The sequence below is a fragment of the Salminus brasiliensis genome, chromosome 1 (assembly GCF_030463535.1).
Source record: "Salminus brasiliensis chromosome 1, fSalBra1.hap2, whole genome shotgun sequence".
NCBI classification, from domain to species: Eukaryota; Metazoa; Chordata; class Actinopteri; order Characiformes; family Bryconidae; genus Salminus; species Salminus brasiliensis.
The window spans coordinates 83,983,173-84,034,554 of record NC_132878.1 but is presented as its reverse complement, the minus strand read 5'-3'; the positions used below and the strand labels follow the sequence as shown (position 1 = coordinate 84,034,554).

The 51,382-nt window shown below is 38.5% G+C and overlaps 3 protein-coding genes across 6 annotated transcripts; 2 read left to right on the top strand and 1 right to left on the bottom strand.

The window, feature by feature from the left end:
* Window positions 1–5,533: 5,533 nt before the first annotated feature.
* Window positions 5,534–10,970, top strand: LOC140536665 (E3 ubiquitin/ISG15 ligase TRIM25-like). Its single transcript, XM_072658609.1, has 8 exons — window positions 5,534–6,160; window positions 7,742–7,837; window positions 7,966–8,199; window positions 8,495–8,654; window positions 8,814–8,855; window positions 8,944–8,982; window positions 9,111–9,140; window positions 10,114–10,970. The coding sequence occupies exons 1-8, from the start codon at window positions 5,570–5,572 to the stop codon at window positions 10,686–10,688; spliced, it is 1,767 nt and encodes a 588-aa protein (XP_072514710.1). The 5' UTR covers window positions 5,534–5,569; the 3' UTR covers window positions 10,689–10,970.
* An 843-nt stretch (window positions 10,971–11,813) lies between these two features.
* On the top strand, window positions 11,814–15,503 carry tmem14ca (transmembrane protein 14Ca). Its single transcript, XM_072691346.1, has 5 exons — window positions 11,814–11,889; window positions 12,299–12,383; window positions 13,657–13,758; window positions 14,959–15,046; window positions 15,289–15,503. The coding sequence occupies exons 2-5, from the start codon at window positions 12,308–12,310 to the stop codon at window positions 15,347–15,349; spliced, it is 327 nt and encodes a 108-aa protein (XP_072547447.1). The 5' UTR covers window positions 11,814–11,889; window positions 12,299–12,307; the 3' UTR covers window positions 15,350–15,503.
* Window positions 15,504–15,567: 64 nt separating this feature from the next.
* Window positions 15,568–36,251, bottom strand: mak (male germ cell-associated kinase). Of its 4 annotated transcripts, none has more exons than XM_072691315.1 (15): window positions 36,157–36,251; window positions 31,660–31,984; window positions 29,250–29,304; window positions 27,954–28,075; window positions 27,716–27,795; window positions 25,229–25,361; window positions 24,261–24,432; window positions 23,806–23,973; window positions 22,848–23,096; window positions 21,648–21,820; window positions 21,414–21,556; window positions 20,096–20,218; window positions 19,521–19,595; window positions 18,346–18,465; window positions 15,568–16,661 (listed from the first exon to the last, which is right to left on the bottom strand). In XM_072691315.1, exons 2-15 carry the CDS (start codon window positions 31,758–31,760, stop codon window positions 16,501–16,503), a joined length of 1,875 nt encoding a protein of 624 aa, XP_072547416.1. In that variant the 5' UTR covers window positions 31,761–31,984; window positions 36,157–36,251; the 3' UTR covers window positions 15,568–16,500. The 4 variants fall into 4 exon arrangements, with proteins under 4 accessions (XP_072547416.1, XP_072547408.1, XP_072547434.1 ...); XM_072691307.1 differs by lacking the exon at window positions 27,716–27,795 and adding an exon at window positions 27,217–27,299; XM_072691322.1 differs by lacking the exons at window positions 19,521–19,595; window positions 27,716–27,795 and adding an exon at window positions 27,217–27,299 and having other exon boundaries at window positions 15,569–16,661.
* Between the last annotated feature and the right edge of the window lie 15,131 nt (window positions 36,252–51,382).

Sequence of the window (51,382 nt, the reverse complement as noted above, 5' to 3'; positions counted from 1 at the left end):
TGTCAGCAATGGGTGCAACTTAAAATAGCTGACTGCAGTTATTAGAAGGGGTGTCCACAAACATTTGCACATACAGTGCACCAGTCTGTTTGGTTTAATTATTGTGAAGTATCGTCAGTGGTTTCCAGAGACATACTGAGAGGTTTTCATTGAGTTGCTTTTCCGTGTTTTTGACCGTGATTATTGTTCTTTAGTCTCTTCGTTTTGGCTTTTCACTCTTTAGTTTTGTTTTGGTGTTTTTGTGCTGGTTTTTGACCTGGATATCCCCCTTTTAACTAGTGTTACCGGTCTGATGCTTTGGTTATGTTTTTTTTTTCTTGCTAGTTTTGACCCTTTACTGTATTTTATGAAAATGTTTACTGGTTTAGCCTGTAATATTATAAAGCCTTATCTCATATCTTTTACCTTTGAGTGTCTGACTGTAATTGGTTACAGTAATACAGATGTTACAATAAAGACATATCACATGTGAGGCAATTTGGATATTTTTTTCCTTTCCATTTCTTGTATTTTTTATACTTTGTATTCTATTTTTATATAATATTTTAGATTCTGTCTGCTTCTACATCTAACTATTATTGCCTTATTGGACTACAAACATAAAACTTTCCTGACCTACCTGATGACTGCATTTGTGATTTTGTAATGTATTATTATATGTTTTATTAGGATTTTTATCAAATATCAAATATTTATTATAAAAATGTATTTCTTTTATGTTTTAAGCAGAAAGCTCCACAATGGTAGTGGCCTTTTGTGATAAATGAATAAGTGAATCTATCAGTGTGCTTTTGGACACAGCCCATATGTAGGTCTTCATGTTATATCCATTTATATACTGCATTTGTGCTCATTTTTAGTTGCTGCAATAGAAGGCACTTATTTCTGCTGTGTAGCGAATACAACTAACTTCTCCCCTTACAGCTACCCGAATTACATTTCAATAACTATACATTATCTAGTCAACTGTAATTAGTCAAAGCTCTACTGGCTCTTTTTAACTGGACTTTGTCTCCACCTAGTGGCTATGAAATAGACAAATTGATGCAAAATAGACATTTTGAGTTTAACTCCACTTTTCCACTTTTTATTTCACAGGGTACAACTAACATGAGCTCTCACTGATTTAAATGGACAAAACAGGTGTGTTGTGTGTTTTTGAGATAGAAACTACAGAACAGAAAAACAATATGAATAACTTCATATGATACAAGACAAGAACACACTGTGAACACACATATACAGTAGTAAAACACACACAGTGACTGAGCACATGTGCCCGGAGCAGAGGGCAGCAATTGCTGCGGCGCCCGGGAAGCCCCACCAAAAAGCACAATAGTCTCATAATAACGCACATTATAATTACAAAATACACTGTATAATATCATTGTTTTGTGAATTTGTTAAAAATGAATGCCTGAAAAAGCCTACATTTCATCACAGGTGTTCTTGTAAATTATCTACAGACAGTGACCTAATGACTTGCTGTCTACTCTGCTTTGGCTCATTGTCTTGTTGCATGGCCCAACAGTATGTCAGCTGTTGAAGAATTCTGATCCAGGAAGTTACAAAGAACCTAAGAAAAACATCTAACGAATGGCAGGCCTCTCTTGCCTTGAAGCCTTTTGGCTGATATGGGCTTTGTATTGTCTGGTGAAAACTTACCACAGCTTTTCAAAGTAGGAAACCTCATACCAACTATGAAGTATGGTGGTGGTAGTGTAATGGGTTGTGGCACAACATAAGGTCAAAATGCTTAAAGCAGCCTTACAGAGAATTGGTATTTCTTGCTCTTGGGCTCCCCCTACAGTCGGGGGGTGTATTTTGTGTTATGAGCCACAACTTAAGAACACACTTCAAACATGCATTTGTGGATGAGCTAAGAGATGCAAAACGGTCAGTAAAAATGAACAGAGCATGTGAACCGACGCAGTCATGCAAGATTTTATACAAATATTTTATTATATTATATATATTATATTATTTTTAAAAAATTTAAGTTTTAATAAATTAGACTAGACCAAATGACTGAAAATAAGTACAACATCAAGATTTAGGATAAGTTGTTCACATAAAAGCCCCCCAGTAATGAGCTGTGAAACATTAGAACATCCTGACCTCACTAACACTTGTGTCACTGAATGCAATCAAATCATCACAGCAATGCTCCAACATCTAGTAGAAAGCCTTCCCTGCATGGTTCAGACAGTTGCTCCAACAAAAGCAGCATAAACTCTTTTTAATATCCTTGATTTCGTAAGATACAATGCATAAGCAGGTGTCCCAATACTTTTGTCCATATGCCATATTTCCTAGATTTTGGATGCTTTCACTTGCCAGGGAATAATTTTTACATTACATTACAAGGGATTTGGTTAATGGAGTGATAAACAGGCACAACATTCTGTTACACCCTTGCTTAAACACACACTCACACACACACACACACACACACACACACACACACACATAGGCTTACCTTCAGCTCAGGTTAACTATAGTATTACACGCTGAAGAAAGGTTCTTCAGCTCATTTCCTCAGCTGCAGGCATGTTTGGACCAGGAATGCTTCAGTTCATTCAGTGTTAGCCAGTTTCTCTCTACTACATCTGGATCCAATATCATTTTACAATGAAACTGAGTGTAGCAGTTCTGACAGTTAGTGAACCGCACACAGAGACTATAACACAGTAAATACTCCATCATCACGTATCTGTTATATTTGCCTGAGTAGAAGAAGGGCAGAACATCACTGCTGCAATGCAAACACAACACCAGGTCATTAGATACCACTACTGTAATGCTGTCGCCTCAATAACAGTGGATGATGATCTGGACTGTTATATGATCATGAGTTTGAATCCTGCTATTTATGAGGCTGTTTACCCCTCTTGACAGCAATAACTGCAACCAGCCACTTTCAGCCCAGAAGGGCTTCAGCTCAGTGACATTTAAGCTTTGAGTACGAACTGTATGTTTGAGGTTCTCCCATTTCAAAAGGGTTCAGGTTGAGACTCTGATTAGACCATCCACTGTGAGGTAGACTTACTTGTGTGCTTTGGCTCATTGTCTTGTTGCATGGCCCAACAGTGCCTCAGCTGGAAGTTACAAAGAACCCAAGAAAAACATCTAAAGAATGGCAGGCCTATCTTGCCTACCACAGCTTTTCAAAGTAGGAAACCCCATACCAACTATGAAGGACACCTTGTTACGACTGAGAGAACTATGGATTCTGCTCTGTGTTTTTAAGAGAATGTCAGGTCATCTGTCCATGAACTGAAGCTGATCTACATGGCCTGTAATTAAGTAGCCCCGCTCATGACTAGCTGTATGACTCTATGACTATGTACGAACACAAGAAGCACAACACTGAGAACGCCAAGAAAGAGGTGGATATGAGCTGAACTCTGAGAAAACAACTGATTCACTGATATACTGATCACTTTAGGCTGTGTGTTGAGGACGGTGCAGACTAGCGCCATCTACTGGTTGCAACTCGTTTTTAAATAGTGCATTTTATAATCATATTTAATATCAATGTAATGCAATTTTACAAGTAAAAAGCCCAGTTTTAAAAAATTCTACTATTTTGTACTAGAGCTTAATTTCAGATATAAACACTGTAGCTGTTATTAGTAAAAGGCCCATTTAAAGATATCTACAATTGTTTTAAAAAGTTGAAATTGTAATAGTAAAAATGTCATTTTAAATAGGAGATTAAAAACTGTCTTTAAACTGAAGCTGATCTAAATGGACTTTCAGAACTGTCTTTGGAATTTTAAAATTACAACTGTTTCTAAAATAACTTTTAAACTTATTTAACTGCAAGATTTTGACACATCTTTGATACACATCACTCCAAAATAATGGTAAATGAAGCAATTCTGTTTTTATTATTTAAGAATAAATTAACACTAATATATGTTATGTGTAGAGAATACATTTGTATTATATTAAACCTACAAAACTGCTACCACATATTAAAGAATCACACCTACTATTCAGTACATATTAATGAATCAGAATCTACTAATTCAATAGGTACTAATTATTATATTATGTGAATATTATTCAGATTCTACTATTTAGCACCTACTATTTACTCAGTACCTACCAATTAGTCAATAAGTAGTAATTATTCAGTAGTACTAATTATTCAATGTGCTATTCAGTACCTTATTATTTAGTATTTTTATATTATTCAATAAGTACAAATTTTTCAAAATCTACTATAAAAACTACGCATCTTGTTATTTGAAGTGTGTGCAGCCAAAGGTTTCAGAAGTACTCACATTCATTACTCTGTTAGAAGTGGAGATACTAGGGTTTAAAAGACTTCTATAGAAGTTGAAGTAACAACTTAAGCTTTTTCCTCAAGTAAAAGTGTAAAAGTAGTGGTTTCAAAACTACTTCAAGTATAAAAATAAAAGTAATGTAAGGAAAACAGGCCAAAAGTTTAGGCTGTGCCACAGAGGCCTATAGTGCACTACCCCACCTCCCCCAAAAAACATTTTTTCAAAAGCCATAATGACGATAATCTTATATTAAAATGTTCATGTTGAAAAATGTGGATATGCACTAGACGACCTGTTTCAGCTGCAGATCTGCCCACTGAAAATGAATGCATTTTAGTAATATTAAATATATTAAAGGAGCATCTATGTGCACTACTGAGCTTTAAGATAAGATAAGATAATCCTTTATTAGTCCCACAGTGGGGAAATTCTCAGTGACACAGCAGAAAGGGATAGCAAGACACTCAGTTACAAAAAAAATGTAGATAAATAATTTACACTATATACACACACAATATAAATAAGAATTAAAAAAGCAATAGCAATAATAATAATAATAATAATAATAATAATAATAATAATAATACATGTGCTTCATGGAGGGAAAATATGATGAGCAGCTGCCTATGAAGATTGTAATGGTACAAAAAGTCAAACTTCTGAGGCATGTTATTAATAAGCTTTACTGGGATGTAAATGTGGAGCTTAGTTGGGACAGTTCACCCAAGTTCTCTTGAGTCTCTGCCACAGACGTCTTCATACTGGCCTACCTAGCCTACATACATCTGCTGTGTCACACTTTCCAGATGGCGTGATTTTCCATTAATAGTTTTATAGATTAAAATATGTATTATTATTATTTTTATTATTATGAACAAGCTGGAATAAAAACAAACCACAATGAAATAGGAGTAACGAGGCTGTTTTTGTACAGAGAACTGTGTGAACATCTGAGGAGTAGAAGTAAAAAGTCATCTGAAGAATAATTACTCCAGTGAAGTCTAGATAAGCAAAGTTTCTCCTAAAGTAAGGGAAGTATTTGTACTTTATTGCTTGACTCCTCTGGTAGCAGCAGATATAAATCCTGAACTTCAGGGTGTTAGCATGCAAATGACTAAATGTTCATAAAGAAGTAAGCTTGGTAAAGCGCTGTGTCAGTGTGATCAGGGACAGTGCTGTCCACATGCCAGGGGGCTCAGTGTGAACAGCAGCGTCATGCTGTGCGCTGTTTCCAGCAAAGTGAAAGTGTGGGTCGTGTCAGTGAAGCGGCGCAAATGGAGGACGCGAACATATCTGTGGAAGAGCAGCAGCTTTGCTGTCCAATCTGTCTGGACCTGCTGACAGACCCAGTGACCATTCCCTGTGGTCACAGCTACTGCAAGACCTGTCTCAGGCACTACTGGGACCAGAAGGCAGGGGACGGGGGGTGTTGTTGCCCCCAGTGCAGGCGCAGCTTCCGCGTGAGGCCCGAGTTGAACCGAAACACGGTGCTGGCCGAGCTGGTGGAGAAATGCAGGGGACGCCGGAGCTCCAGTCGGAGGCCCACAACTTTCTCCGGGTCCGAGGGGGTCCTCTGCGACGTGTGCAGCGGCGACGAGAAACACGCAGCCGTCAGTTCCTGCCTGGTTTGCTTGGTGTCGTACTGCCAGGCTCATGTTGAGCCCCACTTTAGAGCTCCTGCTTTCCAGAAGCACAAGCTCGTCCCAGCCTGCGGTCGACTGCAGGACAAGATCTGCCCCGCTCACGACCGGCTGTACGAGTTTTACTGCCGCGCCGAGCAGGAGTGTGTGTGTTATCTGTGCACGATGGGCGAACACGAGAAGCACTGCACGGTGCCCGTGGCGAGCGCGAGAGCTGAGAAAGAGGTGCGTGTGAGAGCTGAGCTCTGAGAAGCTGTGTGTTCAGGGCGGGGCAGACTAGCGCCATCTACTGGCTGCATCCTGTGAGAAGCCAACCAATTTTTTTACTAGTAAATTTTATATTCATAATTAATATCAATGTAATGCAATTTTACTAGTAAAACCTCCACTCCAACTTCAGTCAGTACCAGAAAAATCCAATTAAATCCCAGTCAATCAATCTCCTTACTAGATTACTTACATTTCAGATATATACACTCTTATTATGACTAGTAAAAAGCCAAATTAAAATACAATATTATTTTACTAGAATTTTTTATTTCAAACCTATGTACTGTAATTTTGACTAGTAAAAAGCCAAATAAAAACGTCTGTAATATTTTTTTGAATATCATGTATATATACACTATAATTTTGACTTGTAAAAAGCCAAATTAAAAACATCTACAATATTTATTTACAAGAAGTTGAAATTTCAGATATATACACTGTAATTATGACTAGTAAAAGGCCAAATTAAAAATATCTACAATATTATTTTACTAGAATTTTTCATTTCAAACCTATATACGGTAATTTTGACTAGTAAAAAGCCAAATAAAAAATGCCTTTAATATTTATTTACTAGAAGTTGTAATGTCATATAAATATATATATATATATATATATATATATATATACTGTCATTTTGACTTGTAAAAAGCCAAATTAAGAACATCCACAATATTTATTAGTTGTCATTTCAGATATATATACACTGTTATTTTGACTAGTAAATCTCCAAATAAAAAATATCTACAGTATTATTTTTACTAGAAGTTGTAATTTCTGATATATACACTGTAATTTTGACTAGTAAATATCCACAATATAAAAAAATATTAGAACATACAATATTAGTAAAAGGCCCATTTACAGATATATACAATTGTTTTAAGAAGAATTGTTTTTCTAGTAAAAATTTAAAAACTAAATAGGAGATTAAAAACTGCATTACATAGATCTTAAATTTGAGTTTTACTAGTAAAAATGTTGGTTTGCACCACGTGTGCCATTGCTAATGGGTTTCCATAGCACTCTGAATTTTTAATCATCAATTCAAAATCATTTCAAGGGTACATTACATTTTATTTATATGTTTCCCCAAAGTCCAAATGTGATGGTTTTATGTATGTTTTGTATGTTTTACATAGTTTATGTATGATAATATGCAGAAGTAATGTATTATTATTAATGTATTAATAGTAATTTATATATTATATTAGCCATAGCAACCACACCATAGTAGTCACCTAGCAACACCACAAAAACACACAATAACACTGTTGTAACTGCTTGTCTCTTGACTTGCCAAGCCTACTTGTTTGCTTAGATTTTAATCCACTTGCCGTTCCTTTAACCCATATCCCAAGCTCTGAGTGTAGGGAATGTAACGGCACTGCTAGGAGACACCCAGTGGAATGGAGAGGAACTGAAAGGTCATTACAGGAGTGTGGAATTGTCAGTTGTGAAGGTCATGGGGCTTTTTGTTTTTCTTTGTTTTTCATTAAAATCATCAATGAAACACATGTTTTCCCATTGTTTAAGGAGGAGCTCCTGAATCAGAACAGGGTGATGAATCAGATGATCCAGAGAAAAGAGAAGGAGTGTGAGGATTTGAAAAAGGCAATCCACAATATTAAGGTAAGATCAAGTTGGATCTCTGCGACCCATAAGTGCCCATTTCTGGTGCTGACTGTGTTCACATTAGTTTTTAAAAGGGAGGCAGGTTACACTTTTTTCTGATATTTCTGCTGTATTTCTTCTAACAGTGCTCTGCCAAGTCAGCCTGTGATGAGATTGAGCGAATGTTCACTGAGCTTCTGGTCTCCATTGAGAAGAAACACGTGGAGGTGATGGACATGCTGAGAACACAGCAGGAGACTGAGCGGAGAACAGCTGAGGGAGCCCTGGAGCAGGTTGAGCTGGAGATCGCTGATCTTAGGAGAAGAAACGCTGAGCTGGAGAAGACCCTACAGACTAGCGATCACATTGATTTCCTTCAGGTTTGACCACTGCCATCATCGTTGTACACTATATGTCCAAATGTTTGTGGACACGCCTTCTAATGAATGCATTCAGCTACTTTAAGTTGGGTACCATAAAGGGTATTTTCATTAGCTAGTTGATGAACATTGTTTTGTTTTAAAACCAGTAAACTGCATCAAGTGAAAGTTCTTCAGACCTTCAGAGGGTTCTTCACACTCATACCTCTCTATTACAAACAGAATCATCTGAAGCACCTTTATGTTGAAGAGTGTTTATAACATATACATGGTATTTTATTTGCTGTCTTGGCAGAAATACCTGTCTTTCACATGCTCGTCTTGGACTGAGGCCTTTGCCAGCCCTCCACCTAACCTTAATGTCACGTTTGAGAAAGTCACTCACTCTGTCTCAAAACTACAGAAGAGTCTGGAGAACATCTGCAGTGCAGAGATGAGCAACATCTCTGAAAAAAGTAAGTCTTAATGGTCTATAAGATTAACTTACTGTCCAACAATCTGAGATAAAAGTCTAGAAATAAAGATATGCTGTAACATATTAGCTTGTGTCACTGTTGTCTTTCTGTCTTAAAATATACATATTTCTTAAAAAGCTATTGTCTGTGTTATGGCAGTTGAGGAAGTCTGTATCTTCCAGTGTGAAAAACCAAGGCGAAGTAAGTGTTCAGCTGTGTGGTTATTATATTTATATAGATTTTGGCACATTACTTTAATGCTCTTACTCTGGTTTGTTCTCTAAAACAGAAGCTCCTAAACCAGAAGCACCACTGAATCCCATGCCAGGTTAGTCATTCCCTGCTGAAAGAACTGAGAACTGCTCAAACAATCTCTGATCTCCAAACTAACATCATATAATCCTTCAACTGTCATGCAAATCCTTCTGACATCATTTGTGCTCTGTGTTGCTCCAGAACCAAAGACCAGGGAAGACTTTTTGCACTGTAAGTTTGTCCAGCCATTCACACAGAATCTACACATAATAAATAAATATACCAGAGATTAGACTAGTTTTACACTTACTTACTTAAAAGCGCACACACAGAAAAGCTAGTCTAGTTTGTTGCCAGTTTGTTTAAATCCAAGTTTTAAACATGTCTGAATTGAACTTTCTAGTTCAATTTCTAGTCAGAAAATTGTAGTAATTATTTAGTATGTAGTATAGTATTTAGTATATATATTTATAATAATTATTTATTTATATAAGTAACTATTTATATATTTATCTGTTTATGAATTTATTTATATAAACAGATAAATATATAAATAAATAAACTTCAGTGAACCAGTTTATTTATTTATAGTAATTATTTATTTATTTATTAGTAGTTAATTATTTATTTATTTATCTGTTTATCAATTTATTTATTACATAAATAAATAAATACATAAACAGATAATTATATAAATAAATAGACTGGCTTCAGTGAGAAAGGTTGTGTTTGGAGGAAAAACGGTGCAGAATTTCATGGAAAGAACACCTCTCCAATTGTTAAGCAGGGGGTTGTGTTGCAGCCGTTGGCACAGGAACTGTTTCACTGGTAGAAGGCAGAATTAATACCAGAAAATTATAAATGCAAACATCATACCATCTATAAAAAAGCTGAAGATAAAAAGAGAATATATCAGGACAGTGATCCTCAACACATCTCAAAACCCACCATTGACTACCTTAGGATGAGGTAGGATGAAGGTTTTGCCGTTGCCCTCACTGTTCTATGACCTAAACATCCTTGAAAATCTCTGGATAGACCTAAAAAAAACAGCAGTGCATGCAAGACAGCCCAAGTCATTTAGGATTATCAAACATTGCTTCTGGTTCTTCAACTCATCTTTCAAGTTTATCTTTAACTTGGTTAGTAATTCGCAGTATTAGCAACTTTAGAACTGTGTTATATCAGCGTTTCTATTTCACAGATTCCTGCTACCTTACCTTGAAGCCCAGGCCTGATCACCCAAACCTGAAAGTGTGTGAGGATGACAGGGCTGTTGTATGGGTCGCTTGTGATTCATCAGTAAGCAAGTGGCCTCAAGTGCAGTGTAGAGAAGCCCTAACCGGACGCTGCTACTGGGAGGTAGAGTGGCAGGGGAGTGGAATTTGCACAGTAGGCCTATGTCAGGGCCCCAAGAGGAGAGGGCTGAGTCAGGCGATGGGTTTTGGCCGAGATGCTCAGTCTTGGGGGCTGGACTGCTTCCAGATGACCTTCATGTTTCGTCATAACAACAGAAACATCTCAATCCCAGCACCCAAGTCAACCACCCGAGTGGGAGTTTACTTAGATCACAGGGCAGGAACTCTGTCCTTTTACAGCGTCTCCAGCGCAATGACCCTACTCTACAGAGCCCGCGCAAACTTCACTCAGGCCCTGTACCCTGGCTTTGCTCTCTGGTCAAACGGGTGGCAGATCGGCAGATCGGCATCATATTTCTTCAACGATGGTCATCTGACCTCTGAAAAAGTAGACATGTGCCTGAGACTAGTAAACCTATGATTCGTTTTTTCTTTCCAGAAATATGTAAAATTTCTTCTGATGTAAAATTACTTTTTTGTTGATTCAAGGTTTTTGCATGACATTTACAATATAAAATAATAATTATAATAATAATAATAACAACAACAACATATAATGATATATGGTAGATATGTCATTATTGCACCATACGCATCGCTGTTTATTTAGTGCATTTCTCTGAAACGTGTTTGACAGCTCTTCTGATTAAATTAATATACTATGTTGATTCTGAGTCATAAATAAATACATCAATAAATAAAAGCCTGCGTGTGTGTGAGTCTGTTTGTCAAGGACGCGTTCATTTCACTCTGTAGCGCTGCTCTGAATGAACCAGTAGAGGGCAGCATTAACCTTTGGATTGTAAATAGAAATACGTTTGAAATATTTCCAGAATAATTTCTAGACATTTGTAGCCTAAACCTTCAAACTATTGCCTGGTAATTCAAAATATGTAAGGCTGGGGTGTTTGTTTGAACTTCTGATCCTAGATTCAAGAGTTTATTGTTGTGTGCACAGCAGAAACAAGCAGTTACACTGTACACTGCAATTCTTATACATGACATTTATTTTGCATAATACTGCTTTTCTAGTTTAAGTTTAAATGTTTACTTAATTAATGTATTGTTTATGATTTATTTATTACATAATCTGAATCTGACAGTTGTTCTTAAATCATAATTTTACAATAAATGGACCAATAGAAAACCTTCCAAAATGACTTAAGAAAGGTTTTACTCCTGATGTAGAATTACTACTTTGGAGATTCAAGGTTTTTGCATGACATTTACAATATAAAATAATAGTAGTAGTAGTAGTAGTAGTAATAATAATAATAATACTAACATATAATGATATATGGTAGATATGTCATTATTGCACCATACGCATTGCTGTTTATATATATATATATATATATATATATATATATATATATATATATATATATATATATATATCCCATAATAAATAAATATATGGAATTGTTATGGTTTATATATTATTTAATAAATGTAATGTTTTACTTCCTGGAGAATTAACGTAGAAAAAAACTCCACTTCCCATCATTCACCTGTGACAGACGTCATTGTGTTCGTGAGGTTTCATTGGTTGTTGAGATCGGCGCTTCCTGACTAGAGCAGCGTGTAAGGACGTCTGTGCTGAAAGCTGCGTTTGAGCGCAAGTAAGTTCACTGAGCTCATTTCCTTCATCCATCGCACATAAACTGAGCTTTCTTTAATTCCGCTGCTGAAGCGCAGGTTAGATGAGCTGTCAGAGCGGTGTTTCGGCCCGGACTGTGTCCCTGGCTGAGCTGCGCGGCCGTAGGGCTAGCTAACATCAGCTCAGCTAAGTTAGATAACTGGGGTTTATCTACCCTTCACTGTTCACACGAGGGGGGATGGCAGATAACAGTGGGGGGCTTCTCAGGACGTCCCATAACTGTTTCAGCTAACTGTCATGAATGCAACTGCGGTTACTGTCATATTCGGCTTTTTTCAGCGGGTCTGTTTATGTTTGTAGTGACATTGCACTGTTTGATTGATTGATTGATTGATTGATTGATTGACTGATATTCATATTTCCAATTTTAGGCCGTCACCATGACTGTAGACTGGGCTGGATTTGGGTACGCAGCCCTGGTTGCGTCAGGAGGTGTGATGGGTTATGTCAAAGCAGGTAAGCTCTGATTATGAACCAGTGCAGCCCTGTATTTACAGTAGGAGACTGGACTGTAGAGTAGAGTAGATTAGACTGAAGCACTGTAAAGAGGATGGGGTTTAATGTGTGGTGGCACCTCGAGTTAGAACTTTCTGCAGTTTTGCGGTTGGAGCACTCTTCTGATATATTTATTGAGTATCTTCGAGTACTAGCACACTTCTGATATATTTATTGAGTATCTTCGAGTACTAGCACACTTCTGAAATATTTATTGAGTATCTTCGAGTACTAGCACACTTCTGATATATTTATTGAGTATCTTCGAGTACTAGCACACTTCTGAAATATGTATTGAGTATCTTCGAGTACTAGCACACTTCTGATATATTTATTGAGTATCTTCGAGTACTAGCACACTTCTGATATATTTATTGAGTATCTTCGAGTACTAGCACACTTCTGATATATGTATTGAGTATCTTCGAGTACTAGCACACTTCTGATATATTTATTGAGTATCTTCGAGTACTAGCACACTTCTGATATATTTATTGAGTATCTTCGAGTACTAGCACACTTCTGATATATTTATTGAGTATCTTCGAGTACTAGCACACTTCTGATATATTTATTGAGTATCTTCGAGTACTAGCACACTTCTGATATATTTATTGAGTACCTTCGAGTACTAGCACACTTCTGATATATGTATTGAGTACCTTCGAGTACTAGCACACTTCTGATATATTTATTGAGTACCTTCGAGTACTAGCACACTTCTGATATTTATTGAGTACTTTGGAGTACTAGCACACTTCTGATATATTTATTGAGTACCTTCGAGTACTAGCACACTTCTGATATTTATTGAGTACTTTGGAGTACTAGCACACTTCTGATATATTTATTGAGTACTTTGGAGTACTAGCACACTTCTGATATATTTATTGAGTACTTTGGAGTACTAGCACACTTCTGATATTTATTGAGTACTTTGGAGTACTAGCACACTTCTGATATATGTATGGAGTACTTTGGAGTACTTGCACACTTCTGATATATTTATTGAGTACTTTCTGAGTACTAGCACACATGATGTTTTTATTGAGTACTAGCACACTTTTAGGAAAAATAATAAATATAAGCACATCGATTCATCGATTACTGTTAAGTACATGCACACTTCTGATGTACTAACTAAGCACTATTAAGTACTAGCACACCTCTGATGTGTTTATTGATTACTATTGAGTACTATTTGTAGCCACCTGTGTGTCCTCTCTTTCTACAGGCAGCGTCCCCTCCTTGGCTGCCGGGCTGCTCTTTGGTGGTCTGGCCGGTTTTGGGGCTTACCAGATATCGCAAGACTCTAAAAACATCTGGGTTTCCTTAGGTTGGTGTTTTGAGATAATGTGTTAGTTTTATGTAGGGTAATGTTTAACCCTATTAAGTGATGCTGAATAACCTGCGCTATATCTTAACACAAACCATGGATACTTGTCACAAATATGTTCGACGTTAGTTCTGGGGTATACTGTATAATGTCTTGTACTCCTCATATTATCAAGTTTGCCAAATTACCTTCATGTACCTTTGCTCTACCATAAGGTCACATGTCCACCATGCAGTTATGTCAGTAGCTAAACCCTCCTGAAGTTAAAACTGATCCAAAATGGATCCTCTGGCTGACCACTGGACAATTTGGTCAGAGCAGTACATTATCCAGGTATCATTGTCATAGTGGAGAAATTCATGTTGGTCACATATGACTTTCAATATATTCAGGCACAATCAATACGGGAGCAGTAGGTAGTAGGACAGTCTGAACAGAGTCCATATCATTGTACAAACTCGTAATGACATGGGCTGAGAGGTGAGCGGCCTGGCGCTGGATTAATGCTGGATTAAGTGGACTATCACAGTAGGTAGTGTAATTAAAGGAATGTAGGTGACGTTACTCTGTGATGTGCACTGCACACGGTTTGGCATCACAGCATATTATAACATATGACATATTGCGACACCCCTTCTCATAAACCATTCTCTTACACACAGCACACACAACATCCCAGCATATAAAAATAGAAATAGCAGAGAAGTGCATCAGGTGGACAGGGGGGCGTTGAGACCACAGCTGTGTCCGAAACTGTGCCCTATTCACAATCCCCTACATGCGAAACCCCTGATCACTGTGTGGAGCACGGTTGCAAGAAACAGAATTCGACAAGGTAGTGAACCATTTTGGACATGTCGTTATGTGTGTGACCTCACTGCTGTGAGGGAGTGTGTCGCACAAACAGTCTGAATGTCGATGTCAAGCTGCACATGAATCTTCAGACTAAACAATGGTTAGCATTTAGTACACATTGTGTGTACGCTATATATTACAGTGCATTGCAAGATTGTCAGACTCTCCAAAATGGCAGAAGTCCAGAAGTAGTGCACTGTGTAGCGAATAGGGCAGAGTTTCAGACACAGCTCAGGATTGCACTAGCTCGAACTAGACTACTGTTTTCCAGACAAAGTGTATTCGTAAGACGTCTATTTTGTGTGTGTAACTGTCTGTACGTTTCTGTGTGTGTGTGTTGGCCAGCCACCTCGGGAACTCTTGCTGCTATCATGGGGGTGAGATTTTACAACTCTCGGAAGATTATGCCTGCGGGTATAGTGGCTGGAGCAAGGTACGTCCTCCGCACACTTCAGAAATACCCTCTATACTAAAGTATACACTATGCATATTTGCTATTACTGTGTCTCAGTAAACTCTGATCTAATTCTCAGGTGTCATTGTTTTTTTGCTGCCCATTTATTGACAGTGCTTTCTCATACTGTTCCAACAATAGACACAATGCCCTAATACGTTAGACCTTTAGACATTTTGATTTGTGCCTGGCAATAAATGGTAATGTTGTTCCTGTTCCAGTATCCTGATGTTGGCAAAGCTTGGCATTGGAGTTCTTCAGAAGCCACAAAAATCATCATGAACTGGTGCCACAAAAACACTGAACTTAACTGAACTTGACTCACTGTTTACTGATGGTAAAATTCTATTCTTTATGGTTACTTTGTCATTATCAGTGAAACATTGTTGTGCATCTCATTCTTTAAAAAAAAAAAGCCTGAAATAAACAATAAAAAAAACAAGCATGAGTTTTGTATCTCACTGCCGGAGGTACTATGTTCTTTTACAGTGCAGCTGCATTCATACAGTACATTCCCATTCAACCCACAATGTACACATCATGCTTTAAAAAGACTTACAAAACTGTCACTGTTTATTGATTTTAGCTACAAACCAGTCAGTTTGATTATCCACGTATCTATACATCCAGTTATGACACAAATCTAGATTCAGTGTTGGTTGAATATAGACCTTTGTGAAAGGAAACAGACTGTTATTTGGTTAACACTCCTATGAAACACAATATAGCTGAATCTATGATGGTTCAGTGGCATTAAAAGTGTATCTGTACACAGTGACATGGACTGTACTGACATTCGAATGGATTCGAATGCGCATAATTTCCCAGGATGGTTGAAACTGATCTGTTTAGCCATTCTGAAATGAGCTTGTTTGCACTCAATGGGTGAAAAAACCAAAAGTGCCAATGTTCATCCTCCATCTTGGGTGATTAATACAAAAAAAACATATGAACCATTTTCTACAAAAACCAAGTCATACGTAGCAAAAAAGTGAAAGGTAATAAATACAAAAACTTTAAAACCGTTTTGTCCTAACCTTCAGAAATGTTAACATTTGAAACTTTCATGGCTATAAACTTTACCAATCACAGGGCTTTGGACTATAAAAGCCTAAAACTGTTAATCTAACCACAGACACATCCATCGACGGATGAAGGGGTCAGTGATGTTAGCAGTAGCAGAGCCCGTAGGACTCTAGCCCACTGTATAATTAAAGCACATTTCAATAATGAACCTGTGGGAATGACATTTCAACTGGATATCATGGTGTCATGGTGAGAACATCCCACATGTCCCACTAAGAAACTTGCACAGTGATTTAGCAGCTTCTCAGCGGCATCAGATTTTACTCCGTAATTAGCAGAGCTGTAACAAGGCCCGGCTTCAGTCCGCACAGGTACCTCCAAACCACTCGAGCTAATTTCAAGATGTGCTACCGATGGCTTCCGTATTTCGCTGCCCAGTCCACTCGACCGTGGACAGGTTGGACGGGAGCCGCACGAGGGAGCAGGTTCCCGGAGTTTTTCCCCAAGGCTGAGTAACTTTGTCCTTTGACCTGGGATCTTTCTGCTCTCCTCTTCCACCCGTCGAAATCTAAAGAGCAGTGTTGAGTCAGAACATTAGTCACATTTAACAATGCACACCTCACGGCTTAAAGAAGCTGAAAATTCTATATGTACCAATATAAGTTTTACATCATCAATTATCGGACTGCAATATTCGATCACAGATGTTCTCACAGTCTGATCTAGAAGCGCTCCTGATTTCACCTGTTTAATAAGTTGGTCTCCAAACAACTGACCAGTTATATGAGGTGAGCTCCCACTTGGTTGGAATAAAAACCTGCAGCCACACCGGCCCCTTCGAAAATACACTACATGGACAAAAGTATTGGGACACCTGCTTACTCATTGTTTCTACCGAAATAAAGGTTAAAAAAGAGTTTATCCTGCTTTTGTTGGAGTAACTGTCTCTACTGTCTAGGGAAGGCTTTCTACTAGATTTTGTATCATTGCTGTGAGGATTGGATTGCATTCAGTGACCTCATCCCTAACTCCCCAATTCATCCCAAAAGTACTGGATGGAGCACCATCATTCCAGAGAACAGTTCCGCTGCTCCACAGCTCAATGTCCTGGGATATACTCTTCTAGTCCTCCAACATGGTGCCAATAGGTTCATGATGATCTGCTCCAGAGAGTCCTATTCTATTGGCAATACTTTTTCTACAGGGACAACAAATGTAATGTAGCTGAATGCATTCAGTAGAAGGGGTGTCCACAAACATCTGGGCGTAGTGTAGAACTGGTGTACAGTTTGCCCTGGTCTAACACACCCAGGTCACCACAGGAAGGGCATGTTCTAATTAGTACATTAGGTACATTAGAAATTGGGAGTGGGGGGAACTCCACAACCAGAACTGAGTACCACAGTTGAGAAGACTAACTAGTCCATCACTTATTGACTGTGAGGCAATGGTGCCTACAAACGTAGCAATACATAGAGCTATCTGCTGATATCAACCAGTACTATCGGTTGGGCCCCACTACAGAACAGATGATTCTAGTATCTACTCAGACATGACCTAGATGGCTTTTTTTCATCTACATGAACAGCAAAGCCTCAGGCTTTACCTTCAGTACTCTCATTCAGTGAAGTGGAAGCAGCAGGCTTTGGCTTTGAAGGTTTTGTTTTGCCAGTTTTAGATTCGGCAGAGGTAGAAAGATCGACTAAGAAGAAAGGAAACATGGAAAAGCAAGTGTGAAGATGAAGAAGAATGGAAGGGAAAGAAACAGAGGAAAACAAAGGCCTGATACCCTCCAGTAAAATCTGCTTTAACAAACAGGGCCTGTTTTGGTTTTTGGCGGACGCTTTTGTCTTAAGCTGCTTATGTTAACCACGGGCTGCAGGCAGGTATGCCCCTGGAGCAACCTGAAGTTAAGTGCCTTGCTCAAGGACAAAAGGCAGGCATCAGTTCTAAATAAACTTGACTCCTGAGTCATAGCCAAGTCCTCGGGCTTTAAAACTATGGACTATTCCCGTTTTTAATGAACATTACATGCTATGCTGAAATTAAATAATAAATAGTGCAGTAATGGTGCTCAGTGCAAATCTCAACAGGGAATAGATTCCGTTCCTCATGAAAAATATGTAATTCTGATTGAGTGTCAAATTTAGTAGGAAAGGATGAAGTTGTGGCTCAGTGAAGTGAATAATGAAAAAGATGGTTGAATGTAACAGAAACAGTGCATGTACTAATGAGTTAGTCCTAATACATACGAGCATGCTGATTTCCAATTGGTGCAAGCTGGATCCTCTGGCCAACCGACCCAACCTCCTTCTTCTGGAAAGACGGGATATAACCTCCAGACAGATTGTATGTGGTGCTGACAAAGTTTCCTGAGAGTCAAAAAAGTACAGAGTGATACCTGATTAGTTTGCCCCACACATTGTTCTCCAGCACAAATGGAGAACACTTTTAAAAATTTCAGTTTTAGCTCAACTCATGTGATAACTGACCTATCCATGTCCTGCTTACAAACATGTTCTTTTGTAGGAACTGGTTTATAAAAGGTTGGCAAAAATCCCAACTATGGGTTAAATGCTATACTATGTTGCTAATCAAAAGTAGACAGGTTGTAAGCAATATGCTAACATTGCTACAATATGCTAACATTGGACACTTGGTGTATTGTTTATTCCTACTCCTATTAGTATCCTAACATTGAGATAGACTTTGGATTCATCTGTCCAAAGCACATTGTTCTGGACATCCTGGTCTCTTCTCAGGAGTTATCAGGCAAACTTTAGTCATGCCCTTGTGCCACATCTACCATGAAAATCAGACTTGTACAGTCTCTTACTGATTAATAGATGCTGCACTTTGAAAGGAACTGTGGCAGGAGCTACCTTCACGTCCAGTGTAGGTCCTTCTGTGGGACTCTGTGGTCTGCTCTTAGTCTTGCTAGAACAGTCTGACCTGGCCATGTCGGCAGTCGTTTCACTTGTTTTTTTATGTTTTTTTTGCGGATGGTAGAATGGTAGAATTACAACAATTTCTAATTGTTCTAATTGTTGTGAGATCTTTTGGAATCCATTCCCATCCACATGCATCTACAACCTTCTTTTTGGAACCTTTTGGATCTTTTTTTGGAAATTGTATCATTTTATTTTACCTCACCACAAAATTACATTTCTATAAATTATTTTTTGGAAATACATTTTTCACATGACAGTATCTCAACAGATTAAACAGACTTTTTTGCCAACGTTCTGTAAAGCTAGTTAAACCCAGCAACAGTTACCACAAAACAACACATTTATGAGAGGAGCATGGATAGGTCAATTGAGACACAGGTTGTTTTTGTTCTGCCCAGCTGTGGCACACAACACAATCTCCAGTGGCGAAGTTGCATAACACAACAACATTGTCAGGACGCCAGTGTTGCGTGTACCTTTGGGCTGTTCAATTTTCTCTAGTATCCTTTCTCTGGGCTTATCTGAGGCTTTAGTGCTGCTCTCTTCTGCTTCTGGGGTTAATGTGAGAGGCGAGGAAAGCATGCAGGGAGAAATGATGGAAATATTACAGCAAAAGAAAACAACCAAGCTCAGAAGCAAAGTGCCACTATACACACAGACAGCAGCATGTGAAGGTCAAGAAGACTATGAAGGAGCAGAGACGTGCGAATCTATCTGAACCTTGTGCTAGTGATGGGGTGTCTCTTTGGACAGCAATCTGAGGGCTATTTGATACCGGCACAACACTAGCCAGATCCTCTGAATAACGAAAGAAAGGATCCGCACTGTGGTTTTATATTGAGTGCTGAGCACATGGCCCATTAATAATGGAAGACTTGGTTGCAATAATGGTTGAACCACTTAGAAGCATTTATAAGAGTCGATTGTGCCTGAGAAGTGTCAGAAATTAGCAGTCAGTCAGGAAACCCAGTTCATTACTATGTTAGTAACACAGTCTGGGTATTCTGACAGCTGCTGGATAACACACTACCCCTTTGATACGTAAGCTTACCTGGACTGACTCGGGTAACTGGTGCGAGTCCAAGAGGAGCAAGTGGTTTGTTGGGTTGGTTTGACGTGTTCTCTCTCTGAGACTCCTTCTCCCCAGCTGATGGTGTGCTCTTACTAATCAAGCCTGAAATTCATGACAGAATTGATTAAAGCTTTACTGACCTGATACTGTTACATGAACTACATGGGAAATTACATGATCGTTCAATAACACTACATGTGGCATTATTTACACAGAGCTGACGGTGTATTAGCCACCCCTATCTAGTAGCACCTTCTGCCTCCTTTGGGCTTTCAGAATCATCATGGGTATGGGACAACGAACACGGATGGGAATGCTGCAAATTAGATGGCTGCAAGGTCTGAGATCTGGAACCTGTACATGACAAAATGCTCTTGAAAATGAAGAGTGTCTTTCCAATGGATATTTGAGTGAATGGTTCTTAAGTCTTTACACCAAACACTCATTCTTCTAGGATAATTGTGTGAAGATCCTCAAGTTGGTAGATGTGTATCTCAGTGTTTGACCACTGAGATAACCAACTGTAACTGATTTGCCTACAATCTTGACTCCCTCTCAACTGTGGTTGAGAGCTCAACATATAATGCACCTTTTTGAGGCCGCTAAAGAAATGTAACCTGCTTCAGGGTCTTGATTATAGTCCTGGTTTGACCTTTCCTTTGGATTTACTTCCAACCAGATGTTAATTAATTAATTAATGTTTTTATGCTCCTGCAGCTCAATGTTCTTTCTTGTTTCTTGCTAACAGCATCACCCAACATGGTCTCTGGCTGCTGTAGGCCACTCAAGACTTAATGCGACTTCTGAGGTGGCACTCGGTGGTGCACAATAGTGTTAATTTTGGAAGTAAATTTCGGGTTGCGGCATATTTGCTTGCATGATTCACTATTTACCAGCTATCAGCAATCTGTGTTTTTATTGTTTTTCACACCATTCTCAGAAAACCCCCTGAATCAAAACATTTGGGTGATGCTTAAGCTGACAAACAGACAAAAAGTCAACAAGATTGTATGTGAAGGAGTGCCTAATAAACTGGCAGCTCAATGTACAATGGAGCTAGAGGTTTCTAGCAGATTCTGCTGTGCTTACCACTCAATCCACTGTACATTAAGCCAAAAATGTAACCAGTATTTGAAGGTATGTCTAGTGTACAATGGAATGAGTGATTAAGCAGTGGTTAAGCACACCTATGTAGTCTGTCCATGTAGATGCCTAAACATTTTACTCTCATGCAGCAATATGACAGATATGCTGACACTACTTCTTTAAATAAAAAGAATCAAATAAATAAACTTGCCTGGCAGGTATCTCGACTGGCGCAGGTAATGCTGTCTGGCTGAAGAGGAATTCTGGAGATTGGAGTCAGGCTGGTTCATTTTGATGTTGCTTGGTAGCTTTGTCACAGTGCTAAACGTATAAAGAGGTTTATGTTCCTTTGGCCTAAAAATAAGAAAGAAAAAAATGAGAAGAAATATATATATATATATCTGTTTAATATAAAGAAATCTGTGTGTTTTCGAGACAACTTTACATGAACTCCTTGTTGGTTTTGTCCTCTTCTGTGCCCATGCTGGGTTTCTTGGAGGTGGAAGCAGCAGTGTCTGAGTGATCCGATTCGTCCCAACTGTCTGTGGGCTTGGTCTGCCCCCAGCGTCTCCGGCCACTCTTCAGTCCAGACAAGCTGTTCTCATTTCCCACAGACCTCTTCAAGAATACAATTACATATTTGGTGGGGTTATACAAGAATGACTCAGAGATAAAGTTATTTAAAGGTGTCCTAGAATGTCAAACTGTTTTCCTTGACATAGCTGAATAATGTGATTTCAAACACACGTATCCTTATTCAAAAGAAAATACAGCATGACCAAAAGAGAGCTGGAAAACGGTTTTGTAAAAGTCTTGATTTATTATATTTATGCTCTGCCAAATATACCTTCACCCTGCCCACTAGCTAAATTGTTAGTTAAAGTTGGTGAAATGGTAAAGCGCAATGGCGACTTCAGGAGAATATAGTGTTGTTGATACTGAAGAGAAACACATCACCACCTGACTCTGCTAGTTATGGGAATACAGGTTGCAAGAACCAGGCTTCATTACCATGTGCCTGTGTCCACAGAAAGGGACAAACTCAAACTTGGCACAAAACAAAGCAAATGGCGTAAAAGCAACATGAGATTTGCCATAGACTAAACGCTAATGCTAGTCAATTACCATCTCCTTTGTCAATCGCCTGCTCTCTCGAAAACAAACTGGACTACCTCACCTGACTAGGGAAAGTACAGGCTTAGTTTTATCAGTAAGATGAGAGAAATCCAAACCAGGCAAGTGCTAGGCAAGGCTAAAAGCTCTCTTCAGCTTGCTAACAACATATCGCTCTGAGTGGACATGTTGAAAGGACAGCAATACTATCCAAAAAGACTTGAGAATAAGTACAGTGTTTTTATTACAGGGTTAAAACTGTGCTATAATATACAGCTTATTTGAGCCTTTTCATTTTCATTGAAGAACAACTTAAAATACACAATAAATGCGTTCCATGGCATATTTAATGTGTAACTATGCCTTAAGTTTACCCAGAGAACCCAAATTCTACAAAAGGAAAATGATTTAATATTAAAGTCATTACCCAAATGATATTGATGCATTTTCCCATTGGGGTTAAACATAATTAGATTATTAATATGCATTAATACATTAGCTATTCCTGACCATTCAGGTCAAAATCCCTCACCTTCTGTGTGTTAAGTGGTAGAGGCTCAGCTTGGCGTTCTGCCTGAGGCAGGGGGATCTGTTGCAGTGGCTGATGAAAGCTTCTCCCTTGGGCCTTGGCCTGAGACCGCAATGCTGGTTCTGAGGCAGACTGCAGCTCAGGTTTGGGCTCAGTGGGCTGAACTGGTTTCACCTGTGGCTTGCGGAGGTCAGGAGTCTGTGTGCGAGGGCCCAGCACCTGGCCCACTTGGAAGTAGGGGTACCTCAGTGCCTGAAAAAATCAAATATAGACAGATTTTAACAAGCCTCCTCAGCATGCTATCTCAATAAAGTTTTGGGTTACTAGTAGAGGGCATAGCCAGACGTTACAGTGTGTTTTACCAGCATAATTGCACTTAAAGTAAAAGAAACAAGGTTTTAGGGGTTGAAATGTTATTTTATTTCAACCAGGGGGTTTCGTAGTACACACATTTCATGCCTTGATTATTTACAACTCTAAATATATACTAGCGAGAGAGCTTGTGATCTCATAAAACAATACAACTAAGTTAGAAACAACAGCATGTCTGCATTTTTAACCCCCCAACATGTGTAAAATGTTGTAAAAATACTGCGTTAGGTATAAACAGTAAAGCAGTAAAGTTGCTAAATAATTTTGGAAAATTTCTGTTTGATGAATCTGAATTCATCAAACCGAGAATTGGTAACTGTGGTTTCCTAAAAAGATGGCAAAAGCATAGGTAATAACATTGTCTACAAAGTTTTGTTCATTTAAATAGAAGACCATTTTCAATACCTTAATAAAATACATTTACAATCTTCCATTCAACTGAAAATGTCTTAAAAAATTCATTCATTGTTTTTAATTTATTTAACATTTTTTGTTTTTAATTTAATCAACTTAATCTTACTAAACACTTTCAGACACTAAACACTATGGATCTCATTGAAACATGCCTCTCCAGCATGGGTGAACAAACCTGCACAGCTGTTGGCCTCTTCTTGGGGTCCCACTGCAGAAGATCTTTCATCAGCGTTAGTGCCTCATTGCTTGCATTGGGGATGAGGGTCTTCAGAGGCGTGGGCACACACTGAGGGAAGCGGAAGTTCATTGCCGCAGCCAGCTGATAGCCCTCTGGCCAGTCTGTCTGCAGGTCCATAAAAAGTAAATGTTAGAGAACTTCACCATAATAATGAGTTATTACTATTCCATAATGAGATGGACTCTATATTGCAAGGAAATTAGGGTAATTTCCTCTAGACCAACACACTATTTTACATTACTGCAAACGTCTGGAAACAGAAGCAGCTATGAGTGTGGCAGAAGGTGTTACATCACTACATTAATTTACCAGCTCCCATACAAACTCCAGTTCATAAATCATCTCTTCTGTGTTTTCTACCACATTAGAGTTTGATCGACTAGTTAACTTACCTTCTTGACTGTACCAAGAACCTGGCAGATTTTGAAGATCTCATCAACTTCGCTGTTGCCAGGGAAAAGAGGTCGTAAGGTGTAGAGCTCTGCCATGATACAGCCCACTGCCCACATGTCGATGGGTGAGCTGTACATGGATGACCTCAGAAGGACTTCTGGAGCTCGATACCTGAACACACCACAAAAGGGTGCTAAGTGTCAATACTGTTCCAGTCACAGTAAAGGCAAAGTAAATAAGGTTACGACCTATAGTCAGTAGGATACACAAGATTTGGCTACAACTTGTCTGTACTGACACAAGAACTGCAAGATACTCCAAGACCATATGTCCTTGGAGTAAGTTGTAGAATCTACCCAGAACAACACTGCCATCTAATTTCCTGAATATAGTAATATTGCTGAGAGATTTCTTCAAATGTCATTTTGTCCATAAATTTATTGTACTTCTGTCATGACTGATGATAAATGGCAATCACCAGAGCCAGAGTTTTTAGATATCAGTTCTTCTCCTAAAATCTAGCTTACTTTTCACAGAACACTTTTAAAGACAATAAGTAAGTGGATCACTTGGCACAAATTATGTTTCAAAAGCTGAATTATTTTGACAAATTCTCAGACCTTGATTAACACCAGCTTTGATTAGAAACTGTCAGCTGAATCAAATTTCCAAGCTTTGATTCTCCAAACCTTCAGCTAACATTCAGCAACCATGAGTTCCTTAAAGTGAAACAAGACAGGGAATGGCTATAAAAAGATAAAGTGTCTTATAAGAAGATAAACTTTGCACATTGTGGAATGCGGATGAAAAAAGGACAGTTCAGGGAAAGCGTGGAGGTCAAATGAGGTCTGTAAGACCTTAAACAAACTCAGGGAGATATGCTGGTATAAAACAGCCAAGAGCATGCGGGAAATATTTAGTCCAGTCACTGCCTTTTTTGGGTCCCCTTAAGAAGAAAGTCTCTCACCATCGTGTTGAGACATAGTCTGTGTAGGGGGGCCGGGAGCGAATCTCTCTGGCCAGACCAAAGTCTGCTATTTTCACAAGTTCAGGACCCATGCACAGCAGATTCTCTGGTTTCATATCCCGGTGGAAAAACCCTGCAGAAACAGAACAATGCACAAGGAATATATACCAACAACCATGACATAGTCCTGATAAACTAAGTAGCATTCAGTGTGGCTAGGAAGCTTTTGCCATCCACGATCAAAGTGCAGAGCTCAAAGTGAATTCAGTAACACAAAGGTATTAAAAGCGGTGCTCTCAGGAGCCAAACATGCAATGCCAACTGGTTCAAAGCTTGTATTTCATCCCCCCAAATGTTTTATTTACATTAGAGACTGTTTAAGCTGATCTAGTCCTTCCACTTAATTAGAAACACATACCTTAAACATGAGGTCGCTGTATGAGATCTATCTATTTATATTTATAGATAGGTACAATTAAAAACGTTCTACTCCATTCCTCAAAGTCAATGTAAATGAGTGTGGCTACGGTATCTGTGTATCAGTCACAACAGTGCTGCTGAAGCTCTCCACACATCAGCAACACTGCTAGGTTTAGAGTAGTTCTCTTGTTCTATCCTGGACTCTAGTACTTATCTTGGTCTTGCCAAATTTAGTCTTTGGTCTCAGCCAGGACCAAGTGGAGTTAGGTAAGAAGTAAAAATTGGGAAAAGGAACATGCCTGAAGCCCCTCCTCCCTAATCTAACGTCCTTTAAATTCCATCTCAACCTTGTTTATATCGTGTCTACGACAAGTCTGCGCAGCTCTCCATCACGCTGCCACCTCCTTTTTAACTGTGTCATCTATCATTTCTGGCTCCACTGATCAGAGGGGGGGACTGGCTCCTACCACAAAGCAGAAGAAGCCACTTGAACTCCAACCCAAAGTCCTCTACTCTCCTACTTTATTCGTATTTTGTTTCTTTAACCCCTTGCAATCCCAGCTATATTATTTCATACCTACACTGAGAACAATGTAAATGAGCTGACTTTTTCTTAAGGTGTAGAAGTGTGTTATAAACATTTGGATCCTGGGACTGTCACCAGCATGCAATAACTCATGTTAAAACAAATTAACCCCAAATCACTGTGTCTGTTTATATTTTATATATTTAGTCAGCTGGATCAGAAAATAGCCATGTGTGTATGTCGTTATGGTTTAAAAATTGTTCTTAACATCAAAACCAGTGGAAGTCAGCCAGAAGGGCAGTCTCAAACTTGTTGACACAGGATGTAAATTAAATATATTTAATTGCAATTAACTGCATGCAATTGTCCCGAGTGAATCTGGAGAGGTATAGCTTTGCAAAACAGTTCGGACTGAAAGCAGATAATGACTAGTTTACCTTTTAACATATCAAGACTTAGTACACACTAAGGCCTATTAATCAGTAACTGTACAAACCGTTGTGGCTACTATTTGGTAATAGAAGTTTGCAATAACACATTTGACCTACCGGTGGGTCATAGGTTGTTTAAGGGGTTAAAGTTTGATCTTGCGATCTTGGTTCTCGTTTAAACTCATCTGCTCTTGACTTAGTCTCGCTCTCCTTCACACTTAAGAGTCTCAGTCTTGGTAAGTCATGGTCTTGGTTTTGCTTTGGACAAAGATATTCTTCACTAAAGCCCGGAAATATCCAGCCAACAGAGGCTCTGTGGTCAGAAACTGGTAACTGAAGAAGGACTTGAGGATAGCTAACACATGTGCATGTGCATGGAAGCATACTAGTAGTCTGTACAACAGAAAGTTAAATAGGTGTTTCTAATAAAGTGGCTAGTAAGTTTATGTGCTTAATAGGCTTTTTAATTAGCAAAAAACTGTCTTTTACATGGTGGGAATGTTGGCTCTCTTAATCAGGGGAAGAGTATATGTAGCTCCTACAGAACATGGAAAGCCTGGAGGTAGAAAAATAGAGCAAACCAAAGGAAAGAACAAACAGATAAATCTTACCATGCTTGTGCACAAAAGCCAAACCAGAGAGCACTTGAAACATGATGTTCCTTATCTCATTTTCAGTGAACATCTTGTTTTCCCTGATGACAGAGATTTTCATGCACAACAGGAGAGCAGAAAAGAGAAAGAGAAGGAGAGAATAAGGACAGAAAGAGAAACCCCAAAACATTTCACCCACAGGTTGTGCGAGAGAGTCTGAGGTGTTGTGTGTAATGCTGGTGTTAATGGACTGTCAATGGACAGAAAATGAGTTTAGCAATGGGGTTAATCTTCTTAGTTCGGTGTATTCAGTCCAGTGTTAATGGTGTATCTTGGGCACACCTGAGACACTCGCACATCCTGTCACTAAAGAGATGATGAGAACAGCTGAGCCGCCGAGGAAGTGTGCCAGACCCGCTGAAGGCTTAGTCAATCAGTAGAGGCTGATACTTGGCTCCCATTCAGCGGTTCTGCTTTGTTAAACACGAATATCACAGTCCTGAGACAGTTAACCTACCATGCTTATGAATAAATGATAGTCCCTGCAATATCTGAAAGGTTATGTTCCTGATGACTGACTCGGGGAACAACTTGTTTCTGGAGACAAGAGAACCGACACAACTGTCAAATAATCCATTCTGAGATAGATAGTCTATGATAATTCTAACATGCAGACCCAGGAAATCTATTTTTATATTTACAGTGGAGGTACAAAACCTAAAAGACAGATCTCCACCAAAAGAACCACCTCATACCTGTCTTTCATTAGCTGGTAGAGATTCTCTTTCATGTACTCAAAGACGAAGTACAAGTGGTCGTTTTCTCTGATGACTTCCTTCAGTTTCACCACATTGGCATGATTCAGCTTCTTCAGTGACTGAAAACACACACACACATCACATTTCATTTAAAATATACCACATACATTACTCAGTCATAACATTACCATCACCTCCTGGTTTCTACACTCATTGTCCATTATATCAGCTCCACTTTCCATATAGGTTAACTTCTATTACTACAGTGTGTTACTCTACCACCACAGAGCAGGTATTATTTGGATGGTGGTGGTTCACGTTTGAACTCATCTGGTCTAGACTTTGTCTCGCCCTCCTTCAGACTTAAGATTCTTGGTAAGTCATAGTCTTGGATTTGCTTTGGACAAAGATATTCTTCAGTACAGCCCAAAAATATCCAGCCAATGGTGGCTCTGTGGTCAGAAACTGGTAATTGGACTTGACTTGACTTTGACTTGAGGATGGCTAACACATGTGCATGTGCATGAAAGCATACTAGTAATAGTCTATACAACAGAAAGTTAAATAGTGTTATATGAGTGGTGGTCACTCTCAGCACTGCTGTGACACTGACGTGGTGGTGGTGTGTTAGCGTGTCTTGTGCTGGTATGAGTGAATCAGACACAGCAGTGCTGCTGGAGTTTTTAAACACCTCAGTATCGCTGCTGGATTGAGAATAGTCCACCAACCAGAAATATCCAGCCAACAGTGTTCTGTGAGCAGAATCCTGTGACCACTCATGAAGGACTAGAGGATGACCAACACAAACTTTACATCTAGGTAGAAGTGGACCAACTAGGTAGAAGTGTCTAATAAGTGAATAGTGAGTGGACACAGTGTTTAAAGACTCCAGCAGCACTGCTGTGTCTGATCCACTCATACTGGCACAACACACGCCACCACCATGTCAGGTTCACTGCAGTGCTGAGAATGACCTACCACCCAAATAACACCTGCTCTGCGGTGGTCCTTTGGGGTCCTGAGCATTGACGAACAGACTGAAAGGGGGTCAACAGTATGCAGAGAAACAGATGCACTACAGTCTGTAACTCTAGAACTATAAAGTGCTCCTATTTGGTAAGAGGAGCTGATAAAATGGGTGTAGAAACAAGGAGGTGGTGTTAATGGCTGATCAGTGTATATTCACAGTGAATACGAGAGACAATAAAGAACACTGGTGGAACAGGAATCCAAACAGCACATCATAACCTACGAAGATGGACAATGGAGGGCAATTCTAGCTGTAGTTCTTACCTTCACCTCTCTCAGGTTCATGCACTCCTCCCAGGAGTAGAACTTCCTCTTCATTCTGTGAGACACATAAGCAGAGGTTACACAGAATCTAAACAATGGCCTGATCTCCAAGGTTTCATAAGTGACAACAAAGCACAACCTGTTGGGTAACATTGCTAACAAAAATGAAAACGAACATCCACCAATTAGCATTAGGCAAATAACATTATGCTAATATTTAAATTTTGTGTCAGCCTATGCTATTAAACATCCCTAATTTAGCATGAATGGTGAGGGAAATTAGTGTTCCATATGGATACATGGTAACATTGTAAGGTTAAGATTAGACTGTAGAACAAAGTCTAGTTTTTTTTTACATATGGTTTTGCATTTTGACAGTATGAGCTTTGATTGTTTTGATCAATGGGTAGGAACCACAGATAAGCACATTTCCATCATCAGGCATAGCAGATCTCAGACTAAACTGTTTATTCGGATTTATATCAGAATGTCATAAAAGCTCCTGTAGGTGTCCCAATACTTATGGTTCATATAGTGTATCTCAGTAAGAAACAAAGAAAATAGCTAAAGAAATGTACCAATGAAGGTGCAGTTCTTCACTCTCATAACCACATTATGGCCATAATGAAGATAAATTTCACAGGCCCTAAAATAGAACAATGTGGGACAAGATATGGTGTCCAATCAATTTCAAATAGTTTCTCCGTTACAATTAATTACTGAGTAATATCCCTAGGGTTCTATAGTTGCTAAGTTGCTATGGGGAAAAAATAAGTAGTATAAAATGCTTAGTATTATTGGAAATGGTTAAATAAAATAAATACACAGAATAAAGACGAACTGCTTTATTATTAAGTAACAGCTGTGAAGTTGAAGAGCAGCTGAAGAGCAGCTGACCAACCCGGAACATTTTATACTAGAACCAGCCTCACTAGGAACACTTAAAAAAGTGTCTGAGCCCCATTGTAATGCTTCGTTGCTATGTACAGCACGGCTCAGCACAGCAGTTGGCGAGCAGGGTGGCACATGAAACCTAATCCAGGCAGGCACCTCAGTCTGCTTGCAAGCGCATGAAGAATTATGTAACCCAAGGCACGATGTGTCGATATTGCACGTTTGTTGATCGGACACCGAGGCAACACAAGCCTATGCACTTTCACTCCTTTCACCGTCACTGGAGTATCGTTTTGCATGGTAACCATCCATTCTTGGACAGCTACAACAGCGTCTCGCTGGACCATTCATAATTCAGCTTACTTGCCCCTGCTGAAAGAGCAGACTTGTAAAGTGGAGTGGCCTAGCCGGAGCTGAGATCAACCCTGGGCAAACAGGGTTTGTTATGATCCTCTTAGGGCTAGGGCACAGTACTGCAGACCACACAGAGGTATCTCGATCAGGGTGGATAATGTGGATAATTTAGGTCAGTGGAATGTTTGTGTTTGGGGTGGACATCCCCTCATGCAATGGGCTTGACACACTTTTCTGTTGGCGTTGGTGCTTCCTTAACAACAGCTCTTGTTAGAATTGTACTGAGAACTCTAAAACAGATGACTGATATCAGCTCAGACGAGGGTAATCCATCAAACTAGAAACAAAACATACACTCTATGTCTGAATGTTTGCGGACACCCCTTCTAAGAATTGCATTCAGCTACTTTAAGTTGCACCCATGGCTAACACAACAGATGTGCAAATGCACACACATCTTATCTAGTCTCCATAGAGAAGTACCATTGATAGAATAGGACTCTCTGAAGCAGATAAACATGAACCTATTGGCACCGTGCGTAAGGCCAGGCGTGGTCTAGAGTGGTATAAAGCAGAAGGAGTTGGGGACTCAGGGATAAAGTTGGGTGGTGATCATCCAACATCCTGACCTCATTAACAATCTTGGCACTGAATGCAATCAAATCCTCACAGCAATGCTCCAGAATTAAGTAGAAAGCCTTCTTTAGAAACAGTTACTGCAACAAAAGAAGGATAAACTCTTTTTGAATACCCTTGATTTTAGAAGAGACAGCGAATGAGCAGGTGTCCCAATACTTTTGTCCATATAGCGTACTGTACAACACCTTGTGTAAATAGTAACTTTATAGGACAAGAACAAGGTTAATCTAACAAGATTTTCATACAAGGAACTTTAGGGGAACCATTTCTACTGGTCCAATCATTTTTGCAGATTTTGCAGTACCATTCAGGACAATGTACAGTAAGTACCTTAGTCATGCTTAAGAACCTCACACGGTGCACATGTGCATCTACAGCACCAACACACCTGACATAATAGGCCTTGGTAATTACCTGATAATCTGCTCTAGTGTCTAAGAGCTGGGGAAACACACAGTCATGTGCTATACACATTACTGAAACTGAGCACATGCAAATATCTAGCTTCCACCTTTCGTCATACCTTTTGATGGCCACCAGCTCCCCGGACTCGTTGCTCTTGCCCATCAGCACGCTGCCGTAAGTGCCGTCCCCCAGCTGCTTTAGAGTGGTGTAGCGGTTCATCCTCGAAGAATCATGCAGCTCCCTTCTCCTCTCACACAAAAAAGAGTGCAACTGACCTCCAGCCTCACCAGCCCAGGAATGTGGCTCACTCACATTCACACACGGCTACACACACACTACCATAGCACGCTTGGACTCTTGGATGTGGTGACCACTATGTTGCATGGGCCATCCTTCAGTTTGCAATCAATTGTAAAAGACCAGGACGCATCAAGTAGAGGAATCTGTAAACATGAAGGAACCAAAAGAGAACCAACATTATTGACAGAGCTACACTGGCAGTAAAAAAGATCTGCTCTGATCCCAAATGTTTGTGGACACCACTTCTAATGAATGCATTTAGACATTTTAAGTTGCATCTATTGATGACACAGATGTGCAAATGCACAATACAGCTTGTGTAGTCTCTGTAGAGAAGTACTGCCAATAGAATATGACTCTCTGAAGCAGATAAACATGAACGGATTGGCACCATGCCTAATGTCAGGCATGGGCTAGAGGGGTTTAGAGCCCCCCAGCGCTGAGCTGTGGAGCAGTGGAACTGTGGAATCTCTGGAATGATGGACGGTGCTTCATCCAATACTTTTGGGATGAGTTGGGAGTCGTGAATGAGGTTGGGTTATGATCATCAAACATCCTGATGTTACTAACACTCTTGTCAGTAAATGCAATCGAATCCTAACAGCAACGCTCCAGGATCTAGTTGAAAGCCTTCTTCTCTGGACAGTAGAGACAGTTACTCCAACAAAAGCAGGATAAACTCTATTTCAATACCCTTGATTTTAAAGAAGCAAAAAGTTGGGTGTCCCAACACTTGCCCATATAGTAATAATAGTGTAATGTCCTACACTGATGTTCAGCACCTGTCTTGCTTGAATTTGTTTGATGGGACTGATCTCATCTTTTCTGAGAAAGAACCACAAACAAATTCACTTCATATACCAACTAGGCAACCAATAAGGACAAAGACAAGAACCATCAAGGTTGAGGAGTCAAGACGTTCAGGTGATGTCATGGGCAACACAATCCAGATTCATTCAGCCCACATCCCACTGTGTCACAGCAGCAATGGCTCCATCCAAGTTTAGGTCACAGCGGGACACAGTTGGGCCGGTTTTAACCCAAAGTAAAAATGCTATGCAAATATACATGGCATTTTGCATGTGAGCCACAAGTAGCCCAGAGTTCAAAACCCATTACAAATGGCACATGTGTCAGCTACTGCTTTGCCAGCTTTGGACCACAGTACACTCACCATTGCTATACCTGACCTGTAAGTGCCTTAAAGGAATAGTTTGGCAAATAATCTCATCAGATGTCCAGTAGCAGTCGTTTAGCCAAGACGAGAATAATAACTGACCAGCACTTCTTTAGTCTACAATAGGAGACTAACTAGACTAACAAACACTTATCTTAGACCTAGACTATTACCAATCGCATCTTTAGTCCAGAATGCAGGTCTTCATTTGTTTTGTGCAAACAAACTGATTGGGTTTAGAACACGGTATGACTTACTTTAGTCTGAAAACATTATAATAAATATCTTGGCAGCTGAACAGCGTTCCAGTTGTGGCTTAAATATTTCAAGATTTGAAAACATCACATTTTGTACGAAGAGTAGATTGGCGACAGTCTGGTGTTAGCAAAATTAGCATAGCATCTCCCTTTCAATGTGATACCTATGGTGGTATAATTTTCCCCATGACATCATCATCATCCGTGTTTTATCCTCCAGGTACAGAGCCACGTCCTGAGGGGGAATGACTAAGCCAGGCCAGGCGATTAAGCTCACACTGAGAAAGTAAATAGGATCTTACATCAGCGTAATGCTTTTGGGTCTAGAATCACACTCTGTCCTCTAGACTTCCCGTCAATAGGATTTCAAGACAGAGTAAAGTGTAGGGGGTTAAACTCAGAGGAAACTCTAGGAAGGGCCTTGATAATTGATTATACCTCACTGCACTTGAACATGACAGGTCTGCACTGTATGTTATTTTGACTAATAAGCTGCTCAGTCTCCCCTCATGCAATTTTAAAGTAAACAAATCTGACAGGACTAGACTATGAAGGAGATCACATTCAGTCTAGACTAGTTTCCCTCCTAGGGCCTTGCCCCCAAAATTGGTGTCACTCAGTCCATTAAGAAGCCCTTCATGAGCTTATAATAAGCGTGATGGCAAAGCACACAGGCTACCCCAGGACATGGCTTAGGAAATACTGGTTAAGGCTAACTATAAAAAGGAAGCTTAGACAGTCTCATTATTAATTGGGACAAAACAAATTGCTCTAATTCAATTAAAGCTTTAGGCAATACAGCCTACACACTGCATTTAGATAAAAAGAACTTCAATTGTGTATATAATGACTAACCAGTGATGTGCACAACATAATCTCAATCCTCATACACACCACAATATAATCTGAATCCTAATTCACTGCACAGTATAATCTGAATCCTCATACACACCACAATATAATCTGAATCCTAATTCACTGCACAGTATAATCTGAATCCTCATACACACCACAATATAATCTGAATCCTAATTCACAGCACGGTATAATCTGAATCCTCATACACACCACAATATAATCTGAATCCTAATTCACTGCACAGTATAATCTGAATCCTCATACACACCACAATATAATCTGAATCCTAATTCACTGCACAGTATAATCTGAATCCTCATACACACCATAATATAATCTGAATCCTAATTCACAGCACGGTATAATCTGAATCCTCATACACACCACAATATAAACTGAATCCTAATTCACTGCATAATATAATCTGAATCCTCATACACACCATAATATAATCTGAATCCTCATACACACCACATCATCTGAATCCTAATTCACTGTATAATATAATCTGAATCCTCATGCACACCATAATATAATCTGAATCCACATACACACCACAGTATAATCTGAATCTTTATACACATCACAATTTAATCTGAATCCTCATACACACCACAATATAATCTGAATCCTCATACACATCACAATATAATCTGAATCCTCATACACACCATAATATAATCTGAATCCACATACACATCACAATATAATCTGAATCCTCATACACACCACAATATAATCTGAATCCTCATGCACACCATAATATAATCTGAATCCACATACACACCACAGTATAATCTGAATCTTTATACACATCACAATTTAATCTGAATCCTCATACACACCACAATATAATCTGAATCCTCATACACATCACAATATAATCTGAATCCTCATACACACCATAATATAATCTGAATCCACATACACATCACAATATAATCTGAATCCTCATACACACCACAATATAATCTGAATCCTCATACACACCACAATATAATCTGAATCCTCATACACATCACAATATAATCTGAATCCTCATACACATCACAATATAATCTGAATCCTCATACACATCACGATATAATCTGAATCCTCATACACACCATAATATAATCTGAATCCACATACACATCACAATATAATCTGAATCCTCATACACACCACAATATAATCTGAATCCTCATACACACCACAATATAATCTGAATCCTCATACACATCACAATATAATCTGAATCCTCATACACATCACAATATAATCTGAATCCTCATACACATCACGATATAATCTGAATCCTCATACACACCATAATATAATCTGAATCCACATACACATCACAATATAATCTGAATCCTCATACACACCACAATATAATCTGAATCCTCATACACACCACAATATAATCTGAATCCTCATACACAAAATGAGGAGAGTCAAACACACTGTTTTTGTTCTATGCATTAGTGCTTGTTACTCTCCACTGCCTGAGCTTTGGCGTAGAGTAATCAGCTGGAAAGGGGTTTAGTAGGAATTAGTGAAATGTGCCAGGGATTAACAGGCTTCTCAAGGTCGATGAAGAAGCAAACACAGACGTGTAAATCACATGGGCACACAGCTTACTGGCGTTACAGTACATGTGATACTTGCACCTCATGCACTTTCTATTACAGACAAATGAATAATATTCAACTAAAATAGGATGTGCTGCAGCAAAACCCATAAAGTCGCCGGTATGAACTGAGCTAGTTACAATTAAATGACTGGGTGCACCTGTCTTTTAGGCTATTGTTAGTCTCCTAAACGTCCAGCAATGTTAAATAAGTCACAGTGAAAGGCTGTGTCTACTGTTTGAAAGTGCTTAATGAAGATATCGATCCATGGCAGAAAGCTAGGCTAGCGATAGATTGCTAGCTAATCGCATTAGGTGTCTCGTTGACAGCTATAGATGTGACAGCTGGGCTCGTTCTCGTGCTCAAAATGCTGTTAGGCTTCACCCATTCCCCCTGTTTTAAAAACTTACCCGTTTCTACACCGCGCCGCCCTTTTCCGTTGTCTGGACCTGAAGATAGTGGAGCTGCGAGGGAGATAAAGTTGAGCTCTGGCCCGATAAGGCGTGTGACATTCTCCTTGGCAACGGGGACTCCACAGCAGAGCGCCAATCAGCACCGCTCAGACGGAGACGCGCGGGTTTGTGGGATTTGTAGTCCTAAGGGAGCGCTGGTAGCCAACGCTACGCCCAATAAACACAAGCAAACATGTAGGTACACATACGGAAGCACACCCTAATCAACCAACGGTGATATATTTATTTATTTATAGACTTAAAATGTATATTGAATTTAATAAATCTTTCCCTTAATTTAGAAAAAAAAAACGATTCCATCGGTTTGACTAAAGTGTCCCCTCTAAACGTTTTGTGTTTTTTTTTTTTTAATTAATAATATAATATAATATAATATAATATTGGTATATCTACGTAAATCTAAGTAAAATATAAAATATATAAAATATAAATATATATATATATTAATATTATAAATACTTAATAATATAAAAACTGTAGGAATTAGCAATAAATGATAGTAATAAATAAATGTAATACAATGTAATTCCAAAATTAAATACAGCAATAACTGTTATTGTTTTGTAACTAGCTAAGCAAGAAAGGACATTGCGATATCCTAATTGTATGAACTGTTCAAATAGCTAAATAATTACCAGAGCATCAGAGCAACAACTACTGTAGAACACGAGGTAAGACAACAGCCTGCCGGTTCACACTATCACCGAAAGGTGGCGCTGTCCCTGCACCCAAGCTCGCTGTCCAGCCTGGGAAACAGTCTTCTGGTAGGTTCACGTTGATGAGCAGCCTCCTCTTTACACTTCCCATATTCAGCCCTTAGGAAGCCAGGAGTTAATCTGGTTAAGTGTGGTATTAGTGCTAGTAAACCTCTTTAAACTAAAACAGTGAGTATGACTTCGGTTCACTTCTCATGTGCTCATCAGAGATACACTGAACACAATGATTAGCTTTGTTTATTATAATGGCCAATTTAAAAAAGGTTAAGTAGTTAATTTTGTAATTTCGATATTCTCATGAAAATAAGTAATTTAGTATTCTTTGCTAATACAGTTTAAGTTTAAATATGTGTAGTATGGGATGGAATTGCTTAGAGTAAAGTGCATGAACCTAAAAATTCATATATAATAAAATTTAGTTTATGAAGAAAACAAATATTTTGTAATCTAGTGATTTTTTATTACTGATTACTGTCTTTATATTATTTATTCATACAGTAATATATAGTCTATAGTAATATACAGTATGTATATATATATATATATATATATATATATATATTATTTGTTTTATACCATATATAGTATAAAAATAATAAATAAGCAGTAATATTTCTTTCTTACAGTAAAGAAAAAATTGACTGAGAGTATATTTAAAAGTATTTTCATAAACCTAAAAGTGAAATTGAAGTATATTACCAGTAAAGTAACAGTATATCTATACATACACTCACACCTAAAGGATACTTCAAAGTATGTTTTTATTCATTTAAAAATGGGCCAATTTTGTCCTGAAAAATACTATTACTATTATACTACTAGTATTAGCATACTTACCACTGAAAGTACTCTTGGGAAATATATTTGACCTTGATGTTGACCTAATAAATTTCAGGTATACTTATATTTTAGGGAAGACGAGAGACAGGGAACATTTCCGTTGGGCAAGTCTCGTTTAGGGGACAAATTGTCCCATTAAGAAATCTTTTTTTTTTTTTTTTTTTTTTTTTTTTTTTTTGAGGAATACATGTTTATTCCTCACACAGCATTCACCGACTACAGCAGCATGTAGACATGTAAGCCCAAACACTATACATATTCAATTATTTATTTATTTAAAGAAACATTTCCTTTCTTGATTTGATTGGATTTGTAGTAAACGTATAAAACCCACACTACAGTTGATAAGCTACAACTGTTTGACTCAAGCTTCAACTGGCAGCGTATTTTAAACTGCTGACCTTTATCCAAAACAAATACCTTTTTGTTCAAACACTTATTTGTGAATAAAAAAGAGCCCCCCAAAATATTTCCAAGAAACGTATGTGCTGCCCCAACTCCATTCAGCAGCATTCTAGTAGTTCAGGAGGGCCATCGGCAGCCTCAAAGTGCCTCTCAAGGTTTGGTGGCAGAAGCCTCAGACAGAACTCAGAGCACTTTAGGCCACTATAACCAGTCAACAAACACAAATGGATTCTGGTTTTCAAGACCCCTACCAGCACTTCTCTATTCACCTCTCTCTCTCTCTCTCTCTCTCTCTCTCTCTCTCTCTCTCTCTCTCTCACTGTATTGTGACTGGTAAAAATGTCACTGGGAAAAAAGCACAGGCCTTAAAGCGGGTACACAGGTGCACCTAGGCTGAGCCTCCAGAAAAGAAAAAGGCAAGCACCATTGTTATAATGCGCACACACACACACACACGCACGCACACACACACACACACACACACACACACACACACTGTCACACTCACACACCCACATAGTTGTCATTAGGTCTCAACCATAAAGTGTTCACAGCAGGACAAAAGGACAGTGTAAGCAGCTGGGCTGTGGGTTCCTCACAGACCTACGGAGGTTTGCCGGTATGCTGGTGGTTATTTTTCTTTCATTATAAAGCAATATATATATATATATCTTTTAATCACGCAAACAGTTATATAAGATATAAGCAAAAGTAGACTCATACCATGGTATAGCAGTAAGTGTCCGTGTTCACAAATTATTTTATATTGCTTAACATAATGAATATGCATAATACTGCTGCATTAATGTTTGGTGTAAACATATACAGATATAGATTGTTATTGCCCATTATTTATATTTTGATTAAGACATTACAGCACATGTGTTCACTGGTAACCATATGTTACTAAAAAAGCATAATGTATTAATGCCTGGCACATAATATAATCACCCTCATTTATTCCTGATTCCTTTGTTTTATCTCCCCTATAATTTTGTTCATAACCCTCATAGCCCTGCTTACAACCACACTCGCCAAGCTCCCGCTTTACAAAGCGAATGTCATCTGACTCCTGAGCAGTGTGTATAAAACGATATTAGATTAGTCTATCCAGCGTTTACCTGGCGCCTCTGTGGATCCTCTTAACCGATCAGCATAGTCAGATAGAGAGAAGCCAGAGCAGAAAAAAACAGAGAGCACATTTAAGCTGTTTTGACGGTGCAAAAGCAATCCATCAATCGTGAAGAAGTTACCCGTGATTTTGGTTTGCATTCGAATTCATTAGGCATCAGAGCAAAGGGGGGGGACATCCTGCAGCTGTCCGGATTGGGTTTCATAGGGGCATTTTTAACTTGCTCACCTCCATTTCGTATTTTGGCATAAGGGGCCACACACACAAAGTGACCTGAAGATGACACCTACAGTATACATTATATATATATATATATATATATATAGAGAGAGAGAGAGAGAGAGAGAGAGAAAGAGAGAGAGAAAGATAGTGAATTCTCAGTATTTGAAGGAGGTATATCTGTAAAAAATAGAACATGAAAACCTTTCTGCCTTTTTTAACATACAGTAGTTAAACATATGGGCATTTGATCTTTACTTGAGCAATATTTTATTTGTAAAATGATTCGTAAAATGTCCAGTGTAAAATCCAATATTTTAGAAATTTTAAAATTGTAAAAGGCTATTAATAGAAATGCAGTCTTATTTCTGAGGTAAACGTTAGGACAATCCCACATGTATTACTACTTAAAATACCTAAAAGTAGAATCAGGTCCAGCACATCAGCTGCAGATGATCAGAACATTGTTAGAGAGGATTTTGGAGGAGCCTGTCTTACTCCCGTTTCAGCCTGTTTACACCTGACATTATCATGCGTTCCTGCTGATCAGTTCATGTTCAATACAAATGTAAACGGACTGCATTTTCTGTGATCGGATTCTGTCAGACAACCCGGAAATATGTCTGTTGAAAAAACGTTACGATAGGAATAAGACTAGAAAATGACTGTAGATTTTGGCTTCTCTCTCTCTCTCTCTCTCTCTCTCTCTCTCTCTCTCTCTCTCTCATTTTAATGAAGTGTAAACAGAATCCAGTCAAAATATATCCAGATACTATCCAGACACAAAATCCAGACACAAAATGCATGTGGATGCCAGGTGTAAACAGGACCTTGTCTCTGAAGCGTAATAAATGCTCAGGCGGTATTCGAAAGGCAAGAAGGTACCGAGTCATGTCTGAATCGCATGCCTGCCTTGAGAGAAAAAGCAACATGGCAGAAACAAGCAGCAGTCTGTAGAGTTATTGCCTAATAGCTGAATTCAGGCTTTTTGTGTCTAACAATTTGAATTAGTTATGCCACCACGTGACAGCAGTGTCGGTATCCTGTCAACGTCATCACATATTGCTGCCTTCAAAGTGTGTCTCAAAAGCAATTCGCTTGTAGGTACCTTCATCACAACGCTGTCTTCTAGGTACTGACTATATGTATGGTATGAGACAGCATAGTCAGCCAGGCATTAAAGCAGCTGCCTTCCGTTTTAGACGCAGCCTCAGTTTAGTTTGCTCTTGATTGTTTTTTACGCTAAATAATTTACAAGCAAGACAACCACCAACATGTCCAGGCCAGGCCATTCTAGCAAGTTCAGAGCAGGCCGCAAGATTTGTAAAGACATCTCCAACTACCCTAAAAAGACATCACAGGATGTACAGGTAGCTCTTGTCCACAATTGCTATCAATGTACATCATCTACCATCAGAAAGAGACTGTATTAGTTTATCAGGTCAAGACTCAAGACTTCTTCTGTTTAAAGCACATTATTCAAGAAGTTCTGGTCTTTGTCTGAGTGTTCGCTGGCAAACGTTAGTCTTGCCCTGCCATTTTTTGTTCTAAGAACACCTAAACAAATAGCAGTTTGATCCTAATTCTGCATATGGGTTCATTTTGTTTTCTAAATTTTAGAATTGCAGTGAAAACATTACAAACATTGAATAACACAGTGTGCACAACCCAAACGATGAACAAATGAGAGCTAACTTCTTACATTAAAATCCTACATTTCTGATTCTTCACTCTAAGACCTTCAGAGCTTTATACACTCTGAAGCAGCTTAATGAGGAGTATCCTCATTATATTATATTTTTATATACATATAGTATATTTTCAATAACAAGACTGAAGAAGCTCCTAATGCGAAACATGCTACTTACTATATGCTGAGTTATCTGAAAACCACTTCATAAAAAGTTTTAATTTGATTAAAAATGATAAATTATAAATTAGTGCATCTTCAAATCGGTGACAAAAAATGTCTTCACTTTGATTGAAAGTTAATGTAAAATATGAGCTTATTCCATGTAATTTTAAAGCATTTCTATTGGTCTGTTGATCCAGAATTATTTATACAGTGTACAGAAGCAGCTACAAAAAGATGGGTCAAAAAGATGGAGAAAACTTCAGTGGACAGCAATGATATTAACTATATTAATGCTTAATATTTTTTATGTTTTACTATATATCACTTCAATATCAAAATTGAAGTTTCTCTGGTATACATCTTTTTGAAAAAAAGCTGTAAAAGATGCAGACCCTGAGCCCAGAGGTATTACAGTGAGGTCTATGTTTTGAACTAAAACATTTAAGAGTTGAATTGTGCTGTTTTCCGTCATATTCCGTGCTCTTGAAATCAGCTCTGTTTGAGTTCTGTATGCTTTTAGCCCATCAGAAATTGAAAGGCCTATACATGTTCACCTTCATTTGGACCTGTAATGACTCCTGCACCTTCAGACATGTTGAGTCTGGGTTTGACCACTTTGATGGAGGCTTAAAGACAGCACTTCACACACCAGCTGGGGCAAAAGCATGGGCTGACCTAAATGACTTTCAGGCACTGGTGCAGAAACACCTCGAGCGAAGCAAAACGGCATTGGGGTTTAGCTCAAAATAAGTCAACATCTTGAAGCATGGACTGGCCTCTGTTTGTTGCCTAAACAGAGTAGCGGGCTGAGTTTGCTGTTTTTTCTTGTGTTTTCTTTTTTTTTCCTGCCGACACAACATACACACAGGATTCTCTTGACTTTCACAGAGATGCAGTTAGGTTGCATTCATGTCCTTTTCTTTCATTAACAGTCAGGGGTGAACATGGTGGTTTTAATGACAGTTATTGTAGTTATATTGTGATCCTTTATCTGCCAAAAGTAAAACACAGATACAAACAACAACCTGTGTTCATAAAGCATCTCAGAGTAGGAGTGCTGATCTAGGATCAGATCCAGCTCCTTCTTAAACCAAGAGGAAAGAAATGTTCAAGTTAAGATCTCCTCTTAGTCTCATTATTGCTCTTAGACAGAGGTTAAGTCCTGTTTGAGACCAATCTGAGACGTAAGCACTGTGATCTCACCTCAGTCTCTGCTGGAAAAGATTCTTATAAGACAAGCGTAGGATGCCTCCACACTTATAAAGCTCAAAGATCTGGTACCAAAACATCAGATAGTAGCAGATCCTTAAAGTCCTGTAAATTGAATCACGCTAAATCATTTCATGAAATTGAATCCTTGTTAAAAGTATTAATAATAAGCATAGAGTAATGTACAGATAATTTGAGAGGAGATCATGGAGAGGACTCAAATTATAAAAGAAAAGAAGAGGTTATGAGGGCCAACAGTACATACAAACTCTAAATACTGATGATTTTTTAAAGAGTAATACTTGGGCAAGCCTTACAGCTAATAGGTATTTGTATTCTCTTAATAAAGAGTCAATTAATTAAAGTCAGTTAATTAATGTGAAAGTAACCAACAATTTATATACCAGCCAGTTGGAATACATTTCATGGTTATTTATATTACTAAATGCATTATTGATAAACCACTGTTTTGCTATATTATTAACGAATGGTGTTATTGGAAAGCATCTGTGTGATGTGTGATATTTTATGTTTTAGACACATTTACATTCTTATCTTAAAAAAGCAGTTTTTTATCCATGAACAACACTGAACATCTTCAAGTTTTGCTGACACGTAGATACTCGCCTCAAGTAAAAAGTAAAAAACAAAAATACCAAATTACTTATTTCATTAATAAATAAGTAACTCTGATAAAACAATCATGAACTGGGCTGTGCCTGAGATCTTTACATGCACAACTCCAGTCCTGGAGGCCCAGCAACGTTCAAAAGTTTCTATTCAAACACATCTGATTCAATTAGAGAGTATAGTTTAGCCTAAATGTAATACACACAGTATATCTTCATTCCAGCACTCTCCTTTAGCCTGTAGAGTTAGCAGTGTTTCAACATCCAGTTCTCTGTCTTGGCCATTCATTAGTTGACATTAGTTGACTAGTTGACTCATGTGCTTTGGGTCATTGTCTTGTTGCATCACCCAATTCCTCTTTTGCTTGAGGCCATGGACTGCTGCCCTTACATTCTCCTGTAAAATGTTTTGATACACAGTTGATTTCATTGTTCCTTCAATGACTGCAAGGCATCCAGGCCCTGAGGCAGGAAAGCTGCCCCAAAGCATGATGCTCCCGTCGCCATACATTGGAGCTGGGATACATTTTGGTGTTGGTGTGCTGGGTCCTTTTGCTTGTTTCGTTTGTATTTGTGCTAAAAGGTTTCACTTTTGTCTCTTCTGCCAATAGAATATTTTTCCAGAAGCATTCTGAAGCATAAAAGTGGTCTTGGGCAAACATGAGATGGGCCACAATGTTTTTACTGGCCAGCAGAGGCTTCCTTTGTGGTGTTCTTCCATGGAAACCCATGCAACACATTTTTTGCAGATTGTTGTTTTCTGTATATCTGATGCTGTCAGCCTTAGGTTCTCTCTCACCTCACTTCACCTTTCAGGATTACTCATTGTGATCTTGAACTGATGACACAACACAGCAGTATTGCAAATTTTCCCCACTAGTGAATTTGTAAAATCGTGAACTGATGTACACCCATGAGTGATACAGATACAAGGTAGATTAGGCTATCTGTTACACCCAATGCTTTTGTAGCCTTTCCCAACTTCATGCTTCATCTTCATAATATGGTCTTCATAAAAGGTCTTCTAAAAGTTGTTCGCATCAAGACATGGTTCACAATTTCTTTAGTCTTTCTTAAAAAGAATATCTTCATGGTCATTTGTGCACCTTCATTGAATGGGAAAACTCACTTACTTTTTCTAGCCTGCACTGTGTTTACTCAGTGTGCTCAATAAAAGCCATGAACCATGTACCATTGTTGGGTGTTATTTGTTAAGATAGATTGTGTTGGTCTATAATAGTAACTTAGGTAACAGTCAGGCCACATTTTTATCAGTATTCAATGCAGAAATCCAATTTCCCCAATGTGTATTAGTCTTACAAAAGCTGTACATTGGAAAAACAGCATTTAAGATGCTTCCGCTTGCTTAGGCCTCATTGTACACAGTGAGTTTAAAAATTGCAGATGAGCTTATTTCAACAATATACCTTCATTTTGTAGCAAAATGACATCTTCGTGTTTTTTTTTAGATACATACTTATTTAAAGAAGCTATTTAGATGTTTTTGATCAAAGACACTTAAGTGTTATGATATCTGCTGAATCAATAAACAAGTATTCATGTGCTTTTCCGACATGAACTCTTCGTTTACCTTCCAAATAGAGGTGCAGTGTTTTGAGTGATAAGAAGGCTTCTCAGCGGTGACCTCCAGCCAGTTCCACTGCCTTTAGACTGCAGTGACCCTGAGGCAGGCCGGCGCTGAGTGTTTGGAGTGGAGAAGTAATGAGGGGGAAAGACACACAACAAGCACAAGCTGCCCAACACAAACACACACCGGGGAAAGTATTTAACACAAACTGAGCACCGCACCGAGTTCAGACAGTGGCACGTAATTCTGCCCTTTGTAATCTGACGCGTACTATAAACACACACACACACACACTAACACACGTATACACGTACTTACACACATATGCACACAGGATGGACAGTGAAAAACCCATCACAAACAGCCACACCTGGCTGTCAGGTGTGTTTTAGTGAAAGGAGGGTCACCAGGGTTTGATTAATGATGAGGTGATGGTTTGATGTTGACAGAAATGAATGAGGGTGAGGTCCTTTTTGGAATTTTGAACAATTTTGGAAGTCTTTTTTTTTTACTTTTACTTTTACTTTTGAAATATATTGACGATGACAGTGCAAGTAACACTATTACGTTTAGCAGGACCAAATGTAAGGCTTGTGTTTTGTAAAAATAATAAACATAGTTCTGTAGAGAAATACATCTTTCTTGTTGTGCAATGACCTCATATTTACAAAAACCTTCTCCACTTTCAACGGAAGTCAGTGTAATTTTATTACAGGTCATTGTGGAGCATTTCTTGCTTGGTCCATTCATCATGAAATTGTCAATGTGACTCAATGTAAAGAACAACTGACAGATTCAAATTACTGGATGTCAAAAGGTGAAAATCTGCAAACGAATGGATGGATTCAACTGGATACACTAAGTTTGGTGTGTAAATTATGGAAATATAGTAGGAAATATAATGTAATGGGCAGATATGCAGCTAAAACAGGTAGCCTAGTGCATCCTCAACATTAACTTTTTAATAGAACATTATAGTCATTATGGCTTTTAGAAAAATGTTTAAGCTTTTGGCCTTTGTTTTCCTTACTTAACATTTACTTTTATACTTTAAGTAGTTTTGAAACCACAACTTTTTTACTTGAGTAAAAAAGCTTAAGCTGATACTTCAACATCTATAGAAATCTTTTAAAATCCTAGTATCTCCACTTCTACCTGAGTAATGAATGTGAATACTTTTTGACTTTATATCTTGACACATAATATCTGACCCTCCAAACCCAGTGGAAGCAACTGTATATAACTCTTTTATAAGCATATGAATGTCTTCAAAATTTCACCAGTAGACATTTAACTTAATAATTTAAGATTAACAGATTTAAGCCCAAGATTATTGAGATAATAAGATTAATCCATGGTTTGCTTTGGCTTCAAATTGTTGCAAGTGCTCTTAATCTGCTGTTTGATAAACAGTCAAATCTGTCTAAAATTACAATACAAATCATCTAAGCATTTTAACCTAGATTTACAGCTATTTGTGGGAAAGTGTATTTTTTTCTAAACATTTCTAAAACTGAGTGCAGTACCTGTAATTGCAATTCAATACCTGTTAATAATAAGATAAATCAGGAGTGCTGTAGTTGGAGTTAAATAAATCCATGCAATGCCTGCATAAATAGAGAGAACTGCTAGGGAACCAAACCTACTACCTAGCTACCTTACTAGACAAGACTAGACTCATTTATTCTCAGACTCATTCAGACTCAGTCATTAGAATGAATTAGATTTAATGTAAATGAATGCCAAAATTCTGCCCACAGAATCTAAAATTCTTGGATAACTTTTACACAATAGGTTGAATGGGCTACTACAGGGTCAAACTCTCTCTCTCTCTCTCTCTCTCTCTCTCACACACACACACACACATTTTCACAGAAATGTTTTCCTGGTCTTGGGAAGGGCTGACAGTGAGAGGCTACTAGATCTATGGTGGAAGTCTGATAAGCATCAGGTAAGGCCATTGGGCTCTACTGGTGTGTGCTGTCAACCACCAGTCAAGGCCTTTGAGAGCAGGAGGGTGTGAAGTAGTTCTCACTGAACTCTAAGAGGGGTTCCCCTTGTTGGTAATTAATAACACATAACTCAGGTGTTGACCTCCCCTTGAATATAGGCGACACCTATTTTGTTTCCGCCTTCAATATCAGAATGTGGGTTCTTTGTGCACCCTAAGTGTGTTAAATTAAAATACGGCGGGTCGAAAGTGTTATTACAAAGTTCTATTACCAAAGACTAGCCCCACCAGTTTGTACAGAACTCCCTGTAGTAACTTTGATAATGTAGTTACTTTTATAACTTTGATACATTTTAAAATTGTATATACTCAAAATACTCAAACCTTTTCATTTTCCAATATGTCAGGTTTGCATTGTAACACATTTAAGTAATAACCAACATACTGAAAAAAGCTTCACCTTGAATCCATAAAATCCTTACATGAACTGTGGGGTTAGGCTTTATGTGGCAGAACCGATGTCTGATGTCTCTCTCTGTGAGACGATACTACAGTCCACTTTCATCAGTGCAGAAAACAAGAATTATCATGGGAAATGCTTATCACACAGCAAAGTCTTCAACATCACAGTGGACTCATCAAAGGCCCGGAGGCCGAGATCAGGGCCCTCATCTCTGGCAATCAGCTATCTCCCAGCAGAGCAGCATAACAGTAACTGACGTGTCTAAGGACCCAAGCAGACAAACATGGACACAGTAAACATTTTAGAAGTACTGGAAAGTCCATGATCAGTGTTATATAAGGTTATATGAAGCACACAGAGACAAATAATGTCATTAATTAAAAAAATATCTAAATATATGCAGCGCCTCAGAGATGCTTTATGGTCATTTGAGAATATATATTGTTTATTATAGTTATAGTTTATTATAGTTATAGTTTGCATATTCTAAAATGTGCAGGTTATAAATAAATACAATTGATTTGATATTGTTAGGCTATTTGCCATATGCAGATGTAAATAGGAATGCTATCTAACTTAAGCCTGCTAATATTAGCTGTTAACCTAGGTGTGATTTAATCTGCATTATCCAGCTGCTGCCCCACAGACCAAGCCCCAGACTGGATAAAGCCTCTGCGTGGGCAGGTGAATGGTATTCATCTAGCTGTCAAGCTACCTAAGATGTTGGTAAAGTAGCACTGCTCACATTAAGTGAAAATATTTATTATATGATTAGTTAATTTTCTAACTATGCTCTAGTCCGAATTATTTCTTCCAGAAAGAGTTAAAGTGAGTGCTAAGATTAGAGATAGCCTATTCCAAAGACTGTAGAAAAACATGGACAGCGCATCGTCTCTCAAATTTCTTTTTTGCCCCAACAATCAGTTTTTAAACTAGAAGGCGGGGTTAAACTTGAAATGAAATGATTGACAGCCTTGACTGGAAAAGACTCCAGGCAGGACCTGAGCTGTAGTACTGAGCTGTAGTCATTTGAGGAAATTGAAATATCTTCCGCTAAAACTATTAACGAGATTCTGAGAATGTGACCATAATCATCTGATCGTTTCTACCATGGTACCACATCACTGTGACAGACACCCAGTAGAAATCATGATGAGCTTATATTAATGTTTAGAAAATTTGTATATTATGATCCTCACAATTTAAAAACAATGATTTGTTAATGCAAATGACAGAATCATTGATAATAACTATTATTTTTGTATTTGATTCAGTCATATTGCAAATGATACATCTAATACACTTGTGTGTGTTTTTTTTATGAATGACAGATGTAATAAATACAATTTATAAATAAAATTCATACAGATGAAACATTTCCATCCATTTCATTTAAAATCAACCTAGCACATCTACAAAATGATTCATACTGAGTAGTTCATCTTAATGTACTGTTAAATTTAAAGCAATGATGTGTGTTTTTTGCTGCAAAGTCAAGTCTAATGACATATTACGACTTAATCAGGGACCAACAGCTGGATTTGTGTGCTGCCACTGTTAAACGCCATTAAACAAGGCCTGTCACCCTCTCTGCTCCCTGGGCGCCGCAGCAATGGCTGCCCACCGCTTCAGGTATGTGTGCTCAATGTTACAGTATGTGCTTCCTCACTAGTGTTCATGTGTGTGTGTTCTCTACACGGATGGGTTAAAGGCAGAGGCCAGATTCTGTCTGTGTCCAACACAAATGGTGAATATGGTTGTCTTGTCTTTTACTATTCAAAGAAAACTGCCCATACAGAAGCCTTTAGGCTGCACTGTAATCTCCATGGCCATCTTAGACGCTTGGTCTGAGAGAAGGAGGTCTGTCTAACCAAATGAGTAGGCGTATCTGTCTCCACCTCTGGCCTCTACAGTGCAAACTTTTTATAGAATGGTTGGTCTATCCACATTAGCAAGTAACACAAAAATAGCTATTTAGCTATCTTAGGCAGCTTCGCCCAAACTAAGACTTCTTCCCCTCAAAGGAGTTTTTAACCTAGCCTGGGATGAATGCATTCATTTGAAGGGGTGTCTACAAACATTTGGACACATAGGGCCCTATTTGAGCGATCTTTTGGCAAGCTGTTAACCGCAACAGCAGTGAGCATCACGACACACCTAGCGCAGGGTGTAAAATATGGCCCATCTCGTACAAAAATCCTGCTTTTTGTTACACAAGCATTAAACATGTGTAATGTTTATCCTTCTTAACAGAACTATTTGTGCAATGCTTCTCTTATCTGTAGGGATCCAAATGCCTCCCTCATGAGTTAGGGTTGCACAGTATGACCACATGAATCTCATACTGGAGCTTCTCTATGGTCCAGAGCAACTGGGATGGATCTATTAACAAACCTGCTCTTATTTGCCTCTTTATCGCTCCCACTCTGTTCGTCGATGAAAGATGTCAAGACTTAATCAGTGCATCTCTCCTGCTCACTCCAGGCAAATGACTCTGCTCTATACATATAAATAAATCACCATATCAGTGTAATGTGAGCACCCCCCCCCCCCCCCCCCCCCCCAAATAAAGAAAAGAAAGAAAGACCAAAAATGAAAAAAAAATTCCCCATTTTCTTGGTGCTCAGATGTGGCTTCCAGCTAATGGCTGTTTTGCTTGTAATGCCACTTGGTGATGATCAAAAACAGAGGGAGGATTGAGATTGAGAGAGAAAGAGAGAGAGAGAGAGCGAGAAAGAGAGAGAGAGAGCGGGGAGGGGGGGACTAGTGGAATCTAGGATGCAGGAGAGGCAGCTGAAAGATTTCTTATCAGGAGTGATGCACAATATCCTGACAATGAGATGCATATCAGAGAGGCAGTGCTTTAGCCAGCAGATTCATGCTTCTTTAAGAAGACAGTACATTTTTGGCTCTTGCTTCCTACTCAGATAAGGATTCTCACGGAAAGGTGTCCTCTTTAGGCTTATCTGATTGGAGTATCAGGCATACTCAGAATTAGCCTGTTTTTGAGAACTCGTGCTTAAAGACCAGGCCTACTGACGTTATGCCAAAGGATTTCGAAGATTTGATGGTCTAGTTTCAAGACAGAGGTTCCTGCTTTATCACAAAATGAATTTTTTATACTACCGATCACACAGCCTAAACAAAGTGAGTAGAAGTGGCTGGAGGTTCTAGATAAAACTAGTGTCGTTTCTACCAGCAAAACTACAAACCAGTGCAAACTCTCTATAACATACATTGTTCTGAAGAAATATCTGTATTGATTGTTTCTGTTTATTTTTGCTGAACAAAAACACAAAGCAGATAAAAGTGCTCCAGACCACAAGGGGCAGTGTAATTACAATGACACACTCACACAACTCTACAAATTGTACTGCAGTTTTTAACAATGTTAAAATGGAATTGGGTAATTAAGTCATTTATGAGTGATTTACACATTTGCTGAGATAATTTCATAAGGAGTTCAAATCAGCATGCTAGTAGATTACATGGGGGCTTCTGCTAAGGTTATTTAGTAAAAGCACTGGTTATATATAAGGATAGATAGATAGATAGATAGATAGATAGATAGATAGATTAATATGATGTTTCACATGTCATTGTGTTCATGAAAATATTTCAAAAGCTCTCTAAAAAAATTATATATATATATATATATATATATATATATATATATATATATATATATATATATATATATATATATATATATATATACATATTCTAAATTAATCCAAACATGATGTGATCATTAAAAAAACATATTATTGATAGGTTTTAGGGTTTGTCTATTAATGAGACAGCACCAGGTTCTTATTCCTGGTCTTCAAGAATACAGTCATTCATATTTCCTTTGCTCCCAGCAAAGCTTAATTACTAAGTCCTTCCTAAAGTGAACTCAGAGCAGAGAAAACAATACAGTAACTCCAGCACCAGGATAAAAAAAAACACTGGAGAACTGCACATGTCATAGAAACCCATTCTAAAATAAAAGGATCAGATGTACTGTGTGGTTTAGTTCATTAGAATGAACAGTTTATGGACCATGTCCACTGTAAGGAAATCCCATCTGTAATAGCATCTAATTTACTGTTGTATCTGAGTATGCTGCAGGCCAACAATAGTTTGTGAAGGCGTCTCAGATCTCAGAGTCAAT

Coding starts and splice junctions, on each gene's coding strand:
- LOC140536665 (XM_072658609.1), top strand. CDS start 5,570: ATGGAGGACGCGAACATATCTGTGGAAGAGCAGCAGCTTTGCTGTCCA. Junction 7,838..7,965: donor AGGCAATCCACAATATTAAG/GTAAGATCAAGT, acceptor TTCTTCTAACAG/TGCTCTGCCAAGTCAGCCTG. Junction 8,856..8,943: donor GTGTGAAAAACCAAGGCGAA/GTAAGTGTTCAG, acceptor TCTCTAAAACAG/AAGCTCCTAAACCAGAAGCA.
- mak (XM_072691307.1), bottom strand. CDS start 31,760: ATGAACCGCTACACCACTCTAAAGCAGCTGGGGGACGGCACTTACGGC. Junction 23,097..23,805: donor AGAGGCCAACAGCTGTGCAG/GTTTGTTCACCC, acceptor TGATTTTTTCAG/GCACTGAGGTACCCCTACTT. Junction 21,821..22,847: donor TACCACTTAACACACAGAAG/GTGAGGGATTTT, acceptor GTATTCTTGAAG/AGGTCTGTGGGAAATGAGAA.
- tmem14ca (XM_072691346.1), top strand. CDS start 12,308: ATGACTGTAGACTGGGCTGGATTTGGGTACGCAGCCCTGGTTGCGTCA. Junction 12,384..13,656: donor GATGGGTTATGTCAAAGCAG/GTAAGCTCTGAT, acceptor CTCTTTCTACAG/GCAGCGTCCCCTCCTTGGCT. Junction 15,047..15,288: donor GGTATAGTGGCTGGAGCAAG/GTACGTCCTCCG, acceptor TTCCTGTTCCAG/TATCCTGATGTTGGCAAAGC.